General features: G+C 46.0%; 1 protein-coding gene and 1 non-coding gene across 2 annotated transcripts; both read left to right on the top strand.

Annotated features, from left to right (window-relative positions):
• Window positions 1–46,160: 46,160 nt before the first annotated feature.
• LOC135379103 (uncharacterized) lies at window positions 46,161–71,243 on the top strand. The gene is made up of 7 exons (XM_064612358.1): window positions 46,161–46,305; window positions 51,682–51,738; window positions 55,678–55,723; window positions 59,784–59,818; window positions 65,192–65,216; window positions 66,318–66,352; window positions 71,118–71,243. The coding sequence occupies exons 2-7, from the start codon at window positions 51,693–51,695 to the stop codon at window positions 71,234–71,236; spliced, it is 306 nt and encodes a 101-aa protein (XP_064468428.1). The 5' UTR covers window positions 46,161–46,305; window positions 51,682–51,692; the 3' UTR covers window positions 71,237–71,243.
• On the top strand, window positions 48,541–48,613 carry Trnar-ucu (transfer RNA arginine (anticodon UCU)). Its single transcript has one exon. It is a non-coding gene; the product is annotated as a tRNA-Arg (tRNA).
• Window positions 71,244–72,089: the final 846 nt, after the last annotated feature.

The raw sequence follows: 72,089 nt of genomic DNA, 5'->3' as shown, positions 1-72,089 counted from the left end.
CATCACTGTGCTCAACGTTTTCTGCCACAGCAAACTCGGAATGCAATACGATAACAGCGACTTTTGAGCAGAAGGTCACAGCTTAGAAGAGAAGTATCGGGTGCAATACATCGTCCCGATTCTACCAGTTTATACTTTCTATTTTTTTGTGCCTTCCCTTCGCTGCGCGCACACACGTAACAAAGAGATGAAAAGAGCCGAGAACACGTATGGATATGTGTAGTCATACATACCCAGTTGGAGAAGTACATCTCGACCAGGCACTCTCCGTACTGTGAGACAAAATCAAATGTCAGTGTTATTCGTTCGAACATTGGGTGACATTATCATCATATATGCTGAACTTCAGACAAAACATTAAAGGGTCTACGAACTGTACCAAGCTAGCCTGCCGAATGTGTCGGCTCCAGACGGCGATTTTAACTTGTTGGCTGTGACACCTTTTGTATTGATGAATCTGATTGGTCCATATCTTCACCACATATAGCACCTTGCTGGCCAACCATCATACCCAATGCCAACGTTCTCGCTCCTGATTTGCTGACAACGGGAGGCGGAGCCTATTCTGTGCCGTGCATAATGAACTCAAAATAGGCTCCGCCACCCGTTTTCAACAAATCAGGGAAGAGAGCTTTGTCATTCGGGATGATGGTTGGCTAGGAGCGTGCTATGTGGTGAAGCTCATTTTTAAGAGTGTAGAGCAGAACGTTTTGTGTACCTCCGCGTTGGCGTCTGATTGGGTGCTACGGTTCTTCAGATGACGTAACAAAGGATACAGGTATCTGGATGGCGTAACGTCTACTCGCCCGTATTCGAAAAAAGCGCGTTTTTGTATCAACGCTGCACACGTTATGAATGAGAAGTATCGAATAATAAATTGTAAATAGAATTACGAAGCGTAGAGGAACAATATTACACCTATTGCACCTGTAACTAAATACTTGCAGATAGCAGTTCTTACCTCCTTTAAACATTATGAGGATAAAGTTGAAGGCACACTTTCATCGAAGGGTCCGTCCTCTTCCGAAGTTCATTCTTGGGGTTCGAAATTAAATTTTAGCTAAAAGTTATTATGCTTTTTGCTATTTATGCTTCTGGAGCGACGTATTTGAAAAGTTGACTTCGAGAGCTCTTATGAACGATGCGTATAATGGGAGTACCATGTAACGGTAGCCAACTTAAAAACAAAAAAAAAAGAACGAAACCTCTTTGTTTGTTGCTTGTTTAAAGCTTTGCGACGGTTACTTAGCACGCCCTGTGTAATCACATATGAAAGGAGTTGCCTCAGGACGGGAGCCGCCGATATTTCGAACAGAGACTGTTCTTCTTCTGGGAGGAAGAACAGAGTCTGTTCGAAATATCGGGGGCTCTAGTCCTGAGTCAAGTCCTTTCATACTTCCCTACCAGTCTGTGAAATCACGTAGTGTTCCACGTGGCAATATCATAGACATTCATTCTGACGATTCAGGACCTCTCTGAAATATGTGGTAACAAGAACTGCCTACTATCAGAACTGACCTTTCCCTGCCTACACTTGCTCGTGAACAAAGCGAGCGGAAAATAAATCACTTGGGCCCGGTTTCACCATTGCTGTTTAATACCCCTGTCACACGGGCATTTTCGATCCTGCTCGACCGAACCTGCTTGAACCCAATGCAGATCGGATGGTGCTACACGGCCGCTTCCAAGCAGGATCGAACTTTGATCCTGCTTGACTCAAGACAGTTCCCATAACAGGATTGAGAATTTCAAGACGGCTCGACGGACGCCATTTGTATCCTCGACCCCGGTGAACTGTCATAACTTAAGACGGACATGCGCGCGAAGCTACAAATGATGCTTACATCGGTATACGATAAATTACCACTAATATCGCTGTTACATAGGAAACGCGAAATTAATGAGTTCCGTTTATTCATTTGCACAGGTCAACCATTCAATGCGCATTGAAAGTGGCCGTGTAGCAGCGTCAAAACTCGAGCGTGCTCGGGAAGTTCGATGCAGATCGGAGTCCAGAAGGATCGAAATGCCCGTGTGACAGGGGTATGACTTTGAACGGAGATCAGGGGTTGTGTTGCAAGATCTCAGTTGACACTAAATTCGTTTTTTACAAGCGTTAGATGGTGACGCGATGAACGTTTCAGTGACAATAACTCGCTTTAGTGAAGCAGCGTTCAGCGTTAATTTCGCGTTAACGGACCGTTGAGCATCGTTAAAATGTTAATTGGCGTTGGAGAAACCCAGCCCTAGTTGCCCATTGATCTGACTCACAGAGTCGGCGTTCCAGTGACTTCGTATGTTCCTTAAATCCAAACGCGTATAAGTTTCTATTCTTATTATTTTCGAGAACGAGGTCTCTCCGGTACGTGCAAAAAATAAGCTCGTCGTTTTCGAGAAGTTTTAAAAGCGATTTCCCTTCTCTTTTTGAAGGAAAGATTGAATCAATCAATCAAGTTGGCATAGAATCTGTTTTCAGATTTGTGCCCCATTGTTGTCTCCCTTCCAACTCTGATTTATTTCGCAACTGCTCAGCTTCTGGATTCACGAGAGGCAACCAAAGCGTAGACGTAGCATTATGACAAGACCGCGGATTTACATGTTTTGCTTGTTTCTTTCCCGGGCATGCAGAGCTTCGAACGCAATATATTTGCATGTTTTGAGGCCATATGAATGCAATAGTGAAGGTTCAAAATTGCATGAAAATGCATGTTTCGGACGTTAGTGCATGTTTGGAAGAATACTGCATGTTCGTGCATCAATGTGTTGTTCAACCGCGCGCGTCGTGCTGGCGCCAGGCCCTCACAGCTCTCGCGAAATCTGTATCAAAATGCGTGTTACTGCGCGCGGAGCAATCCGTGCCTCTCTATTGGTCGGACGCCACAAGCGTGTCCGGATTGGTTGCTGGAATTTGAAAACGGCACTTCGCGCTTCCTCGCCTGCGTGCTGCGTACTCCCTGAGCGGTTTCATTTGAAATTTGAACGGAAGACGCCGGGTCGGTGGTGTGTGTCGTTGGGAGGCAAGTGCGTTCGCCGTCTTATCCGTGTATTATGGAGTCTTTGATCGTGTTGTACTGTTTCTCGACACAAGCATCGGTCTACGAGCAGCCAATCGCATTTCAAACTGAAGTGTTGTCGTGAATTCTGGCTCGATGAACATGTTCCAGGGCCGTCAGATCTGCATAGCAGTGAGAAGAAAATAGGATTCATGAAGCAGCAGCATTTTATGTTTGACGTGTAGCAGGCAAGGACATGATGATCAAGAGATTGTGCGCAAGTATGTGACAGTTGTGCGTTGCTGGGATTAAGCTGTGTCGGTATGCGTGTTTTGCAAGTTTGAACTTTGTTCCAGTGTGCTAGGAAGCGCTACGCAATGGACTGAGTACGCTCAGTGCATGTAAATGGGTCAACCTGCCGATTGTGTCAGTATAATGACTCAAATAAATTTCTGTTCATTACGACACTTTCACAGTTATTTGGGAATCACGGAATAACTTTATGGCGTGCATGAAAGCTAGTAGACTGTCAGGGGTAGCAGATATGGGCCAGTATGGAAAGCAGAAGTCAGCAATAGCCAGAATCGGTCGGGCTGCAAACCGGGCGGAAAGACTTCTGATTGGAGGATTGAGGGAGCAATCGCTGCATGCTCATTGGTCGTGTGCCTAGTGTTGTGTGAATTTACCTATACTATGGGCTCTATAGGGAGTTGGTGAGAGCTGCTGGCGCGAGCTTCTCGGACGGCGGGCACGCGAAGACGCGCGGAAGGCTGCGTTCGCTACAGACGCATGCGAAACCAGCATTGGAGCCGACTCAGACTTGTACGTATCTTGAGTATACGTACTCAAAATATCGTGGTCTACTGTCACCAGAACTACAAGTAGTCGATCGTGGTGTAACATTCCACTTTCTAGTCATTGTTGATGTTGTAAATGTAGAGTGTACCCTGAAGTTCTGTACAACACGCATGAAAATAAACCATGCGCATATTGCATATTTCTGCACTTTTTGCGCATTTGTTGCATGTTTAATGCTTGCTTTGCCACTTTAGCTGCATGTTTTATGCATGTTTCGTCGTTTGTTGCTGCATGCTTAGTTGCATGTTTTCCCATTTTTTACTGCATGATTGCATGCGTATCTAGTGGGTTTTTAGTGCATATAATTCCGCGGTCCGATTACGACACAACGAATGACATCAGTAACGATTCAATGGATGTTGCAGCTGATTGCACGTTCCAATGTTTTTTTTTTTTTTTGTTTTTTCGTTTTCGTGTCAGTATGTACTAACTCACCCAGACCGTCGCTTTGTCCCATATATTTAGATTTGACGGTTGTATGAAACAAAAATATATATAAACAAAAAACACAACGAATGGTATAAGAAATGGTTCAATGGGTATTGCAGCTGAGTGCATGTTGTCCCATATATTATTTTCATTTTCGTGTCAGTATGTACCAACTCGACCGGACCATTGCTTTGTTCGATATATTTATATATTCCCATATATATGTCCCATATATATTTAGGTTTGCCGGTTGTATGAAAAAGAACACCAGACAGTGGCAAGTATTTTAGCCGGAACTCTTATTTGGCGATTTTTATCCGTTTCTTTCATACGCCTGACACACGTGCATATTTGAACTTCTTTCCATTAGGAGTCTTTTACACCCGCAAAAGGTGACAGCTTTGTGAAAGGAGTTCGTGCGGGTGACACACGGCAAGGGCGAACTCCTTTAGGTGTCTCGTTTGAAAACCATACCCAAAGATGGCGCGCTAGGTGTGTCTATCAGGACAGCCTACACGTACGACATAGTCACGGTAAACGTAACAATGCGACCAATGAATTCAAAATACGTACTGCAACTGCAAGATATGCATGCGCGGGCTACGAGTACTTGAAATAAGAAACACGGTATAGCCTTCGTTGGAGAGTATTGTCGTCGCAGCTTCCTTCGTTCGAGGCTACGCCGTACGCCTTTACGGATGAAAAGGACATCGCCGATCTCGGTTTCCCGAAAGGACCTCGTACTGGGAGATCCTCCTTCGCCGTGGTGCACGTCACGCATCGCCTTGCCGTTAGGTGTCCCATTGTGTTAAAGAGTTCAAACATTCCCGTGTATCAGGGGTATTGCAGGTCTCCATGAAATCTCAAATCCATTTATTTTTGATGGCGAAAGAACCACGTTTTCCTGTTACTTTTATTTCGTTTTCACCTTATGTATTGTAACTCTCCATGTTCAGTCTTACCTTTGGGATCTCCTCTCCAACCTTCTGGACGCAGATATGACCATTCTCGCAGCCAAATTTTATCATCTGAAGAAGAAACATGTACAAGTAAATGTGCAAGTGATATGTCGAGGTGACATATTGGGGAATGGAGCGCATAAGAATAGAACGCGCGAAGAAGCGTGTGGGCCACGAGGCAAGAAGCACAGGGCGCAAGAGCTCGAGATGGAACGAAGGAAGCCAGTGCGTTCGAAGGGGTTCGAACGGGCTCGAACGGGCAACATTGGGAGCAGGGAGAAACTGCATTATCAACTGACTGACCGAGGTTCGTCATAGGAATGTTGAGCATTAAACGTCTGGAATGTGGGCTCTTCACCATCCTCAGCAGATTATTTTATTTTATTTATCCTTCTCGATCATTTGAACCTATAGCATAAGATAGAAAGCTCACGGCGACATCTTTTTCTCGTAACTCCCGTACAGTAGTATGCTACTTTACTTTCGTCACGTCATTTCCGCTTATTCTCATTGTTGTTAGCATCTAGGCTTCCAAGATTGCAAGACGCTCGTTAGTTACGTAAAGCGTACTTCTTATCATTCTAGTGTTTTTATTCACGGGGTGGAGATGAAGTGATATATTTATTTCTGTCATTTATTTCTCTCATCAGATTGTAGGTTTTTTTCAAAGATATTGCACGCAGCGATATTGATATAAAGTTATCTTGGTTGATATAAACATTTTTGTCTTATGAGTAGAATGTCTCGTTTTGGTACGCCTCGTGTAGCCTAAATAGTGTATACTGTTGTTTTGTTTGATTTTTGATCTTTTCATTTCTTATTTACTTAGCATTGACTTGTTCAAACTTGTCGTCATTTTCGTTTGATTTGTTTCTCTATATTTAACGCATGACGACTGAACCTTACTCGAGGATTTCCCGGATCTTTCCCTCACGCCTCCACACCACCCGAGGTGCGAAATGAACTGCATTACGTTTCATTTATTTACAACCGTCAAGCACGCGGTGTTCACAACAGTCCATTGTGGTTTACAGGGTGTTTCACCTAAAATGATACAAAAATTCTAACTGGACACGTACCTCGCCGGTGGATCCTGGGACTTTCAACAATTACCGTCTGAAAACTTTTGCCACAATTGAGAAAGGTTTGGACAATTTGTAATTCCGGGAAATTTATTTTGTTCAATTGAACTTTTAAAATTGCCATGCGAACCTCACATTTTTTTTTACAGAAATGTGAAGTCCTTCACGGATAACCACAGACGCAAAGAAACTATACACAGTATCGCAACAGATATAGTAGAAAAAAATAGTAAACATTCCGCTTTAGCTCCGCCTGCATGATTGTCGCAATGGAGTGCGCACGAAAGGTGCGTGGAGAGGAGGAAATGTTCCCGCCTCTTGTTTTACCTTTCGTTCCACGCATTAACCTTGATGCTGGGGAGAACCCCCTTATCACAAAAAAAAAAGTATTCTCACAAAGTCAATCCAGCGGGCGGGGCTAAAACGTACTTTTTATTAATTTTTTATATTATTTCTGTTGCGATACTGTGCATAGTTTTTGTTGGTTCTGCGGTTATCCGCGGAGAACTTGATATTCACGCAAAAAAATGTGAGATTCGTTTGGCAATTTTCAATGTTCAATTGAAAAAAAATCAATTTAAATAAATTTCTTGCAATTAAAAATTCTCCAAAGCCTTCCTCAATGGTGGCAAAAGTTTCCGCAAGGTAATTGCCAAAAGTCCCACAATCCTCCGGCGACTACCGCGTCAGTTAGAATTTTTTTTATCACTCTAGGTGAAACACCCCGTAGGTGCAGAGGGCTGGGTCGCTTCCATTCACTGTACAAAGTTTCACCAGGGTGCTTTGAGCACCATTGCACTCTTTATCTGCAAAATTCATTAACGGAGACGTTGTCGGGAACCGGTAGAGATCGCCACGTACGACCAGTTGAAAGAGCGGGGACAGACGCGCATGTGACCTCCCTCGCGCTGAGTGTTATTCCCATGCTGAGAACATCCTGAGAATGTCCTGAGAACATCCTGACCCGCCCTACGGCGGCGGTCTGGTCGCTTCCGGCCGTTCTACTACGAGGATTCCTGAGCGAAGCTGAAACGCGGTGGACAAGAAAAGTTTTCCGCAGGTGCCGTAATGATTCCTCACGTACGTTCCCCGAGTGCCTCGCGAGGTAGCAACGAATCGGTTCATCGTCATTCAGATTAGAGTTCAGAAACCCATCGTATAGAAAATTATTCAAAATACTGTTGCTGCCATTTTGAATGTGACTATCCATAGGCGCCGACTGCTTGGCGCCCTGAGCCCCCGGAACTTTCCCAAGGGGGGCCAGGCCCCCCCCCCCCCGGAACGTCTACCAACTGACACTCAAGATGAAAGTTTCGAGGGATATCCTAGGAATCGCGTGTTTCATGCGAGTGATCATGAAAATCATGTGAGTGACTGAGTGTCTTTGTCACTCAATGTTTTTATTGTAGTTAGCCATTCTTGTTTTCCTGAGTGATCTGGAGTAGCCGGCTCTCGTAATGAGTGCCTATTCCTCCATTTTTTTTTCTTTTCTTATCAACTCAACTCAAGTCATCATGAAAATCCTGTAAAAATTTGCCTCACAATGTCGCAACACAGAATTTCCGACACCCTGCTCGACCTCTGTGCATGAAAGGCGGGGAGGGGGGGGGGGGGGCGTTGTGCCCCGGCCCCCTCCGGTCGATTGAAAACTCTCCGCCTATGTCACTATTCATGCGAAGGTTGTAGTGATATCCGATTGTTGTTTTTCGTGAAAGTCATAAAATGGAGCTGTCCACAAAGCCCTTCTCACTTGGATACTAGGTACCTTTGTTTTTGTTCAGCGGAACAGTATTTACCAGTGATGGCCACTAACTACTTCTACAGTAGTTTAACTATAACTACTAACTACTTCGCGATGGAGTAGTTTAACTAGTAGTTCAACTACTTTTCAGGGGAGTAGTTAAAACTACTTCTTTAACTACTGCAATGTAGTTTAACTACATCTGTAACTACTTAACGTTGTCCATCAACACCAATCCCTTGTAGTGTTCTTGGACACCTAAATATGAATCACACGGAATGATAAACTTTGGTTCAAGCCACTGCTACGACAGTCAAATACAAAGCTTGCAACGGGATGCTTTCTGTGCCTAAGTTGCAGAATTATTTCACAGCAAATGAGGCTTCACGAGACAAGCATTAAAAGTGAAGATTTAGTACACATGCACGACACAATTGCTCTGCACCTCCCTTCTCATCAAACAAGTAGCTCAAGGTAAAAGTCGGAAGCACAATCGTGCCGTAAAGCGTGCGGCAAAATCGGAAGTAGTTTGCGCCTTCAGTAACCTAACTACTGTAGTTAACTATTTAAAATAGTAGTTTAACTAGTAGTTGCCACTACATTTCTGCAAGTAGTTCATAACTACTTTTTAACTACAATCTGGTAGTTTAACTAGTACTTTAACTACATGTAGTTAACTACTGGCCATCACTGGTATTTACAGCGTCTCGGAAAAGTGTATCTTTCTCGCAGTTTTGTCGAAAGATGGCCACATGTTTCGTGGAGCTATCCCTTCCCTGTTCCCGAAAACGCATTGTGGCACAGATATCGGTTCCTTGCCGCTCGTCCGGACAGTGACCGACGTATCGACCGCATGCATCAAACTGCAAGAAAACTCCGAAATGCTGGGATAATGGCAAAATGATTTAGGGTCAGAAAAATACCACATATATTTGAAATGCATTTATGGTCAGCTTTGGTGTACTGCAACAGTGCACCTTGGTCACATCTCCCGAACAAAAGGTTGCCTTGCAAACTCAGCAGCATACTCACATCATTAAGGATCTTTGCATCGGGCTTCTTGTGAAGGTTACCGGCTATTCGAGAGCAAACGTTCAAGATACGATCAGTTGCTCGCCCAATGGCTGTTGCTTGAAACATCGCTGTCAAAGAAAAAAAAATTGAAAGAAAGAACTTCCTTGCGACACCGTGGCGGCTGTCGGAAGCGGGTGAGTTCACTGTTTTGGAGGGGTGGAAGGGCGCGCAGTCAGCGACACACAGTGGCAGTTCCGGAGTCGCTGGGAAGCGGAAGCTACCGCTGTGTGTCGCTAACGGCGCACCCTTCCACCCCTCCGAAACAGTGAACTCATCCGCTTCCAGTGCTGCTAGGGTGTCGCACCGGTGAAAAAGTAATCTGTTCGTGTGTTCCGTAAACTTTTGTCCGTACCTGTACATTCCCATGACGCCTTGCATTACTTTAGAACAGGCTGCTATGGGGGGGGGGGGGGGCGACCACAGCGACCGCGAATGGGCATTTATGTGATGCAACCGCTGAGAAAGGAATGATAGAAGTCTTCCTATTCCATTGAACCGTGAAGCTATAATTGGGTTAGCAGAGAGAGCGTCTTGTTATTTTGAAACATGGTGACGAATGTAAGAGGATCAAGAGGAGGATCGCTTCCACAAATATTGGGGAGATTCCTCAGTGGCGTTCTCAGTGGCTTTGGTGATGAAACATTTACGAACGAGCAGCATTGAGGCCTGCACAGCGAACAACGGGTACGGTTGTTTTGCTCCCACCAAGTGGGCACCCCCTTAACTGCAGCGCCAGTGTTTGAGTGTGACGTCACGCGCGCAAAGTGGTCTGTACATGGTGAAGCTTTTTAGAAGTGTGAGTGCTTCGACGACACACAACAGATCTAAACAGCAGCCTAAACAGATCTAAACAGCAGCCTACCACACCTTCCAGCGAGAACGATTCGAGTTAAGGCGGACTCACTTCTTTAGGAGTCTATGGGGATTATTTGTTCGCAGGTTTCTCGTAAACCTCGCAAAGTTTCTACACGAAACAGGTACAGGCATGTTCCCCTCGAGTTTATCAACGGAATGACATATTTTTGAAGGCCTGACGCGATCAACTGATTTTTGGCAAATTAAAGTTTCTCACATTTTCAACACATGGGAGTCTATGGGAGACGCAACAAAATTGCTTCTCACGGCACTCCTGCCAGCGATATTTTGGGCCAAAATGATGTCATTCCCTGGAGTAACAGTCGGGAAACTGATTGCAATCAACAAATTCGACATGTTTACCGCAGTTTTTCAAATCCCTGCGAATGAACATACTGGCTGTATCGTTTGCTAAACGCTGGCGCCGATGACATTACTTCCTTAAAGCGCGGGTGGAAAGCTAAGTGAAGAAAACAATTTTGGGACGGGTCAGCCAACTCTCTCCGGAACCGAACGTTAACTGGACCGCATGAGTCTACCTTAAGTAGTTGTTTCGTACGTTGACGCTGGGAGAAGAAGGATCTCAGAAACATCTTATAGATTCGGCGAGTAACTTACTTTTACAGCGTCAGCTATATAGTGGAGACTTTCCCGAGATCGCGTCGGCGTCGTCGGCAATCGCATGTCCGCACTAAACTCATATCGCATGTGCGCTCAGCGCTGGGAGTAAGGAGGAGAATCCCGCCAGGTTACAACCGCTATCGATAGAAAGTGAGATAAAAGCCAAAGTGCGTCAGTCTTAGGCAGCAACCGCATGGAGCACTTTTGCCAACTGAATGGCAGCAGAACTTGAAAGGAACGGTGACCTACTAAGCGAACAATAGACGACGGACCGATGAGCCGGTTTCTGCCAAGGGTAGATATTTAGTCTGAGGAGAGGAAGTGGCACCACCCGACGGAACAGTGTGCGCCAATGAAAACACGCTTCACAGGAAATGCCACAAGCACGTGACAAAGTCACCTGTAATCATGCCTGTGACCGCTTTTTTTTTTTCGGGCTTTGCCGTCTTCGCCCTGCCTCCTAGAAGGACACGCGCGGACTTCGACGTGGATATCGCAGGTTTCAAAGAGGCCACCCCTTTGGAACGTTAAACTTGTTCAGTATATAAGGACATCAACTTAAAATATATCCTTTGGCAGGAGGTGGCAAGGTGTGTGCAAGACGAAGGTGACTAAATGAAACATCAAAATGTTATTTGTGGCACATGCCAAATCGGAAATGTGTGAGGAGATAACGGTAATAAAAATGCAGTCTGATATTTCTTTAGTGAGCATTGCTAGAAACACTCATAAGCCAACATTCTCTTCGTATCTCAAAAATTTTTTGTAAACACCAGATTTCTAGATGTTATTAGCACCGTACTTTTTCAAGAACCGCTAAAATATCATTTATGTTACTAAACAATACGTACAGCAGTTTACTACAATAAGCATTGCTACATCGCGTGCAACAAGCGGTGGTAAACGCTAGGCCGACGCTTCACCATGACAACCTCAAAGTGGACATTCTGCTCCATGCGGTTGCAAGCTTCGATACCGTTCCGTTTCCGCTGAGTTGGCGCTCCGTTGGCCCAATTCAGTTGGCATAAGTTGCTCCATGCGGTTGCCGCCTTACAGCACAGCCCGAGTTGCCGTTTACCTGAGTGCCGGAGTACTGGCTACACCACTTGAAGTCACCCTTCCTGGAGACGACGTCGAATAAATTTTGTGCTGTGAAGCTTCCCAGAGGGCTCTTGCTGGCTATGTACTACTTCCCGCCTCGCGCTTTACCGCACGCGCAAGCTTCTCGTCGTCGGAGACTTTAACGTGCAACGTTTCACTGGCCAAGAACACCACTTTCCTAAGTGGTATGTCCGAACAACTGGACCTTACGCTGTGAAGCGACATCTGCCAACGCACAACTAGACATGGCTCGTGCATGACTAGACATGGCATTGGTGTTCCAGATCAGCTTCGTCGTTCAGGACACCACCTACCTCGCCAACCATTTCAGCGACCACGATTCAATACTGATCACGCTCGAATAAATCTGTCTACACACTTTCATGCGGCCTCATTTCACCACACGCACAGCTGACGCTGAATGTTGCGTTACACGAGTCGTAACCATCCTGTAATTTTTGTACTAACAAACTAGTAGTACTAACAAACTGCTAGTCGTACTAACAAACTGCTGCGCTTACTTTTCCCAGCTTCTCATTTTCACTGCTAATGTTTCAGATTGCAGTATGAGCTCAACAGGTAGGGCTCTAAGCAACGACACATGTATTACCTGTCCTTGGGTCTATGCTGCACACATTTTGAGGAGCTCCAAGACGCGGACTGAGAGCCGATAAGAAGCACATGTAGAAAACAGCAAATTTGTTCACCAACATGTCGATGAAGAGCGACGAGGAAATGGGAAGAAAGCAGCAGTCGGCCGCTCTCGCGCTGTCATAGCCTTTTGCGTTTCATATTGATGCACCTGCAGAATGACCAAGCAATGGGAAGGCCAAACGCAAACACAGGATATGCCTGGGTTATTGAGATTAATGCACTAGACTGTCATTTTTATTGCTTGAATATTTTTATTAAAAAAGAACAGCATACACGCCGTTTTTGCAGATGAGATCGCACAACCAGGTGGAGATCACCCTCGAAGAAAGCATGTAACTTCAAGGTGACTAGTTACTTAAAATTTGTTAATAAACTTTTTAATTAGGGAATTGTTGGAAAAAGCGAGATAACAGAATGGGAGATAATCCTCGTTGAAAGCCGTCCCACGCTTGAATAATCCTGAAACACGCACCTGCGTTAAAGTGTCCGTTCCCGAATTTTGGTATGCAAATGAGTCTGAACGGAAACCGCGGCGACCAGGAACGCAGCGAGCACAGCCAACGCCACCTACATGCAGAAGGTCCGCTTACTGCGCCCTCTCCCTCATTAGCTACGTGGACATATGAAGTCAGAATTCGTCTGCTAGTGCTGCTATTCCTCGTTCTGCCAATTCAACGACTCGCAAATAATTGCACCTAACTTCGTACCTGTAGACTTAAATCTGCGGACAAAATGTGCAACACGCTTTTGAGATCGATATGGAACTTTTTCGTGCTTTATTTTAAAGTTCTCCCCGTTTTGGACACGGGGACGTTAAATCACTACTCGCAGACGACAGCGGTTCGTCTCTGATTACAACGTGCGGTTACGACTGCTGAAAGCACGTTCCTCATTGGCTACGGCCATTGAAAACACGATTCTGATTGGCTGACTCCTAGTTGTTACGTCACGTCGACGAGTGGGCAGGCTTTCTCCATCTAGGTGCTGTTGGCACAACGGTCGTTTCACGTCAGAGGTCCACGTGATCCGGAGCGATGGAGATTATAGACGTTTTCATAAAAGCAAGCGCCACCTGTATCACGCAAGGGCTCATGGGAACTTTGAGGGCCTCGAAGCATTACTAGAGGCCAGAGACGAAGGAAGAAGAAGAACAACAACATTCCCGGTGTGCGCAGCAGCAGCAGCAGCCGGGGTATGGTAGCCGGGGTAAACCATAACCGAAGCAGACGACAGAGCAATGTCCCTCGAAGTTCCCATGCTGCTTTGCGCCGCGCGCTTGGTGGCGCGCGCATCTATTTAAAATCGTCTATTGGAGCAGCTGCCGATCTGCTGGCCAGATAAGAAGCTCTCCGGCCCAGACAAGCCTTTGTCGGTAAAGGGGATGCGTTCCTGATGCGCGTCTTTTTGGTTTCGGCTCGTTTGCATATCAAATTTTCTAGACAGACGTTTTAACGCGCGTGCGTGTTTCAGGAATTTTTAAACGTGGAATGGCTTTCATCGGGAAAAGTCTCTCATTCTGCTATCTCGCTTTTGCAGGAAATGTTCTAATTAAAGAGCTATGTAATGAATTTTAGGTAATGAGTCATCTTGTAGTTGCGTACTTTCTTTGAGAGGTATATCCTCTTGACCGTATGGCTCAGCTGCAAAAACGACATCTGTACTGGTCTTATAGATTTTTTTTATATAGAAAGTCTGTAAAGGGTGAAAATAAAACTCTGTATACAACAAACATTTAGACGAAAGCCCGCAATGGTGCGGCCAGCTGTTCTGACCTCGCTTGGTCTTAAACCACGTCCGTCATCACGCGCTTGGAACGGATTTATTGGAACGGATTTATCCACTTTTGACATCAACGTATTTTGGCCTACGATGCCAATTCTAACTATCCCGAGGTAAAACGACTTCCTAATCCTAGTTCAGGAAGTGCTACCATTGACAAAACTTTCTCGTACGTTCGCTCGACTGGGTCCTCATGACATGTGTTCTACATTTAAAGTCCGCTCAATTCCGAGAGTTCGCAAAATGATATTGCCTTATTCATACCACGTCGAATTCTCGGTTCCCCAGATCAAATGGATTGTCTGCAAAGAAGTTCAGGTTCTAAAACTACTGCTAACAAAGACGCAGCTTGCTAACCAAGATTTCTGGAACCATATGTATCCGATCTGCCACGTTTGCTGCACCTTGTTTCGTGTCTTTTTTTATTTCTTCTCCGTGCCAAATGCCGTGAAAGAGGTTCGAAATCTTTGCTTTTCTGGCTTCAACACTATACCACTGGATGGCGCTACGGTGGTGACGGAGAGCTGCTATGGAGTTGCGAAATTGTGGCGTCGGCTATCAGATGGCATAGGCGGGAATTCCGGTAAATTTTGACTCCTAACAGCACGCCTTGCCTATAATTGAGTTATCATTCGGAGGTTTCATCACCTGTGAAGGCTAAGTAATGTCTGTGGAAGATTTTATGAAGATATTCGTTTCCGGTAAGATTTGCAACCACTGTTGGCTTAGATACACGTTTGTTGCACCGGGGAACCTCAGGTGCTCCTGGGCAGCCAAAGGAAACCAAGTTTGCCAGGGTTTGTTTCCTTCGTGTCTTCCACGAAGGAACTTTTTGTTATTTGATTCATTTTACCTTTACACTTACGCACTCCGGAAACGCGTAACGTGGAGCTTTTTGTTGGTTGTAGCGCTTCTGGCACGCACAAGCAGTGTCTCACATAGAAATAAATTCCTGCTATGATGTTTGTGCACCCAGTGGTAGCGAAGACAGCTATTTAGATGACTCTGCTAGCGACAAGGCGGTATGCTGCGTCAGTACGAACATCGGGTACTGAAAACCAATCTTCGACGGAAAGTTACAATGAGGTTGTAGCGACCACTGCACAGAAAAAAAAAAGGCAAAACACGTTGGAATTGGATAAATCATTGACATCACTGGGACAAACTGTTCTGAAAAATGTCAGAATTCGTAAGAACATCAACTCGCAAAGTTTTCCTGCAGTTTCATTGTTCTTGTTGCTGTGTGCCACGAATGTGGCACCAATAGAAATAGTACCTGTGTGGTCCCTAACTCAGCGGGATTCTTCCTGGCGAGTGCTGCTATTATTCGTTCACCGGGATTCTTCACGGGTATATTTTGAACTTCCATGAAGTCACTCACTTATCCCTGGGACGCAAAATGTTTAGTACTTCTAAACGACGGAGTATCTCCCGTAGAAGACGGACAATCTCCGATGGAGTTGCTCATGTTTCTGGAGAGGAAGATCATCACTTCCAGAGTTCAATGGCCAGCCCGCGACACTAGTAAAGAAAAAAAAAGGAACATGCATAGAAACAGCATGGCCGACCACATCCAACCGTGGATCATGAATTGACAGTCCGTACACGAGATGAGAAAACCCGTTCGCAGCAATCGCGGTCGCCTGTAACGTTGGCGCGCTCCACTGCAATGCTCAGCTGCTATTCAGGACGGCGGCCTTCCAGTAGAAAGTTGCGCTTATACTAATTAACAGTAAAAGGGAATACAAAATTGAACACGTGATCATCTAATACAGAAGAACACCATTAAAGAACCTCTGGAAACACGAAAGGCGCTAACATTATATAAGTCTAGTGCAGCCTGGCCAAATGAACGTTAATGCATTCTGCTTATGAGGATTTCGTCGATTTTTGCACAGGGTCCATGTGTCCTCTATGATTTTTTAACAAAGAGTCAAATTCTTGAAATGTCATCACGTGTTTTGAGTCAGTATGTCCTCCGGCCCATGTGCCTGTAGCAGCACCACTGTAAACTTGTGTTTACCCTGATGCACCCAGGGTCTTCAAAGATGCGACCGAGACGCCAGTCCTTTCCTATGCGCTCCACGAGCTAAATCTCAGTATTATCCTAATATCTATGCGCTAACGCTCCACGTCCGTCCGAAGGAGAGAGGACAGGGGGAAGGGCATTTTTTGCCGATCTCCAAAAAGCTCATAGAATAGACGACTTTGCAACATCAAGTTGTTTATGAAAGAATGATAGTTTCACACTTGATATCATTTTGAGATTATGCAATTCGATAAAGTGATCCGTGTGCCCCATCACTGCCAGGGGCGGATCTAGCAACTCAGGCTTGGGTCAGGGGAAGCCTAGTTTCATTGCCGAAGCACCTAATTGGGGAGGGGGAGCTGGAAAACTGTGTGACATAGCATTTTGAGGCGCATTTCGAGGGGAAGGGTGCCACTGACCTGAGTGCATGTCTCCGAGACGATTTTGCCAAACGTGACCTCTCAGGGTGCCACAGGAGAAACAGGTACGCCTTGGCATCATGATTCATCAATGGGTTTCGCACGTTTCAAAGGGCTCTACTGCTGATTTTGTGAACTTTGTGGTTGCCTCTGTTACAACCGCAGCAGAGCGGCATGGCATAAACCGTTGATGATATATTGTTGGCACCATGATACAAGTCGTTTCGGCCGCTTAGGACATTTTTGATTTTATTACTATATCTCATGATATTATGCTCCGAAGATGATGAGTTTGCCATTTTCCTGTGCCAAGTGCAGTTCTGGAAACGATTTTGTCAAATGCGACCTCTGAGGTGCAACAGGGGAAATAGGTACGAGGTTAAGACTCCTGGGGTCCTAATTTCACATACTGTAAGTGTATTATTATTTGTGGTGTATTAATTTTCGCGAATCACGAAGTCTGTCATTTTCAGACATATTCGCGTGCACTTAATTTCGCGTTTCGAGTACAGCGCCCCATGTCCTGGGGGCAGCACAAAGGCCGGGTCAGAAGGCTGTGGACTCTGTTTTTTTCTTCTTCTTGTTATGAACTGAAAAGGCATCGTCCCAGAATGGGGCTCCTTTATCTACACCAGTTTCCTTGTGGGGGAAGACACGGACACCTGCGTTCCCTGAAGACACCACGCTTCAAAGAGATTAGTATATTCCTAGCTGCTCATTGTATACCACAAGGCCACCAGCGTCCAGTAGTCCCAGAGCAAGTTCGTGAAAGAGTTTTGAAACTGGTTCGCACGTCAGTCGCAAGTAGTGCCGACCCACAGCGACCGGACCCGCAACGATGTCACTGCTTCGGTATTTCAAGCCCACAGATCAACGGTCCAGCAACACACACCCTACTCCTTCGCAGCCATCTCCAGAAAGCTGCCGAACGTCAGGTAAGAAACACACTGTTTCAACTGCCAATTGTTCTCTCAACGATGTCAAAGTGGACCTGCGAGCATCTGCTTTAACCGATTCATGCTGCATGGCTCATCGAAGCATACGAGGAACTCTCCAGGTGGCCTGCCGATATTCGTTCAGGCTACGTGCAAGCAGGACTAGATTCAAACACGTGAAATAAACCAAGAATAACGGAGTGCACCGCGGTATTTTTCGCCGTTGTTGTGGTAGCTCAGCTGGCAACAGTGTGCTTTTTTTGACACAGGTAGTACACCTTTATTCGCGAGTACAAGTAGTGGCTAGCGTCGCGAAATTCACGAAAATTAATACATCGCGAATAATGATACAATTAAAGTATACATTTTATAATATTAACGTTAGACATCTTTGACATCGTTCTGATATTATGATATTAAGACCCAAATTTGATCGAACTCGTCACTTTGCCTTCGAGAGTGCCTTTTGGGAAGCGATTTAGTCAAACGTGACCTCTCATGGTGCAACAGGATAAACCGGTACAGGGCTCAGATTCCGTTATCTTAATTGCACATGTACATATTATGAAATCAACTTAGGGCATATTTGATATCAATATTATATCAGGTGATATTAAGCACCGAAGTTGATCAAATTGGCCATTTGACCCTTCATAGTGCAAGCTTGGAAGCAATTTTGTTATTCGGGAACTCTCAGGGTGCAACAGGGGAAAGAGGTCTGAGGCTTAGACTCACTGATTTTAATTTCACAGCAACATATTACGAAACTGACTTAGGTCATATGTGATATCGTTTGTATATCAGATGATATAAGGTGTCAAAGTTGATAAAATTGGCCATTTCACCCTGATGAGTGCCGTTTTGGAAGCGATTTTGTCAAACACGACTTCTCAGGGTGCAACAGGGGAAAGAGCTCCGAGGCTTAAACTCTGTCATCTTAATTTTACATATACATATGACAAAATCAAGTTAAGACATATTGGATATCGTTTGTATATTATATGATATTAAGCGCCGAAGTTGATAAAATGGGCCATTTGACCCTGGCGTGTGCCATTTTGGAAGCGATTTTGTCAAACGCGACCTCTCAGGGTGCAACAGGGGAAAGAGCTCCGAGGCTTAAACTCTGTCATCTTAATTTCACATATACATCTTACAAAATCAACTTGCGACATATTTTATATCGTTTGTATATCAGATTATATTGAGCACCGAAGCTGATAAATTGGTCGTTTGTCCCTCACGAGCGCCGTCAAGGAAGCGATTGTGTAAAACGCGACCTCTCAGGCTGCAACCGGGGAAAGAGGAGTAGGAGCGCTACGAATGTGCACGCATGCGCACCGGTCAGGCGCGCAGAGAAAGGCTGAGCGAAACCAAAACTCGGTGCTGCACGGAACGAGCGAGGGGATGACTGCTGGCTTCTGGCAACGTCGGTCCAGGGGGCACTAGGAGCGCGCGCGCGTTCATGAGTAGCGGCCACGGAGAAGAGCTTTTGGCAGTCGAGCGCTGGCTCTCGTAGGAAGAGGACGTGTGGTTGGTTGTTCCACCACACCACGTCAGTTGAGGCCCGACTGTCGACGGAAGGGCAACTACATCGCCGCGGGAGAAAGGTGAGTGATTTGCCTAGCGGTCAGGCCTTTTCCGCGATGTGTCTGGTCTTGGCGCATTTTTATCTAGCTCTGCACTCGCCTTAAAGGGGCTGAAAAACAGGCTGCCAAACATTTCACAAATAATGGTACCCCATGAAAGAACCCTGGTCATAATACCTAAATATATATTTTGTACAGCTCGTGCCAGCTCAGTGGCCCATATAAATGCTTCAAAGATGAGTAACCAGCGCACCTCTCTCCACCAGACATACGTCATATGGCTACGTAGCCTTTTGCCGTCCAATCCGAGCCGATCAAAGCCAATCAAGGCCAATGAAAGCCAAGCTTCGAACATGACCTTTCAAATTACCAGCCAATAAACAGGCTTCAGTATCAGTGTGAGGTGGAGTGCTCCGTTTGTTTGTGTGGAACTACATTTTGTGCTCCCTGGTTCTGAAATTCAGCGTGATGACATCTCCAACATCTTCGGCTGACAGAAACGTCAACAATTGGGCTGCTATCATATGACACGATTTGTACCCCGCCACCTCCAAGTCACGACCTGACATGAGCAGCAAGCTAACCACTGTGCCACGCGAGCTGGTGACACGATGCCGCATGGCTCAAACCAAAGTACGGCAGCCCAGACGTCGGAACCATTAGAAGATGACGAAGATGACCCACCACGCACCTACCTAAGATTCCGGGACTGTAGCGCCGGATATTCATTCACGCTCACAGTGTGCTCCGTGCTACTGCGCCGAAAACGTAGTGCGCGTGTGATATCCAAACCGAAAACATTTCTTTTACAGCTTGAGGTTGTAACTGTTTAGATGTTGAATAAAATAAGACTCACATTCATCTAGTCCAGTGTTTCCCAAAGTGTGGTCCGCGGACCCCTGGGGGTCCGCGAGAGTGCCCGTGGGGGTCCGCGACCGTCTCTCACATTTCAGTGAGGATTTTCGTCCCCACAAACACGCGCTCGTACATGCTGCCCGATTTCCAAACACCGAGAACTTCCAAAATTGCTACAAGCATGCTTCAACGGCTAGCTTCTAATTTCTGATAGAAATGTCCTGCAATGCACGTTTGTCCGCATCATACAGATACACACAAGAAGAAACCAGTCCGGAATCGTTTCTGAAACTATATCGAAAGCACGCAGCAGCTCACGAGATTGCTTGTCATGCACTGGTTGTGACGGTGTGTGTGTGGGGGGTGAGGGGTCCGTGAATTGGTTCTCATCGCTTCCGGGGGTCCGTCACTGCCAAAAGTTTGGGAAACACTGATCTAGTCCATTTCTGCAAAATGAAATAACATCATATGTGCGACCCTTGATCTAATTGGTGAGGAAAGCGCTACCTTAAAATGGGGGGAAGTAAAGTTAGTGCGCAGGGCGGAGCTAAAACACGAAGAGTGCAGTGAACACTTCAGGTGTATGCAAGCGCCTTTTGGTTTTGACCGCTAGTAATTGCAACGAGCTGGACTGCCTAAGTTGCAATAAGATAACACAGAGAAATGTGCACCTTGTATACCTGTTTGCGGCCCCTTTAAGCCTTTTCCCTGCATGATTTGTTTAGCAGTGAGTTCTTTGCTGCCAGTATTTTGTTATCTCCTTTGATTTTCGTATTGTTGTGCGGTTAGGCCTGAGCGCTCGTCTTAAGCCTTTTCTCGTGTTATTGTATGTTTAACGGTGTTCATTTTTGTCCTGTGGCTAGCATTTTGTGCTTCCTTTCTTGTGTTAGCTGTTGAATTTCGTAGCATTGTGTGGTGAGGCTGTGATCAGGCCTAATGGCTCGTCTTAAGCCTTTTCTCCGATGTGTAGTGTTTTCTGCCTGCTGTCGCATGTTTAGCGGTGTGCAGTGGTTAGGCCTTTTCTCCGACGAGTACGTCTGAACTTGTTTAGCAGCACCTTCCTTGCCACTGGTATTTTGTTGCTCTTTTGATCTTGTGTTAGCCGCTGAGTTTTGTAGCGATATGCAGTTACGCAGCAATTAGACCTAAGCTCTCCCATGCATAGCTCTGTGCTCGGCTGAAGCCTTCTGTCCGTGCTCTCGCATGTTTAGACTGGTTTAACATTGTCTTTCTTGTGTTCATACTGTTCTTGTTTACGTCGTGTTTGCACTGTGATTAGACCTAAGCAGTCGTCTGAAGCCATTCCCTGACGTACGCGCACTCACATGTGTAGACTTCTTTAGTAGTTTCTTTAACATTTCTTTAACAGTGTCTTTCTTGTTGCAGTTTTTACCCACCGCTAGTATTTTGTCATTTTTGCTGCCTTCCACGCATATCGCCATAAAGGAGATGGTGCCGCCATCTGGTGCGATGACTTGAAATTATGTAGCCACCTGTCCTCGATCTCTGCAACTACCAATTGCCAACGAGCAACATGGCGGTCGGTGGTCAGGCACCCGTTCCGGGGCGATTTCTTCGAGCTGGCATGGTTGATTTTCAAATAAATTGTTTCTCTCCACTCTATTTCTATCACTTTTTTATTTTTTACGACCACGACAATCCGGAGACATGCATGGTGGTCTGGACACGAGCTAGATGCTCCCAATTAGCGTCGTGACTCACTGGATAGTCCCAATTACTGTCTGAGTCCTTATTGCTAATTAAGTACAAATCTAATGGTGTCCAGGCCCCTTGTATGTTTTGTGAACACTGGTGGTCAGTGCTTACTACTGCTGTACGCGGATCATAGCCACAGTTGGTCCGCGGCGCTAACACGTGTTATAAGAAAGACAGGACCAGTAAGGTATTCCAGACTAGAAACTTTCACTCATTTATTCACATCATCTTCTTTTCTGGAGGACACCTACAGTGATTTAACCGATTATTTTTCGAAAGTACAGTACCAAATGTCGTCCCACATCGATGTTTGGCACCGACGCATACATGCACCTCTGAAACGCAAAAGAAAAATTTATTTTAATGACGCGCGGTGCCAGTCGCTCCACTCTCGTAACCAAAAGAGCTGTGGCACTCTCACGTTGGTGGTTAACTACAGGGTGCTCCAATCACTCTGCATGTCCCCCCCCCCCCAAAAAAAGTCGAAGGTTTAAAAATAATGGATGCTGCAACGTCATGTATTTGTAGAGGAGGTGGAGTTTCTCTACATGAGTCCCGACCGGCGATGATGGTATGCCAAGGAGAGGCGATGACGGTGGCCTATTTCTATGGCCGCGCCGATGGAACTGAGGCTGGTGCTCCAGGCGCGTGACCATCTTCGTTGTTGTCCACAGCCCGCTACAGTGCTCCCCCCCAGAGACGCGGAGCGGCGGCCCTTTGGCCCTTTTTCCGTGGGACATCCTGCATATCTACAAGTTAACGTTTGAAAAGTGAACTATACCCCCTTGAATGAACTCTCGTAACCGGGCCGGCAGGTTCCGAAAATACAGCGCCGTTTCACCCCTCGCACATCACCGGCACTAATGCCGAAAATCTGACTTGAATCAGTGGAGTTGACCTAGAGCGTCATGAAAATGCATGTGGCAGCGTTTCTTTAGCTTAAGCATTTAGTCCGTGCTGTGGTTTTAAATGTAGCACTCTTTACTGTGCTTCCTGTACTACTTCTACTCACCAAGCCTTCTACCATCAGCTTTCTGTCATGTTCATCAAATTCTGCCGTTCCCGTCTGTGAAAGAATAGACGATCTATCACTTCGAGTCCCTAGAACGAACACAAGCAAGCAACAAAGCGTGATAATTTTGCTCTCGCGGATTGATACATGGCGTTACCTTGATACCAACACAAAAGGAATGGGATGCGTCGTTCGTGCTTCGCTTTCCCCACATCCTAAGAAGCTCAGCAATGTGGACAGGCCTCTGATTTGTTTCCAGACGACCTCTCATATCGTCGCTACGGTTCGATTGAGGGACCAAACGTAGGTCTCTCCGCATTATCACGCCTCTTCAGGAGGAGAGGGAAAGGGTCTTAAGATCAACAATTAGAAACGACTCAACTGATGAGTGACATTCCGTACATGATGAAATAAATTAATTTCTTAGGCACTTGAGGCTCTTTATGTATTTGTCCCTTCTGTGTGTTCCAGCCTCAGAACATCAATTGCCATCATATTCCGTGCATGATTTTTTTTTAGTTTGAGCGAATCTCGTCGCAGGCCTCAACTTTTTGGTAGGTTTGTCAAGTTAATTTCTCAAATTAGCCTACATGCGGAGAAGCAGAAAACATTGAACACTTCTTGGTTTGTTGTAATCGAACTAGTTCAGGCATTTGTAATCAGTGGGTTTCCATCTGGGTCCACTAGGTGCTTGTCCATTCGACTTGAGGGAGCTGCTGTGGGACAGACCGCTTGAGCTAAAGCGATGAGCGTTTGTACCCGTACCGGTAGTAGTAGTACCAGCGGCATGGCAGAGCGGATTAGGGCGTGCAGCTCATTGGTGGTAGCCAACGTCGTACTCAAAGACTGGGATTTGGTGGGTTCGAGTCGTAACACCGGCTACGTTGTCTAAGGTTTTCCCTGGGTTTTCCGAAGGCTTTCCAGACGAATATCGGCAAAGTTCCCCCTGATGTCGGCACAGGATGCATACTACCCCTTGTGCCCCCACGTCTTCCTGCCGCCCTTTCTCTATCTGTCTACATCTGTACGCTGCTCATAGCCACAGTTGTTGCGCGGCGCTAACACAGAAAAAAAACAAAAAGAAATATATCAGTAATTCCTTTTCCTACCTTTCTGCAAATACAGTGAACCCTCGTTATTACGACCATGGTCGTTCCCGAAAATTTTGGTCATAATGCGGAATTGTCATATTAACGGGGGGGATTTGCAGAGGTTTCACTAAATTGTTCCCAAGCAGTATGGTCGTAAAGCGCGTATGTCAGATTATCGGGGGTCATATTAACGAGGGTTCACTGTACCCGCCTTCCTAGCCCAACCTACCTACCTATATACATATATATACACATAGAGACCGTGTACGTATACGTATTTGCAAATTCCACGTAAGCTGCACTTCCAAAAATTTAGTACAGTTATTCAGTACATGCGTAAATGCATCATCTTACACCAAAACACTATTCTCATGGTAAACTATCGTCATTGTGCTAAACCTTTTCTGCCACAGCAAACTAGGATTAAAAAGCGATAAAAACCGGGCTGTTTGGTGGAACATCTAAAAGCGATAAAACCCCGGATTTGATTCATTCATTCAATTCATTCAATTCGTTCAACGATTCAATTCATTGATAACTAACGCAAATTATGTTCCGGGGGGGCGTCTACTTGGTGCCTTGTTTGCGTGATAGCTTTTTGACAAATTTGTGATAATTTTGTGATTACAGCATGACGGCCTTGGCTGCCACTCGGGGTCGGGTGTGCAGTTGGTGTATTTAAGATGTGTCCCTGCCATTAAAGTTGTTTGTCAGTCAGTGCTTCGTCTGTGTTGTCTCTTTGTGTCCCCTGCACCGGGGTTTTATCGCTTTTAAACTCGGATTGCAATATGGTAATAGGGACTTTTGAGGTGTCCACTAGTGTACACTAGTAGGAGTTTTGAGGAGAAGGCCGCAGGGTGGGAGACAAGTATCAGATGCAATACGTCGCCCCGATTCTACGAGCTTGTACTTTCTCTGCGTTGACATCTTTTGTGCCTTCCGTAACACTGCTGCGCTGCGTGCACAGATTTAACAAAGAGCTGAAAAGAGACGAGAAAGCGCATGAATACAGTCAACCCTCGATTTATGAACACCCTCGGTTCCCCGAAAAATCGTTCATAAATCGAGGGATTCATAAATCGAAAATTCAGTTAACTGAGTACTACCGAGCAAATGCAACAGTATTTTCGAGTTGGGATTGTGTTTATAATGCCATATATTGTGTAATTTTGCTTTTGACCATGCCTTCTGCTGTATCAATCTCACAAAGAACAGACGTTAGCGCATTCACACTCTGTTTATTATGAAATACTAAATTGTTTAATTTTGATTTGGACCATGCCTTCCGCTGTGTCAGTCTTGGAAATAAGAGATGTCACCACATTCGCACTGGACTGGTGTCGGATTTCCTCCGGGATTTTTAACCGCCGTTTATTAATCTCCGGGTGACAGCGACCACCTTATTTATCAACTGAGGTCAGGAACACTTGGTCGCATCTTATGCGACCCCGGAAAACCCGTTTGTTGTTCGGATTTCGAGGGGTTAAGAACCGAGGGTGCAATACCTGGAAAACGTTTTGTCCATTCAGGCGTCATTCATAAGACCACGGAATTATCCCTTTGAAGGTTTCTGTTGACCTCGGAACGATCCGTTCATGAATTGAGGGCAAAAACGCTGGGCAACTCCTAGTTGGTTCCCAGAAATTCCGTTCATTATTCGAATGTCGAGGTTCATAAAACGAGGGAAAAATGAATGGAAAAAGTTTGGTTCCCCGTGCTCGTGTTCATAAAACGAGGGAATTCATCAATAGAAGGTTCATAAATCGAGGGTTGACTGTATGTGTAGATGTATACTTACCCAGTTGGACAAGTACATCGCGATCAGGCACTCGCTGAGCTGTGAGACAAAATCAAATGTCAGTATTACTCGTTCGAACATTGGGCCACATTCTCATGAGGCCACACTGTCGCAGTTTTTTTCGAGAGCTCCATCCTCGTATAATTACTCGTATCATGGGAGTACACTGTAAACTGAAAAACAGCCTTATGGGTGTAAATGGCTTGTCCTCTAGCTGACACCTCTTTTTACACCATATGGTCTTAGAACACCCTTTTCAGTGGGTGTATTCTGTGTAAGACACCCTTTGAAAGGGTGCTTTTCCTTGAAAATGCTTTCTTTTTCACCCTTTAAACACCCTTCTAGGAGGGTGTAAAGTTGTTAAGCACCCTCCTAAAAGGGTGTTTAAAGGGTGCAAAAGAAGGCATTTTCAAGGAAAAGCACCCTTTCAAAGGGTGTCTTACACAGAATACACCCTCTGAAAAGGGTGTTCTAAGACCATATGGTGTAAAAAGAGGTGTCAGTTATAGGACAAGCCATTTACACCCATAAGGGTGTTTTTCAGTTTACAGTGTGCCATGTAGCGGTCGCCAACTTAAAAAAAATGGAACGAAAACCCTTTGTTTGTTTTTTTAAAGCTTTGCGACGGTTGCTGGGGACACGCTGTGTAGACACGTCGTGTTCCATGTGGCTGTGCCATAGGCATTCACTCTGACGAGAGAAAACGGTTGAGAGCATTAAAGAGTTTAATTTGCAAAAAAACTAGACTTTCGTGCAGTACGCTGCACTTCTTCAGGTTTGAGGACCTGATACAAATAGTCGAGAATATATCAAACCCAAGTCACACATTCTTCATATAGATAATCTTGATATATTCTTGACTATTTGTAGCAGGTTCTCAGACCTGAAGAAGTGCAGCCTACTGCACGCAAGTCTCGTTTTCTTTTTCTAGCAAATGAAACTGTTTAATGCTCTCAACCGTTTTCTCTTTACTTGCGAACCGCTATCGCCGGAAACTCGCACATTGTTTTTTTTTTTTTTTTTTCACGTTCTACGATTCAGGAGCTCTCTAAAGTATGTGGGAACAAGAACTACCTATACTCTCAGAACTCACAGTTCCCTACCTACACTTGATCGCGAGCAAAGCGAGCAGAAAATAAATTACTTGGGCCCCGTTTCGCCAACGCTGTGTTAGACAGATCAATGAGAAACTAGGGTCGGGCTTTACCAACGCCGATTAACATTTTAACAGAGCTCAATGGTCCCTTAACTCCAATTTAACGCTGAACGCTGCTTCACTAGAGCCAGTTATTGTCACTGAAACGTTTATCACGTCACCATCTAACGCTTGTAAAAAGCGAATTTAGTGTCAACTTAGGTTTCAACAACCCCTGATCTCCGTTCAAAGATGGTGACGTGATAAACGTTTCAGTGACAATAACTGGCTCTAGTGAAGCAGCGTTCAGCGTTAAATTGGAGTTAAGGGACGGTTGAGCTCTGTTAAAATGTTAATCGGCGTTGGTAAAGCCCGGCCCTAGTTTCCCATTGATCTGACTAACATAGTCGACGTCCCAGTGACTTCATATGTTCCCTAAATCTAAGCTCCTATAAGTTTATATTCTTATTATTTTCGAGAACGAGGTATCTCCGGTCGATGTAAAAAAATAAGCGCGTTGTTTTCGAGAGGTTTTAAAAGTCATTTCCCTTCTCTTTTAGAATGAAAGATTCAATCAATCAAGTTGGCATTGAATCAGATTTCAGATTTGCGCATTGTTTTCTTCTTCCAACACTGATTTATTTCCCCAACTTCTCAGCTTTTGGATTCACGAGAGGCAACCAAAGTATAGATGTAGCGTTATGACACAACAAATGACATCAACGGTTCAATGGGTATTGCAGCTGAGTGCATGTTGTCCCATATATTTTTTTTCGTTTTCGTGTCAGTATGTACCAACTCGTCCCCACTGTTGCTTTGTCCAATATATTTATATATTGCCATAATATATTCCCATAAATATGTCTCAGATAAATTTAGGTTTGGCGATTGTATGAAAAAAAAAAACAGACAGCGGCAAGTATTTTAGCCGCAACTCTCATTTGCCAGTTTTTATCCGCTTCTTTCATACGCCTGACACACGGGCATATATGAACTTCTTTCTATTAGGGGTGCTTTACATCTGCAAAAGGTGACACCTTCGTGAAAAGAGTTCGTGCCGGTGACACACGGCAAGAGAGAACACTTTTATGTGTTGCGTTTGAGAAATATACGCAAAGATGCCGTGCTAGATATTTCCATTACAGCAGCCCACACTTACGACGTGGTAACAGCAGGCATAACCATGCGACCAATGAATTCAAAGTACGTACTGCAACTGCAATGTCTGCATACGGACATCGAGTACTTGAAATATGAAACACGGTCTAGCCTTCGTTCGAGAGTATTGTCGTTGTAGCAGCCTGCGTTCGAGGCTACGCAATATGCCTTGACGGATCAAACGTACATTGCCGATCTCAGCTTCCCGAAAGGACCGCCTCGTACAGCTTGGGACAAACGTTTACGGAACACCGGGGTGTCACATTTCTCCATTAAAACGAAACACCATCAGCAAACAGGAGCGGACATGCATACTACGAGATGGATAGAATAGCCGGTCACCCGTTTCTTGTTCGATCTCTTCCTGACAGCTTGCAGGAGAGCGCTCCAATGAACAAATACGCCGATGCCGTGTTCCGTAAACTTTTGTCCCAAGCTGTACAAGGAGATCCTCCTTTGCTGTGTTGCACGTCACAGAACACCTTTCCGTTAGGTGTACCCTTTGTGTTAAGGAGTTCAAACATGACCGTGTGTCAGGATTATTACAGGTTTCCCTGAAATGTCACGTCCATTTCTTTTTTATGACGAAAGAACCACGTGTTCCTTTTCCTTTTAGTTCTTTTTCGCATAACATATTGTAGCTCTTCATATTCAGCATGTGGGGACGCTAATGGTTACCGCGACATTTTAGCCCCTGTGGGGGGGAGGGGAGGGCGCTGGCTGTTCTGTCACGCTAGGTTTTTAAGGGGCAATCACTTAAAACTTCAGACTGGGCCTGTTGGTAAGGCATGGCAGAATAAAAGCGCTAAAAAGACGAGGACAACGGACACACAGTTAGCGCACTAACAACATTTATTCTTCAACAACACCGTTCCTTAAAAGGGCTCACGAATTCCCTTTCCTTCGTTGTCAAACCAATGGAAGCGCTGCTGACGCACTTGTCACCCCCCTCTGCTATCAAAAAAGCTTCCCAGATTTCCCGTTCCCTGCTATCAGAGAACCTGCCCTTTATCTGCGTGTCACCAAACAAAGGTAGACACCCACAATTCCTCACATGTAAAAAAAGATTACCAGAACGTGCAGATAGATTATACTTGTGCTCTCTCAATCGAACATTTAAACACCTTCCTGTTTGGCCCAGATACATGGACCCACATGACAATGGAATTTCATAAACAACATGAGAAACACAGTTAACAAATCTATCCCTATGCTTCACAACGCATCCTTTCTTTTCAACCCCCCGAACATCGTTAACTATGGCAATCACTTGTTCAGTATTCTAATGGCAATTTTCGTTCGCACAAGACACGTGCGCTCTAAACTATCAACTTAAGATTGGTACTGGCGTGTTCTCTTAGCTTTTCTCTAGCCAGTGACGTATTTTTTAGGGAACAAGGTTGAGCCGTTGATTTTTAATAAATTAAAGTTTGGTGCGTCTCGAACATGTGCTGCCATCTCGATAGAGTGTCGCACACTAAAATGTTTCCAAATTCGGGCTCCATACAGATCAACGGGTAGTCCTCGAATTCTAGATTGGTAGACCCTTGGACCGGCAATCCAGAAGATGTGGGTTCGAGTCCTACAGCTGGCTAACCTTTCCAGTGACTTTCATCTTTCATCGTTAATCTCTTAGGCAAATTGAGGCTTTGTATTTGTTTGTCCCTTCTATGTTGTTTCAGCCTCAGAACATCAGTTCTTTCATGTTCTACAAAATGTGTCACTGACGAGGGTAAAGCAAGGAGAACACGCCAGTGCTTCTGTTTTTACGACATTTTACGCCGTTTCAGAGCGGTGCGCAAACAAACTTTCTGTATGTCTTGCGCAAGAAGTGATTCCGCATTAAAGGGACTATCGCATCCGGGAACGTATGTATGATACCGATAGGATAATGTTCGTCACCGTTTCAGAGTCAACTTTGCCAAATTTCTCTTCCGAAAACAGCTTAAATATTTAGTAATCGAGTTTTAAAGGTCCGCATTCCATCTGCAGCCAACACGATGATGACGTAAGCCAGGCCCACGAATAGGAGCGCAGCGCAGGCGATTGTCTCCGAGATCGTCTGCTTGGCGTTCGCATCGCACTATACTAAGTGAAAAGTCCTCGGTAAATACGCTGGCTTTCGCTTACCAGTGTGAGTGCAGACGTAACCATGTTACGTGAAACAAGGCGTTACGCCCCTGACTGTACGAACACGTTCGACACTAACCAGAAACAACGTTCCGCGAGCCGGTAACAGAGAAGACGCCGTTCCCTAGCATTCCGCTTCGCTCGCCCGCCCGGCCGCTCTGTGATTGGTATTCTCCATGTCATAGGGCGCGCAGTGATTGGCCTCGTCCGTGTGACGTTTCCGGAGAGGGAACCCCGGAATGCGTCGTCTGCTCTTGCGAAGTTTTATATCTACTACAGGAACAACGCTGCCAATTCACGTCGGGTTTTCGGCGTTATCATCAGTGATGAACGCGGAGTAAAACGGCGCTACAGTTTCGGAATCGACTGAGATGGATGCGATAGTCCCTTTAAGGGGGAGACAGAAGGGCAACAGGGAGCTTGATTTCCCGCAGCTCTTTCAGGGGAGCGGTCTGCAGCCTGGCACACCAGGTCTGTTGTGAGTAAGCCCCCCTTTGTCATTCTTCCCATGCACGGCTGATGCGGGCGAGTTTGGCGCTCCGGTCGCGGTGAACGAAGGTTAACGAATGCAACAACTCAGGGAAAAGAGGCGCTGACGCCAGGAATCGAACCTGGGTCTTCTGATTTCCGGTCAGATATGCTGCATTCATGCTCAGAGTTGTTGCATTCGTTGATTTCCGGGCGTATGAGGCTTACTTGTTTGTGTCGTCCCTAAGTGTGGCCTGCCTCGGCCAAATCTCGTTGTTTACGAACGAAGGTTCCCGCTTGTCTTACCTTTGGCATCTCCTCTCCAGCCTTCTCGACGCAGCCGTGCCCATTCTCACAGCCAAATTTTATCATCTGAAGAGGAAACATGTACAAGTAAATGTGCTAATGGTAATGTGGGAATAACATGTTGAGGGAGAACAGCGGGAAAAAAAAAGAACGGGCGAACAGCGGAAAGAACGGGCCGAGGTGTGCGTAACGCGTTACTAGTAATCAATTACTTTTTTAACCTTCTGTCAACAATGGCAACCCCTTTTCAGCGAGCCAAACTGTTCTTCTGTTCTACCACGAGTTCGACTGAAGCAATGACGCAGAGGTCACTGTGACGGGCGTCTCTAGTCCACCACGTGTTCCATGCACACCACAGTAATATGATAATACTTACAACCGCGACCCACTGGAGCAACAGTAAAATAAGTGACTGTATTGATAAATTGTGCGGCCTGAACAGAACAATAGTAACGGATGTTTTGATGTTGTTTTAAATGTGTATATAAATCTGTAATAAAGGCGTGTATGTGTTTTGTATGTTGCTTTCAAATGTATTTGTAAATTTCACTTATCATGTATGTTGGTGTCTCATATTAGAATTTGCAACAAGAGCTGCATGGTTGCATTCACTGCAGGCTTGTGGGCTTTGCCCACAATTAAAAGTAACGGAAAAAGTAACGCGTTACATTTTTAATCGGTAACGTATTACAGTTTTGATGAAGTAATTTGCAACGGTAAAGAACTACTTTTCGCGCAGTAGTAACAGTAATTGTAATCAATTACTTTTTTCGTCTAACGTGTGCAACTCTGGCTATGAGGCAAGAAGCACTAGGTGCAAGAGCTCGAGGTGGAACCAGGAAGCCAATGAGTTCGAACGGGTTCGAATGGGCAACATTGGGAGATAGGGAGCTCACGACAACATCTTTTTATCGCAACTCCCGTACAGTAGTATGCAGGAGAACGAAAGGCTACTTTACTTACGTCACGTCATTTCCGCTTATTCTCATTGTTGTTAGCATCTAGACATCGCAGATTGCAAGACGCTCGTTAGTTACATACAGCGTACTTCATATCATTCTAGCATTTTTATTCATCGGTGGAGATGAAGTAATGTATTTATTTCAGTTATTTACTTCTCTTTCAGATTCAATTTTTTTAAGATATTGCATGCAGCAATATTGACACTAATGATATAAAGATATCTTGGTTGATATAATTATTTTCGTCTTATGAGTAGAATGTCTTATTTTGGTACATTTCGCGTTCCAGTTGTGATTAACCTAAATAGTGTATATTGCATTTTTGGTTTGATCCTTTCATTCCTTATTTACTTAGGATTGACTTGCTCAAATTAGTCGCTGTTTCCGTTTCATTTGTTTGTCTATATTTAATGCATCGTGACTGAAGCCTGCTCGAGCATATACCCATATTTTTGCCTCACGCCTCAACACCACCTGTGGTGCAAAATAAACTACATTTCGTTTCATTCATTTACAACCGTAAGCACGCGGTGTTCACAACAGACAATGGTGGTTATATGTGCAGAAGGCTGGGTCACTTCCATTCACTATACGAAGTTTCACGAAAATTGCACTATTTATCTGCGAAATTAGTTAACAGAGCGGTTGTTGCATAGAACTCTCACAATAACTAGAAACGAAGCCAGTGAAGAGGAGCATCTCGACATGTGAGCCGCCATGATCCATACGGTAGGCCTAGCGTGTTACGAACACGTGGCACCTACGAGTTCCCTGCGCTGTTGTTTCATGTTGCGGCACAAGGTTTAAACCGTACTTTACTCGTTCCCTAGAGAATCCAAGCGCACAGGTGATGACAGACAAAACAAAACACAGTTCGCCTACGTCATGGCATAGGGAACAGAGCGGAAGCGGAAGTGACTTGCATTGGATTGGATACCATTGCGCCGAACGTGCCTTGTCTTCACACGTGGAAAGGCATAGCGGCGGAATCCGGCCCAATCCAAAATATCGATCATGGCGCCTCCAGGACTTGGACATTGGGAGAGGGTCTTGCCTCGGTACAACTCCTTTGCTCTCCCCCATCACTCACTCTCCCAGCTTTTCTTCTAGCCTTTCTACTTATGATTTCTATGGGTTGTCGGAAACCGGTAGAGATCGCCACGTACGATTGGTTAGAAGAGCGGGGACGGGCCCGCGCGCGGAATATTATTCTCGTGCTGGGAACCTTCTGACCGCTTTACGGCGGAGGTGGGTTCGCTTCGGATCGTTCTACTCCGAGGATTCCCGACCGAAGTTGAAACGCGGTGGACAAGAAAAGGTCTCCGCGGATGCCGTAATGGTTCCTTACGTGCATTCCTCGAATGCCTCGCGGGGTATCAAAACAAATTGGTTCATCGCCATTCAGACTAGCGTTGAGAAACCCATCGTAGAAAATGATTCAAAATACTGTTGCCGCCATTTTGAATGCCGCTGTCGATTCGAAAGTTGTAATGGTACACGATTGTTCTATTTCGTGAAAGTTATAAAATAGAGCTCGCTACACTATAATCTTATCCCTATGCTATCCCAATCCCTCTGCTATCCCTATCCTATCCTGGTGCTATACTTAGATATATCTCCCCTGCTCCCGAAAACGCATTGTGGCGCAGCCATCGGTTGGTTGCCGCGCGTCCGGACAGCTAAAGACGTATCGACCGCATGCATCAAGCTGCAAGAAAACTCCAAGACGTTTGGATAAAAGCACAATGATTTAGGGTCAGATAATATCAAGTATATTAAAAATGCATTTATGCTCAACTGTGGTGTACTGCAACAGTGCACCCTGGTCACAACCCTCGAAGAGAGGTTGCCTTGCATACTCACGTCATTAATCAGCTTTGCATCGGGCTTCTTGTGAAGGTTATCGGCTATTCGAGAGCATACGTTGAAGATACGATGCGTTGCTCGTCCAATGGCTGTTGCTTGAAACATCGCTGCCAAGGAAAAGAAAAAAGCTCTCAGGAAGAGCGAGTTTGCATTTGTCGTATTTCTCATTCGCCGCTCGATGGGAGACTGGAATCGAAATAAAACGAAAGCAGAAACTGTGGTCATCGTGACATCAAAGCATCATTCCAACCACGAATTGCATTTCTTAAGAAGAGGCTGCAATAGAGGGCGACCAGAGCGACCGCGAACGGTAAGATTGGTTGAGAATGGGAATTGATGTGCTCCAACCGCCAAGAAAGGAATGATAGAAGTCATCCTATTCCATCGAACTGTGAAGGAGTCTTGGGTAAGTTACTTCTAAAAAGTAACTGAGTTACAGTTCCAGTTTATATGCCAAAAATAGTAAGTAAGTTACAGTTATAGTTACTTTCTTGGTCGAGTAACTAGTTACAGTTACAGTTACTGAGGGAAAGTAACTTAGTTACATTACAGTTACTTTTTATAAAAAATGTCCATGAGATGGTGATACAATTGTTAAAAACGTACATTTATTTACATTTACTCAATTGCAATAAAAGTTGTCTTGCACTTAACCAGAAGCAGTATAAGTTAATACGCGGTTATACCACACGGAAAAATACGACCTGTGCATGCGACCTCGCGTGAAAAAGAAGAGCACGGTGATACGCCGCGGGCAGCGACACTGTTACTCACATATGACTCACTCCGACCGTTGAGGGTCACTAACTTCAACTAATTTCTGTTCGCAAAGCTGAAATTCCCTGCTTGGTCAAGAGCCCAAGGCACGGGGCACATACCGATTACATATAAAAGGAAGCAAGACACTGTTAGGGGGAAGTAGGGGAAGGTAGAGTAAATAAAAAAAGGAACGACATTTATTCGAGTAACTAGTTACATTTTGCAGTTACTTTCACAGAAATAGTAACTAGTTACAGTTAAAAGCTACTTCTCTGGAAATGTAACTAGTTACTGTAACTATAGTTACCCCCAAAAGTAACTAGTTACAGTTACAAGTTAAAAGTAACTTAGTTACTACCGAATACTGCTGTGAAGCCTACCTTGGGTTTGGAGAGAGAGACTCTTGTTATTTTTAAACATGGTATAACGAACGTGAGAGGACCAGGAGACGCTTCCATGAACGTTGAGCATGCTGCCGCGCGCCACTACAAGGAGATATCTCTCTACAAGGAGATTCCTCAGTGGCGTTGTCAGTGGCGTTAGTGATGAACGAGTTATGCACGAGCAGCATTGAGGAGTGCACGACGAACAAGGGGTGCGGTTGTTTTTTTGCTCACACCAGTTGGGCGCCCTCTCAACCGCAGCGCCTCTGTTAGAGTGTGACGTCAGGCGCGCAAAGTGGTCTATACACTCTTAAAAAAAGGGTGTACTTTCACTCCCTTTTTTGCCACATATATAACATGCTTTTGGAGAGTACAGTTACTCCCAAAACGGTGTCTCCTCACTCCCTCAAGGGAGTAGCATAACACCTTTCTCCCAACTGGAGAGTAATACTATTCTCCGGCAGGCAGAAGGTGTTATGCTACTCCCTTGAGGGAGTGAGGGAACACCTTTTTGAGACTAATTGTACTCTCCAAAAGGGTGTTATATATGTGGCAAGGAAAGGAGTTAAAGTACACCCTTTTTGTTAAGAGCGTACGTGGTGAAGCTCTTTAGAAGTGATAGCGCTTCAACGACACACAACCGCCAACAGGTCTAAATAATGGATTTCCACAGCTTCCAGCGAGAACGATCCGACGTAAGTATTTGTTCGTTCTTTGACGCTGGGCCTTCAGAAATACCTTCGGGTTTGGCGAAAAACTTACTATTTCTACTAAAAAAACTAGTAGTACTAACAAACTGCTGCTCCTACTTTTCCTAGCTTCTCATTTTCACCGCTAATGTTCCAAATTACAGTATGAGCTCAACACATGGGGTTCTTAGCAATGACACTTGTATTACCTGTCTTTGGGTCTATGTAGCACACGTCGTAACGAGTTCCAATACCCGGACTGAGAGCTAAGAAACACGAGTAGAGAACACCAAATTTGTTCACCAACATGTCGATGAAGAGCGACGAGGAAATGAAGAGAAAGCAGCAGCTCCCGCAGCCGCTCTGGAGCTACCATAGCCTTGGCATTTCTATATTGATACACCTGCAGAACGACCTAGCAATGGGAAGGCCAAACACAAACACACGTGGCGCCTGCGCTTGCTTTAATGAGAATAATGCCCTGGACTGTCATTTTTATTGGCCTGCATATGTTTTCTCAAAGTAGCACAGAAGTCATTCTTAATAACCAGTTTTCTTCCTATAAAAATGTTAAGTAGGCCAGTAGGTTGCACCATGCAAAGTAATTTACAGCATAGAGTCATAATTATCAGAGAAGTACGCCACAAAAAGCGACCGTGTTGAACGGCGGTGAAGAGCAGTACCAGCCCGTGATCTGCCTGAACCTCGCGCTGACGCTATAAGGAAAACGCTCGCTCATTGGATCTACAGAAATGTTGTCTGCTGGTCCTCTGTCATCTGCAACTCGGCTGTCCGGGGTTCTCAAAAAGCCTTTCTTCCCGCTCCTATACAGATTCAGCCACTCCTTCTATCCTCAATTCTCCGGGAGAACTGGCAAAACTGGTTTACGGCGGCAAAGGGACAAGGCGCTGACCCTCATACCTTCTCCTCCTCTTAATACCTGGAGTGGCGAGATAAGGGTGAAGGGTTGTTTATGTGATTTTTTTTTTCTGGGAAACAAACTGAACACATCAAAACCTCTAGCTTCATTCGGTAAACACACACACTTTCATTAGACATCTTAATCTGAAAATTTTTTGGGCGGCTCTCTGTACTCCTTAAAAACAAAAAAAAACAAGAAAAAGAACAGGAGTATGGATTCCGTTTCCGCGGATGAGATGGCATGACCAGGTGGACCAGACCAGGTAGACGACCAGCTCCTCTCGAAGAAAGCGTGCCACTTCAATGTGACGAGTTACTGAAAACTAATTAATGGTTTAATTATGTAATTGTGGAGGGGAGGGGGCAAAAGCATGGTGACAGAATGACAGATAATTCTCGTTGAAAGCCATTACACGCTTAAGTAATCCGGAAACACGCACCCGCGTTAAAGTATCTGTCCCCGAAATTTGGTGCGCAAATCAGTCGAAACCGAAACCGCGGCGATTACGAACGCAGCGAGCACAGCGCTCGTTGCACGTCAGAGGACCACGTGATGCGGAGCCATGGAGATGATTGGAGTAGTAGCCGCTCAGGCCGGCCAGATAAACCGTTTTATAAACCGGCCAGATAAATGAGCGTCCGTCTGTTGAGGTGATGCACTCCCCTGATGCGCTTTCTGTCTTTGTTTTGTTTTTGTTTGTTTTTCCCGGGGGGGGGGGGGCTGGGGTTGTTCGCATATCAAAGTATGAAGGCAGAAAACCGAGACAGGTGTAGCCAATGGATGTAGGGCTTTTTTATTAGCAGCCGGAAAGGATGGAGGCCGAGACCAGAATGAATTGGGCGCGGTCTCGCGCGATGGTCAGAGCGATGGGGATGATTCCGATCGGTGATCTTCCTCACAATAGATGTTTTAACGCATGTCCGTGTTTCGGGATTCTTTTAAAACGCGGTTTGGCTTTCAACGGGACAGTGTCTGTCATTCTGATATCCCGCTTTTGACCGGAATCTTCTAATGAAAGAGACACAGACTTTCACAAACTCTACTACGCATCTTCCATGCGCCCCATTTCATACGTCCTGCTAACTACGCCTCATCTAGGCTATATTAGATCATTCCTGCAAAGTAGAGCCCATCTGTTGCCACAATTCCTACTTCATGCAATGATTATTTTTGTTGTTTTCTCCTAAAACTATATCCGACTGGAACGACCTGCTGCAGTCCTTCGTGCCTATCATCACTAATTTTGCCTAATTTCGTCGTGATCTTGTTGAATTTCTTTACTACTAGAGTAAGCCAGAGTATAGTTTATATGTATATTTCCGGCCCCCCTCACGTATCGCCCCAGGAGGACATTCGAGGTTTTTGTCGCAAACTATTAAATGAATGAAAAGAGTTAATTTATGAATTTTAGGTAATGCGTAATCTTGTGGTTTATTTCATGCTCCTAACTCATGCTTAAGTCATACTTTCTTCGAGAACGTATCCGCCGTTGCCGTATAGCTCAGCTGTAAAAAACGGCATCTGTGCTGGCTGTGCTTTTTTATATGTAGGAAGTCTGTAAAGGACGAAAATACCCAGTCGAAAAATACACGAGGCTGGGTCTGGTGCGTTTTTGTCTTTCACACCAGACTGGGAATTCAGACACTGATCTGGTGTCCTGGTGTGTCTCGTTCTGGTGTGTTCCCATTCTGCTGTGTCCCGTTCTGGTGTGTTCCCATTCTAGTGTGTTTCCGTTCTGCTGTGTCCCGTTCTGGTGTGTTTCTGTTCTGGTGTGTTTCGATTCTGGTGTGTTCCGTTCTAATGTGTTTCCGTTCTGGTGTGTTTCGATTCTGGTGTGTTCCGTTCTAATGTGTTTCCGTTCTGGTGTCTTTCCGTTCTGGTGTGTTTCCATTCTGGTGTGTTTCCGTTCTGGTGTCTTTCCGTTCTGGTGTGTTTCCGTTCTGGTGTCTTTCCGTTCTGGTGTGTCCCGTTCTGGTGTCTTTCCGTTCTGGTGTCTTTCCCTTCTGGTGTGTCCCCGTTCCGGTGTGTCCCCTGCTGTTTCAAACAGTGTGATACGGTATTTCATGACTACCGATGGTCAATATGACATTCCATGACTATTTTCATGATATGAACCATGAATCATTTTTGTGGGTCTACTTCTGTTTCAAACAGTGTGAACAGTATCTCATTACTGCGGACGATCATTATGACATTTCACGAGCATTTTAATATGTTCCATGAATCAATTTTATGAGACAACAGCTGTTTCAAACAGCTGTTTTTTCTGACTACCGCCGGTGATTTTGGCATACCATGTCTATTTTCATTATATGTACCATGAGTCATTTTTATTGGACTAGTGACTACTTGACTACTTTTATAGGACTACTTGACAAAGTGTGATACAGTATTTTATGACTACCGATGGTCATTATGACATTTCACAAGTATTTTCATTATTTGTTCAGTGAATCAATTTTATGGGAGTATAGCTGTTTGAAAAAGTGTCATACAGTGTTTTCTGACTACTGACGGCCATTGCGGCATTCCATGGCTATTTTCACTATACGTTCAGTGAACAAATTTCATGGAACTACCGCTGTTTCAAACAGTATCATATGGTGTTTTCTGACTACCGACAGTCATTATGACATTTCACGGGTATTTTCATCATATGTTTCATGAATCAATTTTATGGAACTACCGCTGCATCAGAGTGTCACACAATGTTTTATGACTACCATCTGTCATTGTGACATTCCATGACTATTTACATGATATGTGGCACGGATCGATTTTAGGGGATTACCGCTTTTTCAAATAGTGTCGTAAAGAAACCGCAGTCTGATAATATAATATCCATTCATAGCATATATAAATATATCATCGAATCTGATAATGACTGCCGGTGTTCATAAAATACCATGTGACACTATTTGAAGAAACCGTGGTTGGACAACATCGATTCATTGCACATAATATGAAAATAGTCATGCAATATCATAATGACCATCGACAGTCGTACAACACTCTATGGCACTATATGACGCAGCGGTTGTTCCATAAAATCAATTCATGTCACACATCATGGAAATAGACATGGAATGTCATAATGACGATCGGTAGTGATAAAACACTCTATTACACTGTTTGAAACAGTGGTATGGCACATAATATGAAAAGAGTCATGGAATGTCATAATGACATCCGCTAATCATAAAACACTGTAGGACACTATTTGAAGCAGCAGTAGTCCTATAAAATCGATTTATTGCACATCACATGAAAACGGTCACAGAATGCCATAATGACCATCAGTGCTCATAATGACACTGTTTCAGGCAGTGGTAATTCCCTAAAATTGATCCATGGCACATATCATGAAAATAGACATGGAATGTCATAATGACCATCGGTAGTCATAAAACAGTGCTTGACACTGTTTGAAGCAGCAACAGTTCCAAAATATCGATCTATGGCACGTATGAAAATATTCATGGAATGTCACAATGACAATTGGTAGTCATAAAACACTGTATTATACTATTGGAAGCAACAGTAGTCCCATAAAAACAATTAATGGCACATACCATGAAAACAGTCATGACATGTGATAATGATAAACAGCAGCCATAAAACACCGCATGACACTATTTGAAGCAACAGTAGCCCCATAAAATCGATTTATTGCACATCACATGAAAATAGTCACAGAATGCCATAATGACCATCAGGGCTCATAATGACACTGTTTCAGGCAGCGGTAATTCCCTAAAATTGATCCATGGCACATATCATAAAAATAGGCATGGAATGTCATAATGACCATCGGTAGTCATAAAACACTGCTTGACACGGTTTGAAGCAGCAGCAGTTCCAAAATATCGATCCATAGCACGTATGAAAATATTCATGGAATGTCACAATGACAATTGGTAGTCATATAACATTGTATTGTACTATTGGAAGCAGCAGTAGTCTCATAAAAACAATTCATGGCACATACCATGAAAACAGTCATGACATGTGATAATGAGAAACAGCAGCCATAAAACACCGCATGACACTGCAAAAGCCAGATTGTTGGATCAGCACTCATCATACATTGACGTAATCATGAAAGTCTGTCCTGACAATTTCCTTGATGAAACATGTATGGAATACGAGTTGGTTGAATTAAATTGGGTAGTACCTGCATTAATTTGGTTCACCACTTGAATATATTGGGTAGGGCTTGCATTAAATTGAGCGACCAATGGATTAAAATGAGCGGGAAAACCTGTAGTCCAGCCCGAACTGCCTGAAACAGACCTACACTCCTTTAGTCGGAGACACCGAAGGCCAGCCGGCACCGGCGCATCCAAGTTTGCAAATTTGTTTCCGCAATCAGACATGCCAAATATTCCAGAAACCTCTTGCTGCAACCGGCAACGCTTCCACGAACCTTATTGTTTCCTGTTTGACTCTTGGGAGCTCCAAGACATCCGCTACTCTGCGCCACAGAAGCTGGGGAATCGGGCAGCGAAGGAGCCAGTGCTCCGGGAACCCCGAGATGCCAAAGGAAGGGCAGTGATCTGTGCGACCTATATGGAAACGGTGGACACGATGAAAAATGCTTGCGCTATAGTTCAGAAAGGTAGAACAGACAGAAGCACAAAATGAGACAGGGTTACGCAGCTCTTTCTGTCTGTTATGCCTTTGTGAAGTATGGCGCAACCATTTTAAATCATGCACTAGACCACAGCAGGGCTCTGCATGCGGTTCACACAGTCACAGAGCGGCGGGACACAACGAGCCAGATTCCATTGGAGCCTTGCACGACGACTGTACAACCGGACAGCCGTGATTCGTCGCCAGGCACTAACGAAAGGACCATCTACGGCGCCAAACAGGGAGCGAACCTGTAGTTCCTCCGTGAGTGCCTCATAGAAATCTTTGGCTTCCCAGAGAGATACATCATAGCGCGTGGACAGCTCGCTTACGCGTCGGATAGCCGCTGTGCAAGCTGCGACAAAGGGGAAGGAACCGCTGCTTAAGGACAACAGTCAGTGCTATCGGTGAACCAATGACGACATGGCCGACGAAATGATGCAGCAAAGCGCGCGCCCGATGATCAGGGCCGGGATCTTGAACTCTCACATAGCGATCGTTATCGTTATACGGTCCAAAGCCGCTCTGGTAGGCTCGCCTTAAGCGCGGACCCCATAACAAGCGACACGCGACGCGCTGCAGAATTTGTCGCTGTCGCGTCTGGTCATGGCGCGACTTCCTGGTCCATTTGAGCAGCGACATTTCGTCACCGAGAAATGATGTTTTTGGGGAAGCAATGCTTATTTTATTCGAGCTAAGCTGTAAATTGACATAAATATACCAAAAATAGTATTTCATTCGTCAAAACGAGGAGAAATTGTAATGAAGTTGCTATGTAATATTCGCCGTAACGCAGTGGCGCTGCGGTTGAAGTACCCAACGCCCCGCCCACTTCTTCGTGTGCTAGTTTTTTTGGTTGCCCTCTCCACCCTCTCCCTTGCCCACGCGTTCAGTTCTTGTTTCACGCCGCCAAATCTAGCTGGTTTTGTCAAACAACAGGCAAGGAACTCAGCGACATGCTACAAATATCTACTGGGAGTAGATGCAGAAATATTGAGCCGCGACAAAGCTTTTTTGACGCTCGTGTGGCGGCAGTGACGTCGATTTTGTCGCTTCTCGCGTGTATCTGCCGCGTGTCGCTTGTTATGGGATTCGGGCTTTAGAGCTTGTCGCGAATCAGCGATGCATTTAACTCTACCAGCTCGCATGCATGAGTAGTTAGCGTGCTGACGATGTCACATCGAGACTGGTATGTACCCAGGTAGGAATCCCAGTGCCGTTATTGCTGCCTGGGGTTTTTGTTTGGGTTTTTCCTCGGACACTGTCAGACATGTGTCGGCACAATGCCCTTAGAAGTCGGCCTAGGACGCGGATTCCCTCAGAGCTTTAGTCGTGGCGTTGCCCACCTCAACTGAGGCTAACAAGGGCGAGCTCCTTCATGGGCACCACCACCACCACGTCATCACTGGGAGGTATCCGAGTTAGAATCCCGGCGCCAGCTGTGCTGTCTAAGGAGTTTTTCCTGGGGCTTCTTCAGACGGCTTTCAGTCATATGTCGGCAGAAGTTCCCGTAGAAGACCGGCCCAGGACGCAGATTCCCTCAGGGCGTCAGTCGTGACGTTGCCCACCTCTGTGAGGCCAACAACGGCCCTTTCACCACCCCCAGCAGCAGGGGCTGCTCGCGTGGCTCAGTGGATAGCGCGCTGGTCATGCAACGTGGGGACTGGGAGAGGTTACCGCGCTCGAATCCCCGTTCCAGCTGTGCTGTCTAGGGCTTTACCTGCTTTTCTCCCAGACGCTGTCGGACATATATCCGCACAGTTCCCTTAGAAGTCGGTCCAGGGCACACATTCCCCCAGAGCGATGGTCCTCACGTTGCCCAACTCTGTGACGCACGACAACGGGGAGCTCTTTCTTTGCACTCCTACAGAAAAACTGTTTGTCGTCGGGCCCAGGTAAGATAAAGCCGCGCAAAATTCAGTGCTCATGTGTGGGCGCAGGAAAATTAATTGGCAAAGTCCGGTTACCAGAGAATGGCCGAGGGCTCATCCAGCAACAGCTGTGAATGGAACGAAACGATTTGCGATCATAAAGGCGCCCACGTAGCGACAACAACAGGACGCCATTTTTTTTTAAATTAATATAGGTAAGTCCTCTTCCTCAGCCTATTCTCCGTTATTTCTTATGAAAAACGAACTACGACTCAAAATATTACAAAAAGCGCCTGCGTCGCCTTCAATCGCATTTAATCACAAGAATTCCAGTGCTTCTTGCAAATAAATGGGGTAACCCAACCATTTCGTAGCCACTCTCGCGTCCCTTGACGCGTGCTACGCCACCCTCATAACGCACCCTTTAACGAGCGTTATGGGATAACGACAGGTCGGAAGCTCCTCGAAGAGAGCATGGATCTAAAGCTCCGTGATCCCCTGCGCGCCCCGATCACGCTTGAGATACAGAAGTGACCTCCTGACCCATTCAATTGAACTATAGTCAACGAAAGCCGTTGCGAGTTATGGCGGCTCGAATTGCTGAGTGGGGTAGGCACACAATGGCGAGGAAACACAGACGGCTGCAGAGCAAAGGGTTCAGTAAACGGGCTCGGAATGTGAGAGGAAGGTCTGTAAATTTTAGTACAATTAGCAGCAGCTGGGAACAACTGAGCCTCTGCACTCTAAGAAAAAAAAAGGAGTAGAACGGGGAGTAATTGCAGCTTCTACTCCCCTAGTCTGCAATTACTCCCCATTTTGGTCCCCTAACACAACATTTAGTCCCGACATATACTCCCCAGGACTGCAAATTGTCACTAAACTTCGCGAATGGTCTCCCGAATGCAAAAGTCTACGTAAATATGTGCACTTGGTCAATTTGAACGACATAAGGCTGTATAACTCAGACAACGTAGCAATTTTCCAGCCACACAGAGTAAGAAACAGTTAGCGCATCTTTCTTCGCAAATTGTGCCCTAGTATGGCGCAAGATTTTATACCACTCGATTTATCACGGTTGACGGTTTGCTTCAAAGTATTTTCATGTGTGCGCACCAATTATGTACCTGGGACAGCGCGTGAAATGCGGTCTTCACTCTGTGACATTCATTTACTCCCGTGCATTTACTCCCGAAAGGGACTATTTTTTGTGGCAATGCAATTACTCCCCAAAAGGAGTAAAAATACTCCTTTTTTTCTTAGAGTGTGGATGCAATAAGGGGATAAGTCGAAAAATCCCAAACCTAGAAAACTGCATGTTGATATTTGGCAATTTGGCAATATAAGTAATTACGGATGAGTTTCCTCGGATAACTCAATGCAAAATGTGAAACATATGTGCGCGTGTCTACTCTACGTGCATGTCCCGTTAGCATCGTTTCTGTGTACCTGATCTAGCAGACATAGCAGAGAAAACCCAGGAGCATGACATCTCCGACGGCACTATCTAACACGGCACGCATAGGTTTTTTTTTGCAGAAAAAAAAGAAAAACAAGTTTCACGAGTCGGATCTTAAAGGTGACTGCAGGATGGCCGAAGTTACCTTTGTGTACTGGAACAGGCTAGATCGTGATTATCGTTCTGCTAAACGAGCACAATCTTGAAAACAATGTTCTGTGTGGCCTGCGAAATTTACCTTATTACCATAGTGCACATGTTTTTCCGATTTCAATAATCGGTAGCAGTGCTGACACGGTCACGTGAGGTAGGAAGAACATGTTTTTCGAGCGGAATTCGAAGTTGATTTGCGCATCCTAGGAAAATTTAAGCTACGCCATTTGTATGCATAGAAAAGGGGCCTGAACTGGCTGTCCATCACACGCATGCTCTTCCCGTTTCTTATCCTCCTATAGCGAGTCAACAAATTGCAGTACGGTCCTATTTTTTTCTTTGAAAGGTACACTCTGGTATGTAGATGTCATTGCAACAAAAATACTATAATGGGGATAATTCGATTTATCCCGATTTAATTCGATTTATCAGTTAATTAGCCATAGACTAGGAAGGTTATTGAACGACTTAGCATCCAGAAAAATTGACGTTAATAATTTAAACATTCGGAGCATCAAGAATATATTTTTAAATTGAGTACCAGTTACCTTGTTGCATTTCAATTTGTACTGTAGAGTATGTGTTCACGCGATTATTCATGCTTACCATGTTGTGAGCTTTTTGTCATTGCCGTGTGAAAAGTTGGGGAGCTTGGGCCCCGTCAAGCCTCGCGGCTTTTTTGCCCTTGTTTCCCGCACCCCTGTGCTTAATAAGGATTATTATTATTATCATCATCATCATCATCATCATCATCCCCCTATTGCATACAGAGGTTCATTATTAAGCACTCTAGGTCAGTTAACACTAGACACCACATTGCCTTGAAAAACAAAAACGAGAGAGTACACCATATGGGGCAAGGCGAGAAGGTTGGGCGTTACTTTATTTGAGATGCACCACTCCTAAGGTGGTTGAGATGTGTGCCTGACACTTTACCCAAATCGTCGAAAGGCTTCAGCGCATGTGCTGGGCAAGTTTCACCTGGTTGCAGGAGAAGAATACGGTCCGCAGAACGAAAGCAGGTGGAGGCCAACCATAAGGCACTAGAGGTCCCGTGGGACGCATGGTAAATAACCGAATCATTTTTTTTTTGTCTTTCCACCTGTTCCTGTTTGGAACTGACCTAAATAAAAACGAACAACGAAATTCTGCCTCATTTTTAGCGACTACGTTGTACATGAAAGGCGACATGGAAGGAATGCTCGTCAACAACTGGCCCCACCGACGCGCAGACAGGTCCTCGTGCCTTCTTGAGATCTTAGTTACAGATACTGTCCGACTTGCAGCCATTCACACAAGAGAAATATACCTCCTCCTGTCATCTCAACAACGATTTGCGAGAAACGTTATATATTCAAGTTGCGATTCACTGTCGTTTGATACCTGCATGCAAGAAAAGAAGCGCTTTTATGGCCCTCTGTACCTTAGCTCCTCTTTCATGCACGTCTGCGCTGAAAGACAATATCACCATTGGGAATGTCGCACGTTGTTCAAAACATGCGACGCTGAAGAGCTGTTCGTTTTCACAAACGACAAAGAAAGACTTCACGACATTCGAAAAGAAGCTGTATCAATGCGTACAACCATATGCAGCCCCATATACGCATATTCCAAGAACATCTCTCGTTGAATCGCAGCGTTTTAATGCGTTTCTACAGCTTGCCGTCCAGGAATGTAAAATTTTGCGTTTGTTTTGCGGTCCTCGTATTCCTGGAAGCTCACATAAAAAGACTGTATTGCCAACTGTATAAAAAGTTGAACGTGTACTGGCAGTCAGTTGAAAAGAATCTCTGTGTCATATCTCCTTGGGTAGTGAGATTTATCGGTAAGTTTCTGCTGGTTAAGATTTTCCTAGAAGACGCAAGCTAGGTGGTATGATGGTAGCGTCTCTTTGAGTTTAGGGACTTCAGGGACGCGGTCGAAAGGGTAGAGAGGATGTCGAGAAGCCCCCTAGTCCCTATCCCGGAGGTCGTCGAACTCGAGGAGAAGGTACAGGGGCAGTAACACCTTGCTGCATGTATTGAGCTATTATATTATCTCTGCAACTTATCCACCGGATCCTCATGGAGTCCTTTCTATTTCCATTACTCAATCCGCTGTTTGTACAAACAGTTCCTGTTATGAAAACGGGTCACCGCATGCCACAACCCGGTGTTCAGTGTGGCACACATACAGCTGTATACGCACGTGGTACAGGAAAGATATCAGACAGGCTGCGAGCTGCTTATGTCTTGAGGACTGTTGTTCCACGGGACACTCCCTCAATGGAGCCATGGCGTTCCTACGTTGGAGGTAATGCTTCTCAGTGGAGCAGGAGTTACTATGTGTGTCGCTGGAATGCCAATTCCAATGACGAACTCGTAGTTTTCTTGCGTCCCCAGGAGGATTAGTGTACACCGCCTAGAGAAGACATGAGAGTGCAGTAATAGGAAAAAGTCAAAGGCACAGACACAAGATGCAAACCATTTTTAGTCAATATAGGGTGTACAAGGGCAACATGAGGCCCGTATTGCCAGGATTTTTCCATTAATGGCTCCAACTGGGCAATCTGGGACCCATAGTGCCCAGTTTCGACCAATATGGGGGAAATCTTCGCGCAACAAGTACAATATTGGACGCGTATCGCCAATGATCAGCCAATATGGACCCAATATCGTGTGCTGCTTGGGAACAGAACAATGCAGTTCAAGGACTACAGTCTTAAAGCAAAGTTATTTCAAACACAAAGGGACTATCGGGTCCGGACGTATTTGTATGAGGCCGATACGGCAACAAAGAAAGGGGTAGTAGAGCGTGTCCCTTTACGTAAACATTACGCTACAGGAACGAGACAGGACGATCGAACGAACGCGACAGGAACGCGGTCGGACGACAAGGGAGCAGCGTTCAATTAAACTTCCGTTATACTCATACAGCACTAATGCGACAAGAGCAGAGACGAACGAAACGCAAAATCTTTTCCTTTGGAGGAGGTGGCAACAAACAACGTGAGCAGCAACTGCAGCTCGCTCTTGGAGAGAACGAGCTCACCTCTTGCGAAAATATCGGGTTGTCAAGCCACAGTGTGGTGTATGCGAAATAAACGTCGCTTCAAGCTGAACGCTGTGTCTGTGTCTTCCGTCTGTGTTCCTGTCGCGGCTGTGCACTATGGTAATGGTTCCGTACAATTCCTAGGTGTGACGTGCTTCTTCGTTATCCGAAACTGTTTCGGCTCTGATAAGATCTAGCTGCCTATCTGTGAAACACGGAGACGTCTTGCTGACACATGTTTCTTTCATTGCATCGACCATCGTAGCTTCCCTAACTCGACGATCCTGTTTATCTTTCGATCTTCGTAAAATGATTTGGTGTCGTGCAGCTGAGTTCTGCAACCACCGCTAATAATGTGGCTTGCCAGGTGTTACAGGAGGCAAGAACTGCTATCTGCGGGCATTTAGATACGGGTGTAATGGGTGTAACGTCCCAAGCAGCACAATGTACTGAAAGTCGAGTGCAATAGGGGTGGACGGTATGTGTCTTATCGATGTTCCTTAGTTTCACGAGTCTGTTCAAGGCCTTCCACCTACCCGTCCACCCCTATTGCACCCGACTTTCAGTACATTTTGCTGCTTGGGGTTGCTATTATGTGCTTCGTAACTCTATTTACAATTTATCGTACAATACTTCTCCTTCGTAACGTGTGCAGCGTTAATACGAAAACGCGCTTTTTTTCTAATACGGGCGAGTAAAAAGTAGCTCCATCCAGATACCACTATCCATTGTTACGTCATTTGAAGAATCGTAGCAAAGAATCGGACGCCAACGTGGAGGTACACATAACGTTCTGCTCTACACTCTTCAAAATGAACTTCGCCACATAGCACGCTCCTAGCCAAACATCATCCCGAACGACAACGTTCTCGTCCCCGATTTGTGGAAGCAGGAGCGCTAGGAACACTAGTCTTATTATGTTCCTGCCACTCGGTTACACCAGCTGTCATATCTCCCTGCATAGGTTACCTACTAGATGAAAATGGACAGCAACATGCTTGCCTCCAACTCATGCGGGTCTTAGTCACGGGTCCCTGTGGCGCAGAGGATAGCGCGTTGGACTTCTAATCCAGAGGTCGCGGGTTCGATCCCCGCCAGGGATGTACTTTTTATGAGAATATCGCTTGTAGAGTGCAAAACGACAGTATTTTGCCGCCATAATGATTACATAATAGGGTCCACCTCCCGTTATCAACAAATCTGGAGCGGGAGCGCTCCCAAAACGCAAATTTAATTGTACGACATGCCACAGATATCCTATGGATGTCCAGACCTTGTAGGGATGTCCCTAGGGTATTAATGGTTTGCTAGGCTGTCATTGGGGATGATGGTTGTCTAGCAGCGTTCTAAATGTGGTGAAGATGCGGACAAACCGGATTCATCTATACAAATCAATCAATCAATCAATCTATACAAAAGGTGTCATAGCCAACAAGTTTTGAGACGACACAGTCAGCGGGCTAGCTTGGCGCAGTTCATAGCTCCGTTAAACCTCAGTGTCCTTTCGATTAACAATCGCCCTGTGCCCTCTGATGCTCTCGTTTATTCATCTTCATCAAAGCGGTGGAATAAATCACTCCAGCCGCACGTTCTGGAAACTTCTCTTTGCGGCGCACCGCACACAAGGTACCTTCGCGTGTTCGTGACAATATGCCTGCGGCAGACAAAAGTTTAGACTTTGTACTTGACACCCTTTATTGGGCCGTCAGGAGCCCTGTGGTACCATTAGGCCTTTTTGTGGGGCCGTTTGGCCCACCTGACGGGCTGTGGGACAGCATTTGTCGGACCGCTCACAGCCTTGTTGGACCACTAGGAGTTGTTACTGTGGCGACAAGCTGCTTCCATGGTCCATCAAAATATTCTAATGGACCATTAGAATTTCTGGTGGAGTCTTGATGGATTTTTCGATCGGGAACCTTTTCATCCTATGCGTGATGCTGCGCACGATACGGTGTAGAGGCCGTTGGCGTTCACCGTACTTCTTTACCTTCTTCTTTTTCTTGTATTCACCCCGATTTCTTTTTATCCACCACTGTATTCAATCGCTCACGTAGTCCTCGGGAAAACTGGCATCCACGAGTCGTCCTAGTTGTTTAATGAAACGCATTCCAAATCGGTGGAGCTGACCAAGGTGGCAACAATTCCCGTTATCACGACCTTTGAGTGGTTAGAAGGGTACAGTTGGTTTCTCTTTCCTCTGCGATAAGAACCAGCGTAAATATTTCTTCCCTTTTTCGGGTTTTAGATCTAGAAATTGCATCATCCCACTTTTCAGGACGTTTACAGCCAAACGTCAGTCAGTACGGGTTCCTGTTGAATAGCCGTGTGATTTCTTCCCGGGCAAGGCCGATCCTTCCTACCACCAGTAAATCGCCATTCCTTTCAGACACGTACAGTGAAACCTCCCTGTCTTGGACACCCGCGGTGCAGCCGAAGTGTGTCCTGCTTAGGGAGGTGTCCGAGTTGCAGAATATGACGGAAACAACAACAAAAAAGGAAAATATCGCAGCTGTGTTGCTACGTTCCGCAGTGTAGCAGCTCCAGACCCTTTCACCATGAGATTGCCCTCAGTCCATCTTGTCCTTCTGTCATTGTAACTGCTTAGAGTATAGAGAATGACTTAATGGGCTCTTGTTATGATTAGGATGATATTGGAGAGGGACCCACCTAGTGGTACTTGTCCGGCTGATATACATAGAGCCCGCGGTAATCCGGAGACATTCGTTAACGCTCCCTACAGATCTCCGTTCGCTCGCTTGTGCCCAACTCATTCGCCACACTGAGCATAAGTGAGCATGAATGAGCATGCTCATGAGGGAGTTTTGCCGAGGTGTGGATGGAAGGTACGTGTGCAGAAGTGCAAGGAATGCTTCTTGGTTCACCGAGGTTCTCGACAGGAGTTTGGCCGTAACCAACTCGTCCAAGCGATGATCTGTAAAATATTAGATATAATCTACTCGACATCTAATGAACCACACTCATTCTCCCGTCCCTCAAGGCTGCCCACCGCTTACTCTACTTTGTTGATTTGAAACGGATATCCAGCCTCGATGACGTCCGGCTCCTTACCAATTAAGCCTGGAACTTGGTAGTGTTAAGCTAGTTTCCAAGCCACTACCACTCTCGTAGATCGATCTACTTTTTGTGCCTTCAGAGCAAAGAACGAGGCCACACGTTTCGTTGCCTTCGTCTTCTTGGATGTTCGAGGCGAAATTCATTTTTTTTTCTTTCCAAAAACAGCTTATATATTAAATAAACGCGGTTTAAATATTCGTAATCTCCGCAGCTAAGGAAGCCCCAGCGATGGTAGCAGAACCACGACGTAAACTACACTCTTAAAAATGAACTTCACCACATAGCACGCTCCTAGCCAACCATCACCCCGAATGACAACGTTCTCGCCCTCGATTTGTTGAAAACGGGAGGAGGAGCCTATTTTGTGCCATTATGCACGGCACAAAATAGGCTCCTCCTCCCGTTTTCAACAAATCAGGGGCGAGAACGTTGTCATTCGGGATGGTGGTTGGCTAGGAGCGTGCTATGTGGTGAAGTTCATTTTTAAGAGTGTAGGCACACGATAAGGATCGCAGTGCAGGCGTTTCTCTCCGAGTTCATCTGCTGCGCGTTCGCGCAGCGATATACAGAGTGAAAAGTCCTGAGCAAATACGTCGACCTTCGCTTACTAGTGTGAGGTCGGACGCGACCATGTTGTGCGGAGCACGGTGTTGCGACTCCTGCCTGTGTGATCCCCTCCGACGCTAACAAGAGAAACAACATTTCCCAAGTCGATCATAGAGTCTCCGTAGTCCGCGTACGCCGTCCCACCCTCCTTCCCGCCTGCCAGTCAGTCACGAAAGGGCCTCCGGCCGCTGCCCGACTGGACCAGTCCGCGACAGAGGTCGCTCATCGATTGGCCTTATTCGAGTGACATTTTTTTTTCGATTTCCAGAGAGGGAACTTTGTCATACTTAAAACATCCGCCAGGTCGCCACTAACCGACTCTTGTTTAGTGTTCTTTTTCTTTTTCTTTTTTTTCACAGTCTCAGGGTTTGCTACGAAAATCAATTATCACCAGCTCGCCTGCTTTCTCGGCGCTCTTTTCGTTATAAGCTTACTTTGTGTGTGTGTGTGGTTTCTGCTAACCTGATGACATATCGGTGCATCTCTGCAGCAGGTCCCAGCATGAATGTCTTGGCCCTCGCTTGTCTGCTTGTAGTCCTTCTCGCAGGTAAGTGAAGCGACACGTGTTCATTACTTTGCAGAACGGCATTTCTCGGATGTCCCGAACTTTCACGTTAGCGTGAGAACGTGATCGAAATGAACAGGTCATAACCTCAGACCCTTCGTGCTTTGAACAAAACAAAATAAAGAGAAGAAAACAGACCAGATTACGGAAGAGATACGAGGCGCACTCAAGCTGGTGGTGCACGTGGAAGGAGAATATCCTGAGACATCGAGACGAAAAATTGATTGTTCATATATCTTTTAATGTTTTTCAACGTTTTTACTTATATATATAGATATATATACTGCAGTTGACTTGAGTACATAATAGGGGCATTATGTAAAACCCCGAGACTAGGAAACACGACAGGACAGACACAACACGAAGTCTCTTGTGAGATTTCGTGTTGTGTTCCCTACACTCTTAAAAATGGACTTCACCACATAGCACGCTCCTAGCCAACCATGATCCCGAATGACAAGGTTCTCGCCCTTGATTTGTTGAAAACGGGAGGCGGAGCCTATTCTGTGCCGTGCATAATAGACACAAAATTGGCTCCGTCTCCCGTTTTCAAGAAATCAAGGGCGAGAACGTTGTCATTCGGGATAATGGTGGGCTACGAGCGTGCTATGTGGTGAAGTTCATTTTTAAGAGTGTAGGGAACACAACACGAAATCTCAAAAGAGACTTCGTGTTGTGTCTGTCCTGTCGTGTTCCCTAGACTCGGGGTTTTACATTATGCATCGTCTTCACCATCTCGCTTGCTTCCTAGCCATTTTTTCATTGTACATAATAGAGTTAACGACGTTCGCGATTGGGTTAATTGCGTTTAACATCGCAAATGACGTATTATACGCATTCTTTTTTCGGCGGCCGCCGAAAAAATCAACAAGAGCGCGTGTAATATTAGTTTTTGCCCTGAGCTGTCTCGATCCTTTCGCGCGAACAGGTTTTTCGGAAAGAATGAGACACTTATATTTCTGACGTAACGCTACCGCGAACGTAACGTTACGCCAAACGCTGGCGACCGATAACGCGTGCCCGACGCGGCTATCGCAACGACAATCCGACGATGAGCTTGCAACCCGTCAAGTCCTCATTCAGAGCGCCTCTCTCTGCTTCGAACTCTGTGAATTCGATCAGATCTTCCGTCGCCTTCTAGCTCAAATTAACAGGACAGTACTGTGGTGTCATGCAAGGTCTTCAAAGTGGTGCACATATACGGTGCATGAACACTATAAGGAAAAAAAGAGTCAAACGGGGAGTAAGCTACGTTTTCTGAGTTATACAGCCTGATGCCCTTCAAATTGAGCAAGGGCACATAATTACGTAGACTTTTGCATTCAGGAGACCATTCGCGAAGTTCAGTTACAATTTGTAGTCCTGGGGAGTAAATGTGTCGGGTTAGGGGACTAAAATGGGGACTAATTGCAATCTAGGGGAGTAATTTCAGCTTCTACTTCCCTAGATTGCAATTAGTCCCCATTTTAGTCCCCTAACCCGACACATTTACTCCCCAGGACTGCAAATTGTCACTGAATTCCGCGAATGGTCTCCCGAATGCAACAGTCTACGTAAATATGTGCCCTTGGTCAACGTCAAGGGCATAAGGCTGTATAACTCAGACAATGTAGCTATTTTCCAGCCACACAGAGTAAGAAACAGTTAGCGCAACTTTCTTCGGAGATTGTGCCCTATGTATGGCGCAAGATTTTATATCACTCGATATATCACGGTTGACGGTTTGCTACAAAGTATTTTCATGCATGCACACGAATTATGTACCTGGGACTCTTACAACAGCGCGTGAAATGCAGTCTCCACTCTGTGACATTCATTTACTCCCGTGCATTATCTCCCGAAAGGGACTTTTTTTGTGGCAATGCATTTAATCCCCAGAAGGAGTTGTAGCGGCATCCGCCGACGATGAAGAAGCGCGTGCTCCCGCCCACGCTCTCCACCCGGAGTTCATTCCATCCGCGGCCACCGGCCAATAAACATCTGCATTCCGCTACGCTCCTGGCCTATCCCTCTTAGCCGCGCTCACAAACTGGTGACTGGATGTCGCTTGCGCAAGCGTGCCCTCCCGCGCCCGACTATACTGCTTTGGCGCACGCACAAGCCTCGGACACCGATTTCCAAGCCCTCCAACAGTCGCCGCAGTCACTCAACCTCCAGCGCATTTCCTACCTCGACACACCGCGCGGGCTACTCTGCGACATGACGACGGGAACGCCGAGGCCCCTCGTCCCCCTCCCTTTCCGCCGACGTCTCTTCGACACCTTCCACGGACTCCACCACCCCGGTATCAACGCCACACAGCGGCTTAACGCCGCTCGCTTCGTTTGGCCTTCCATGAACCGGGACGTCCGTCAATGGGCCCGAACATGTCTGGCTTGTCAGCGCACGAAGGTGCAGCGGCACACAGTATCTCCAACACTGCCGTTTCCAACACCCGACGCCCGTTTCCGACATATACACCTGGACCTAGGGGGACCTCTGCCCACGTCGTCCGGCCACTCCTACCTACTCACAATCGTGGATCGTTTCACGCGCTGGCCGGAGGCAATACCCATCCAGGACATGACTGCCAGCACTGTCGTCCGCGCCTTTCTGCACAGTTGGGTGGCCCGTTTTGGTGCTCCAGCTGTTATTACTACGGACCGAGGGCGACAGTTTACTTCGCGACTTTTTGCTGACGTCTGCCGTTTTCTGGGAGCTCGCCACCACCAAACCACAGCCTACCATCCCTGCGCCAATGGGATCGTAGAGCGCCTCCACCGAACCCTCAAGAGCGCCCTCCGAGCCAATCCTTCTGACCAGTGGGTAGAGCGATTGCCCCTCATCATGCTGGGCATACGGTCCGCTACCCGGTCTGACTTCCCGCTCTCCCCTGCCGACCTGGTCTTCGGTGCCCCACTGCGTCTGCCCGGGCAATTCTTCGATGCAGCCTGCCTCCAGCAGCCGGCCCCCGATCCTCTCAACTTCGCCATCCGCTTGCAGGCTTATTGCACGGACTTACGGCCGCCTCCCACCCGCCCTTCGTCTGGACAAGTTTTTGTCCACCCTCAACTCGCCACAGCGACTCATGTTTTCTTGCGCCATGACGCCACGTGTAAGCCGCTGCAGCCCCCTTACGACGGCCCCTTCCTCGTCCACTCCCGCAGGGCAAGACGTTAACCATCCGCCTGCCCAACCGTCTGGAGGTTGTTTCAGTCGACCGTGTCAAGCCCGCTTTCCTCCTTCCTGACGACTCGAGCGACCCTCCGGCGCCGCATTCGCACTGCCTGAGCGCGCCTCCTCCTCGTTCTCCTGCCCGCCGCGTCAGCTGGGCGTCTGGTCCACCATCGGTCCGCACTGTTCCGCGGCGACCTCTGGTTCAGCGGGGGGGGCCCTTGTAGCGGCCTCCGCCGACGATGAAGAAGCGCGTGCTCCCGCCCACGCTCTCCACCCGGAGTTCATTCCATCCGCGGCCACCGGCCAATAAACATCTGCATTCCGCTACGCTCCTGGCCTATCCCTCTTAGCCGCGCTCACAAAGTAAAAGTACTCGATTTTTTCCTAGAGTGTAGAGATAAAAATCTTCCAACTTTTCCCGCGAACCCGGAGTTTGACGTCCGTGGAAAAGTGTGACCTTTGAAAAAAAAAAAGAAAAGTGTCCGCGCCGCTAGATTACCGACGTCATTGAGACACTACAACCCACAGCATTGGTGTCAATAAAATGACATTACCTGCCTTGAAAGTAACGTAGCAGTCGTGTACCGAATTCCCACGAAACGGTATATGTTTCGCGTGATATTCTCTACGTAAACATGTAACAGGTCAATGTATTGTGGGTTGAAGGTTGATGTAATTGAAAATATTCCGCGAGAAATGGAAATGTTGACCTGAACCCTGGTATGTAGAGAGGTACTTTCAAGGTTCTCTCTCCTTTGCTTACAGGATTTCCTGCTTCTGATGCGGGACCCCGCGGGCCTCGTTGCATCATGTAAGTTCTTTTAAGTGGCATTGTGCAGCGTACTGTTGTGGATACATTGGATGCTATCGTGAAAGCCATATCCCTGAGCAAATTATGCGGTAGCCCTTATGAAAAAAAAAGAAAAGATCTGGAACGGAATTATCCATGCATATCTGTACATCTGTACATACAGGTTTCTTGTTAGTGTGGAATCCTGAACGTCGGTCGTGTCGTCTTTGAAGACTGCACATAATAAGAGTCGATTCACACGATGCAACTTTTTGCTGCGATTCGCTCCAGCAACGGTTGCACGAATTGAAGTTGCAGAGAGTGGGTGCCTTTCACACAGTGAGCAACTCGCCGCGACCGAGTGTCGAACTAGAGTCACTGAATAGGGAGAACACTAGGAGTTCAGGAACGGGGTCTCTCGTTCCTTTCCATTCCGACGAATGGAGACTTGCGATAATTCCATTCCTTTCAATCCCTCGGAATGAAGAGGTATGGTGAGTTCGCACCCTTGGAATATGGCTTCGCAACCCAATTCTATTTCGTTAATAGGCGATTTCAGATATTGCTCTTGGGCTCCGCACGGGGGCCCACCGTCGCCCAAGTCACGTGCATCGCGCAATGCGTCGTGGGAAATGGTTTGCATTCGTGCTTGCCTGCCTGTTGCTCGAAAGAAGGAGGGAAAACCGAAACCGTTTACACCCTTCTTCTTCTGTCTGACTCGTGAAAACTAAATCCCAAGGTGCAGTGGGGCATTCGCAACACAGCGCTCTCTGGCGGGCCATCCATGCAATTTATGAAATCGTCTATTCACTCAATAAAAGCAAAGGACCGGTAACCATACCGGCACGTCCAGCAGCGCTGGAGGAGATCGACATTACCAAGCACGGAAAAAGCGCAAAGACGAGGTTATTTCACTCTCGACCGTGTGCAGTTGCGGTGCAAAGGGTGCGAGGGCAGAAATCAGCACGTTGAAACCAAAAACTGCCACTGGGGCACCCAGACCATTCCATTCCCATTCCTAGGACAGCTTCTGCCATTCCATTCCAATTCCAATCCGGGCTCTGCTAAACCTGGAATGATTCCGGAATCATTCCAACTCCGGAGTGGCAACTCTGCAACCGCGGTAGCGCAAATTGAGCGACGCCGGCGAGCAGGCAGCCACCATTGGTCCCGCGCGGCAGCGTCGCCTAGCAACGGGAGGGCAATCTCCTCCTCCTCCGTCGGAGAACAGCGCGCTATCGAGTCAGCTCGAAACCCAGGAAACTGGTTTTGGATGGAGGGGACTCAACATGGACGGCACGGACAGATGGACCACTTGACACGATCGTTCCAATCCCGGACACCGAACGGCAGCTCCGGTGCGGAAAAGGAAATGCGATACTATGTACCCCTATTCAGTGACTCTATGGGTGCGTTTTCTTATTCAACTCTGGCAACTCCGAGTTATTCTAGGCCGGCGAAAAATAGCCAGAGTGGAGGAAATGACGTCGTAACTCTGCGGCGAAAATTAGCCAGGGAGTAACAACTCCTCTCTACTCTGCTCAGATCAGGAAAAGATCTTCCCGGAACAGCACCCCAAGCGGTACTGCCCCGACGACCTTGTTATCGGCCGCGCGTTCAAAGACACGGCCCATGCAGGGGCGGACCGCGTTATCAAGGGGCCCTTCTCCAAATATGAAGGACCGGCTCCCTTTCGCTTCCCTCCACCGCGAAAGATCCTGGCCCAAAGGCGAAAGATCAATACGCGGATTTGAAGCGAGACCAGAGCATATCAGAAGGCAGAAGGCGGAAGGGAGCCTTCGACGGGACTGCTCTGAAGAAGGGTAGCCGTCGTTCTGACGGCACACACAAGATAGCAGACGACGATGCGTCGTCTGCTACCAACCGTCCTGCTGACAGACAATTTCGGTGCTCAATTTGCAAATGTAGGACTGGTTAAACTGACAGTTCGGTCTAAAACATAGGTCTGGGAAACACCGCCTTATGATTTCTAATATTCCTCACAACAACTGTGCAAAATATTTCAGAAGAAATCGTATTGCACGATTTATAATCGATTTTTTTCTATGCCGCAGTTGGCCCTGGGTAAAGGCGGCAGCGAGCTCTCGCGTGACGTGCATAAGAGCAATGCCGCACGTGATTTGCGCATGCCTGTTTGCGCGATAGTTGATTGTTGCGTGCTAGCATTTATCGATTATGACGTTTTTGAGTAGCAATCACGCGTTATGTAGACTAAAATGCAGAGTAGCGTCAATGTAAACACAGGTATCACGACGCAGCCTTCTGTTCAGTACACTCATAGACAAAAACACCTCTCTGCATTCCCAGCAACGGCGCTGTCCTCCGCTCCACTTTGTACATTGGGGACGTCATGCTCACATGACGGCTGACGTACATAGATGATCCTTGGGGCAAGGAGTATGCGAGGGAGAAAAATGAAACCAGATGTCCTCAGAGGAGTATTTTTTATTCGATATCTCGAAAACCACGCCATTTTGTGAGCTGAAAGTTTCCACGCAGCATGTAAGCCTCCGTGGCAGTTGGAAAAAATCAACTTCCGGTTTTCCCGGACTGTCCCTTTAAAAACTGTAGAACATTTTTAAATCTGCTAGAGTGCACGCATTTGCGGTAAGTTGTTAAAGAGACAGTGTGCCAGCACTTCCACATCGTCTCGCCCGTCAGGCCAGTCCACCATTTTAAGAGCACAGTAACTGTAGCCGTTCGAAAATTACGGTCAAAGGTGGTTACTCTGGAGTCACGTGATGATAAAGGTTCTGACGTCGATACCGCACTCCCGGCTACCCGGGTTGAATAAAAAAAAACGCACCCTATGTTGAACGAGCTCGTGAGAAAGTGTCATCAGCATTATGTTCGTCAAATTGCAGAAGAGATGAGAGCTTCAAAAATGCTGTTGGCGCTTTGCAATGACGTGTTCATGAGCCACATTCTTGTAAAATGGCTTACGCGAAAGACCAGCAAAGCTTCCATGCAGCTAGCGTGTTCTTCTGCCTGGGCTGCGGTATTTTCGTCTCGGAAGTCGCCCCCTCAGCCAGCGATCGCGACTTCGACGGTCGTATTCGGAGGAGCAGCCAAGTGATTGACAGGTTGCGGCTGAGGATTGCCAGAAAAGTTCCTTGCGTGCGCGGGGCCGGTGCTAGGGCTGTGCGGGGCCTGAGGCAAAGGCACATCGCGCACGCGCACTGTGCACCTTAGCGCAGGACGCCATCAATCGATCGCGGGAGAAATGTTCCTCTCGTTTGCAAGCAGCAGTTGACGGCCTTGAGCTCACCTTGACATCTTCGGGACGCACTGGTTGACAATTCATGGATTATCGCCCAACAATCACACACGCTTCTCTATCCCTCAGGGAGCATTATATTAGCCGGCTTTGATCCTCAAATGGGGCTGGTACCGGTGTGGCGCAAAAACAAGATGGCGCCCCTGCTCTCCCTTGGAACTCAGTGTCGGTACTCTGAAGCTTATGTAGTGACTCTAGCCGCGGGAAGGGAGAGTCTCCACTATCGTAGAAATATACGGGTGCGCTAAGCAGAATTGAGACGACAACGGGCTGCAGTGACCTAGCTTTGATCGTCATAACGAACCCTGAGATTGGGGGAAAAAACACACACACACTAAACAGGAGTCTCAAAGGAGAAGTCTCAAAAAGGAATCTCTCTGTCCGGTTTAGTGTGTTTTTTTTTCAGTCTCAGGGCTCGTTATGAAGATCAATTATCACCAGCTCGCCTGCTTTATCGCCGCTCTTTACGTTTTTTTTTGTTTTTTACTTAGCTTTCTTTGATCTCTTTTGTATTCGACAAAACAGAAGAAAAGAGCGTGTACCCTTGAGCACAAAAAAAAAAAAGAAAAGGTAAGGGGAGTACGACTTTTATGAGTACTTTATGCGCAGTACAAAGTGCGCAATTTGAAATGTGTCAAGTAAAGTTCAAGTACTCAGAAATGTACTTAAAGTAGTACTGGAGTACCTGGTAACTTCAAGTACTACCCATCGCCGCTACGTTAACGACCTTCCCTTAGCGTAGGAAACCTGCGCGTTCTGTAATATTTATCTTTACTTTTACAGCCGATATCCGGCAACGGACGGCCCTGGACGTTCTGGTACGTACCTAGGGAACAGCCCACGTTACTCACAAATACTCGGGACGGGGGGGTAATGTCTTCATCGGTGCCCTGTTGTTGGCCACACAGAAACTGCGTCCCCATTCCTATAGCAAACAATAAAAGGTGTGGAGGAGGTGAAGCTGTTGCAAAATTTGGAGATGGTAAAACGCTGAATTGTATTGTATTTGCAACTGTAGGAATCGTTTACCGAACTGAGGTGTCCGTAGTTCGGGTCACCACATCGAGTCCCGACCTGCGATGACGGTATGCCACGGAGAGACGATGACGGTGGCCTTGTCTCCATGGCCGCGCCGATGGAACAGATGCCGATGCTCTAGGCGCGTGGGCATCTTCGTCGTTGTCCACGGCTCGCTACAAAGGGGGAAAAAAAGACAAGGATGGACGGTGAGGGGTGGAGATACGCAGGTACTCGAGCAGGTACTGAATGTCGCTGCAATCACGATCACGCTTTCAGTACCGGCATGGCAACGTCTGACTTACAAACATATGCTATACGTGCAGCCAGAGACCTCCGGCTATTTTTCCCCAGTATATATATATATATATATATATATATATATACTCATAGAACGATGCGACAGCACCAGAGGCAGCACCAATTTCAAACACGTCTAGCGTCATTTATTTATTTATTTATTTAATGGCTTCCCCCTTTATATATATATATATATATATACTTGGTGAATGGGGTTCGGACGACCGCGAATATATGTAGCTGAAATGAAAATTGAAACACAGACTACGAAGGTACGGGAAGTAAGAAAAAAGGGGAGAATTTATTTACATTTAAGATACTTGGAATGCTAAAGAGGGCACGATCAAATTGTAAACTTGTGCTCAACGTGCAGCTACAGAGCTTCGGCTATTTTTCCTTTGTATATGTACTTGCTGGCTTGCACTGCGGCCTCCACAGGTGACGCCGTCACCGTGGAACATTGACGTCTCGCCGAGACGCACTGTTGCGCCGATCCAAGATCGTGTCACTTCCCTGCGCCAGGCTGACGAGGTCCAAGTACACCGAAACAGCTGTCCTTGGCTGGGAGGGCACGAGGGCAGGAGGGCACTGAGCCGCTGGGAAGGAAAGCCTGACTGCAGGATAAAAACCTTCCGACGCCATCCACTCAAACGTTGCCTGCCTGCGTACTGTTGATGAGGCCCAACAAGGCCGAAACAGCTGTCCAGTACTGGCATGGCGACGTTTGAGTTACACACATATGCTATACGTGCAGCCAAAGAGCTCCAGCTATTTTTATTTTATTTTATACTTCACTGGCTTTGCACTGGGCTTTCAGTGAATGAGCTATCTCACCCTGACAGGAGGAATCACGTGTTACGTGACCTTCTGACACCATCCACTCAAACGTTGCCTGCCTGCGTACTGTTGATTAGGCCCAACAAGGCCGAAACAGCTGTCCAGCACTGGCATGGCGACGTTTGAGTTACAAACATATGCTATACGTGCAGCCAAAGAGCTCCAGCTATTTTTATTTTATTTTATACTTCACTGGCTTTGCACTGGGCTTTCAGTGAGTGAGCTATCTCACCCTGACGGGAGGAATCACGTGTTACGTGACCTTCTGACGCCATCCACTCAAACGTTGCCTGCCTGCGTACTGTTGATGAGGCCCAACAAGGCCGAAACAGCTGTCCAGTACTGGCATGGCGACGTTTGAGTTACACACATATGCTATACGTGCAGCCAAAGAGCTCCAGCTATTTTTATTTTATTTTATACTTCACTGGCTTTGCACTGGGCTTTCAGTGAATGAGCTATCTCACCCTGACAGGAGGAATCACGTGTTACGTGACCTTCTGACACCATCCACTCAAACGTTGCCTGCCTGCGTACTGTTGATTAGGCCCAACAAGGCCGAAACAGCTGTCCAGCACTGGCATGGCGACGTTTGAGTTACAAACATATGCTATACGTGCAGCCAAAGAGCTCCAGCTATTTTTATTTTATTTTATACTTCACTGGCTTTGCACTGGGCTTTCAGTGAGTGAGCTATCTCACCCTGACGGGAGGAATCACGTGTTACGTGACCTTCTGACGCCATCCACTCAAACGTTGCCTGCCTGCGTACTGTTGATGAGGCCCAACAAGGCCGAAACAGCTGTCCAGTACTGGCATGGCGACGTTTGAGTTACACACATATGCTATACGTGCAGCCAAAGAGCTCCAGCTATTTTTATTTTATTTTATACTTCACTGGCTTTGCACTGGGCTTTCAGTGAGTGAGCTATCTCACCCTGACGGGAGGAATCACGTGTTACGTGACCTTCTGACGCCATCCACTCAAACGTTGCCTGCCTGCGTACTGTTGATGAGGCCCACCAAGGCCGAAACAGCTGTCCAGTACTGGCATGGCGACGTTTGAGTTACACACATATGCTATACGTGCAGCCAAAGAGCTCCAGCTATTTTTATTTTATTTTATACTTCACTGGCTTTGCACTGGGCTTTCAGTGAATGAGCTATCTCACCCTGACGGGAGGAATCACGTGTTACGTGTCCTTCTGACACCATCCACTCAAACGTTGCCTGCCTGCGTACTGTTGATGAGGCCCAACAAGGCCGAAACAGCTGTCCAGTACTGGCATGGCGACGTTTGAGTTACAAACATATGCTATACGTGCAGCCAAAGAGCTCCAGCTATTTTTATTTTATTTTATACTTCACTGGCTTTGCACTGGGCTTTCAGTGAGTGAGCTATCTCACCCTGACGGGAGGAATCACGTGTTACGTGACCTTCTGACGCCATCCACTCAAACGTTGCCTGCCTGCGTACTGTTGATGAGGCCCACCAAGGCCGAAACAGCTGTCCAGTACTGGCATGGCGACGTTTGAGTTACACACATATGCTATACGTGCAGCCAAAGAGCTCCAGCTATTTTTATTTTATTTTATACTTCACTGGCTTTGCACTGGGCTTTCAGTGAATGAGCTATCTCACCCTGACGGGAGGAATCACGTGTTACGTGTCCTTCTGACACCATCCACTCAAACGTTGCCTGCCTGCGTACTGTTGATGAGGCCCAACAAGGCCGAAACAGCTGTCCAGTACTGGCATGGCGACGTTTGAGTTACAAACATATGCTATACGTGCAGCCAAAGAGCTCCGGCTGTTTTTTTTATTTTATACTTCACTGGCTTTGCACTGGGCTTTCAGTGAGTGAGCTATCTCACTCTGACGGGAGGAATCACGTGTTACGTGTCCTTCTGACACCATCCACTCAAACGTTGCCTGCCTGCGTACTGTTGATGAGGCCCAACAAGGCCGAAAGAGCTATCCAGTACTGGCATGGCGACGTTTGAGTTACAAACATATGCTATACGTGCAGCCAAAGAGCTCCGTCTATCTTTTTATTATATATATATATATATATATATATATATATATATATATATACATATACATGTACATAGATACTCATGGAACGATACGAGGGGTCACTCAGCGAGCGTATATGTAATACGTAATTTTGAATAACAAACACGTCTAGTGTCATCTACTTGTTTATTTTATGCCTTTTTTCCTGCATTATACATATATATATATACACATAGTATTATATAGTATATATTATATATATGTTTACAGTTTGACCGTGCACTCCCAGCCAAGTAGAGCTGTTTCGTCCTACTTGGGACTCGTCAGCCCGGCGTAGAGAAGTGACACGGTCTTGGGTCGCGTCTCGGCGAGACGTCAATGTTCCACGGTGACGGCGCTACCTGTGGAGGTCGCAGTGCGAGCTAGCAAGTACATATACAAAGGGAAAATAGCCGAGGCTCTGTATCTGCACGTTGAGCATATGTTTACAGTTTGACCGTGCACAGCTGTACTTGGCTGGGAGTGCACGGTCAAACTGCAAACATATGCTCAACGTGCAGATACAGAGCCTCGGCTATTTTCCCTTTGAATATATATATATATATATAGGCCGACGAGTCGCAAACACGGCGAAACACGTGTCCTCTGGTGCTGTCGCATCGTTCCATGAGTATCTGTTTCTCTGCGTGCAGCCATAGAAGCCATGTTAATCTGTAAGTTTGAATTTCAAACACGTCTAGTATCATTTATTTGTTTCTTTAATGGCTTTTTTTCCTGCATTATATATATATATATATATATATATATATACTGGAAAAATACACAGCCTCGAGGAACGATTTTTTCCTTCATTATATTTCCATACATATATTTTTTTTTTCTTTTTGGAATCCTTGTAAAGTCTCCCTGTAGCGTATTTTGTCAGCATAAGCCATACGCTACTTCGGCGACACGCTAGCCCACTTCTCGTTAGTTTAAGTAAATCTCAAACGTCAAGTACATTAAGTACACTGAAATTGAAATCTTAGCGCGTTTTCTTAACGCGGGATCGTCAGCACGTGAAGTGGTCTACAGCACGGGATTCAAAACCTTGCAGGTCTACGGTGCATATAATAGTGAAGATGTGCTTACTTTTCCAACCCAGAGTTTTGCCGCCACTGGCGGAGTGTGACCTGTCAGAAAAAGAAAGTTGTCCGTGCCGCTAAATTACCGACATCTTTGACACATTAGAACCTACAGCCTTGGTGTCAGCGGAAGGACGCGTCTAGCAGACGCCGGTGTAACACCAACTGTCAAGTGTTATTCCATTCCATTCCGTTCTGTGTTATTCCGTTACCTTGAAAAATGTACCATTGTGGCTGAAGTGTAATGGATAACCAGGAAGCGCGTTATGTTTCGCGCGACATGCCACTTTAAACTGAAACACTCCCCTATGGGTGTAAATGACTTGTCCTATAACTCACATCACTTTTTACGCCGTATGGTCTGGAACACCCCTTTTAGAGGGTGTATTCTGCGTAAAACACCCTTTGAAAGGGTGCTTTTCCTTGGAAATGCCTTCTTTTCCACCCTTCATACACCCTTTTAGGAGGGTGTAAGATTGTTAAACACCCTCCGATAAAGGCCGTATAAAGGGTGCAAAAGACGGCATTTTAAACACCCTTTTAGGAAGCTGTAAGATTGTTAAACACCCTCCTAAAAGGGTGTATAAAGGGTGCAAAGGACGGCATTTTCAAGGAAAAGCACCCTTTCAAAGGGTGTTTTACACAGAATACACCCTCTTAAAAGGGTGTTCCAGACCATACGGTGTAAAAAGTGGTGTTAGTCCTAGGACAAGCCATTTACACCGGTAAGGGTGTTTTTTCAGTTTACAGTGTGATAGGGAAACATGTAATAGATCGACGTATTATGGGTTGATGATTGATGTAATGGAAATATATTGCGGGGGAAGTGCAAATGCTGATCTGATCCCCTGGGTATAGATACACATTCAATGGCCTCTGTCACTTGTTTACAGGACTCCATGCTGCTCGTTGCATTATGTAAGTGCTTTTAAGTGCCATTGTTGAGTGTATTATTGTGGATACGTGTCTGCTGTGGTCTGCGTCCGCGAGTTCTCATTGATTACGTCGTTTACATACTCGTTCTGCCCCGTGTTTGAATGAGAGAGTGAGTGAAAAATATGTAAGTGAGAAGGGGGAAAGCGCGGTTGGGCTTGTCCGTCCCCCGTATACATGAGCCACTCTAGCTCGAGAGAAAATTCGTGATGGTGTGGTGTAACGGTTGGTGGGTGGTGAGTGGTGTGGTTGTAACGGTGGTGGTGTGCTATATGACCCGAAATTAGAAGAGCCAGGTTCGACTCCTGGTACCTCGTGTTTTCTTGAATTCTACAACGTGATATGTTCAATTATGCGTGCACAGGCTCTCGTGTTTCAGCTGGATCAAACCCATGCGCACCTGGTGGTGATGCCCCAAAGATCTACGACTTATCGAACCATTTATATTGTGCATTACTGCGATTTACGATTATACTATATCATGTACCATGAATGATTTATGCGCACCAGAGAGGTCAAGATTTCTTTCATCTATTATGCAGGTTCTGGTTCTTTTTATTCACTAGTTACATGAAAATCAGGAGGAAATAAGACTGTGAGGGCATGCCCTGTAATGCAGTCTTTGCATACTGAAAAAAAAACAAAAAAAAGCTAGCTACTTTGTGGGGAGAATTGTGTTCAGCGGAGCGTGTACGCTATCAATTCAAGAGGGACTAGCGCATGTCAGCACAGAAAAAATAGGGAAATACAGAACTATGAAAGACTATAACACAGCAATTAGACATATAACTAAGCAACTTCAAAACGACAGCAAAGTTTGTAGAGCAAATTTAAATGAAAAAGAAATGCGAACGGTGTAAACACTAACAAATTCAAATTCAAAAGGGGCTAGCACATGTCAGTACAGCAAAATAGATAAATACAAAACGATGTCGATCCTTATACACACAACAATTAGACATAACAAAGCAACTTCAAAAGGTAGCGAGGCATGATAGGTCACGCCTTTCTCAATATTATTTTAAATGTATTCCCTCAGTATGTTACCATCTGGATGTTCTATAAGTTGTCTTCATTGTTTTCCAGCTATCCGACACTGCCACCTTTGCCCGGACGTTCTGGTGTGTACCTATAGGCCTTGTCGCGTTACTCTCAAAGCACTAGTCTCCGAGCGCCTGTTAGCCTCGTTCCCAGCCACGACACAACAGGGGTGGACTGCCAAAATCGCTCTTTCCATTGGGATGAATACTGGTGGCCGCCGTCTGTAACGAATATGACTGACGATAACGTCAACATTCCATAGAACTAGTCATCCGGTAAACATCTGAGTAGTGTATTAACGTTCCAAAGATCAAGGGAAAAGAAGATTGTTTGCTTCCGCGTGTGATATGCACAGTTGATCACGTGAGAAGTGCTGGCCGTTGCGATATCTGTTCTACACCGGTTGCCGAGCCGGAGAAAATGAACGGGCACGGAATGAACACGAACGGGCACGAAAATGGACGAAAAAACACACGGGGAAAATGGAGGAACTCGAAAAATGGCAGTCCACACGTGCACAGTTCCTGTGACTACCACGGGGTGGCAGCACTAATGGCGGCGCCCATTCCTTGGATTGCTTTTTTGTGTATAGGGAACAACACACGTTACTGGCAGCTACTCGCTACGCTCATTCTTGAAAGTAGCTCCCAGTGATTTATCCAGTTCCCCCTACACCCCCTAACACACCCAAATGTTCATTGAACACCCCACTAACTTTTTCACCAGTGTACCCCCCCTACAGGGGGCGCGGGCTTGCGATTTCAGCTTCAGGCACATGTTGGGAATGATATGTTAAGCTGTAATGATGTAACTACACCATGAAGAATAACCTTCACCACATAGCACGCTCCTAGCAAACCATCATCCCCAATGACAGCGTTCTCGCCCCTGATTTGTTGAAAACGGTAGGCGGAGCCTATTCTCTGCCGTGCATAATGAGCACGAAATAGGCTCCGCCTTTCGTTTTCAACAAATCTAGGGCGAGAAAGCTGAAAAAAAAAGCGAGGTGCTGGAAAAAAAATGACGGGATGATTATTGTGCGCTCTTAAAAATGAACTTCACCACATAGCACGCTCCTAGCAAACCATCATCCCCAATGACAGCGTTCTCGCCCTTGATTTGTTGAAAACGGTAGGCGGAGCCTATTCCGTGCCGCGCATAATGAGCACAAAATAGGCTCCTGCCTCCCGTGTTCGACAAATGTAGGGCGAGAACGTTGTCATTCGGGATGATGGTTGGCTAGGAGCGCGCTATGTGGTGAAGTTCATTTTTAAGAGCGCACAATAATCATCCCCCCCCCCATTTTTTTCCAACACCTCTCCATGCTTGCGATTCTGGATAAACCACTGGTCGCTCCAGTCACAATCACGCTTTTTTCAACCGCCGCAACCAATGAGAACAGCCGCTGTGAGCCGCGCAGCAGCCGCGTAGGCATTCTGTGTTTGACATTGCCTGCTATGACACGGCTTAGGCAGACGATTTTGAGAACCAACAACAACAACAATGTTGAGAACTTTAATTATTAGCGTAGTGAAAAAAAATGTTGATGAGGTATCGAGCACGTCTTCTTTAGCACGAGTGGAGACGTCGGAAGAGCTGTTAGGCTTGCAAAGTTACCGGAAAAATGTCCTACTGAAGCAGAGTAGAAATGGTCCGTTCTAATTCTGTCACAAGAATTTCAGACAAAATTTACGCAACATTTCTGTGTGCATAAAAACATAGAACACATAACTATGTTAGTGACCGGTCCCTTCCATTTCTACTCTAATTCCCGTTCTACTTTTTTTGTGTCTCTTTCTACTTATCATCATCATGTTATCAACAACATATTATCAACGATATCAATCACGTTATCAACAATGTTCTCAAGCGCGTCATCAGTGGCCTCTTCCGCGCATCCGGAGCGTAGCTTCTCCCTCTCGACAAACACCCCCAAGCACGAGTGGGATAGCCCACAACGCTCTTTCCCTATAGCTCTACATAACGCCGACAGTGTCGCTCTCCAACCGCTCTGCCAGCCGTGGGCCGCGTTCAAGTTAACGTTGCAAAGGGCTGTACAACAGTATTTATCCAAGATGCCGCAATTTTACGATGTAATGCTCTTCTCACAGGGGGGGTCTTCGATGCTCCTTCAAACCCTACAACTCTCATAAGATCTAGAAACCGAAAAAGGGGGTGGGCGTAGATACGGTAGGCCTAGCGTGTTACGAAGGCTGTCTCCTACGAGTTCCCTGCGCCGGTCTTCCACGTCGCAGCACAACCGTACGCTGTCCGTTCCTTACGGGATGAGGCAAAATCCAAGCGCACACACTCTAAGAAAAAAAGGAGTACTTTTACTCCTTTTGGGGAGCAATTGCATTGCACAAAAAATAGTCCCTTTCGGGAGTAAATGCACGGGAGTAAATGAATGTCACAGAGTGAAGACCGCATTTCACGCGCTGTTGTAAGAGTCCCAGGTACATAATTGGTGCGCATGCATGAAAATACTTTGAAGCAAACCGTCAACGGTGATATATCGAGTGATATAAAATCTTGCGCCATACTAGGGCACAATTTGCGAAGAAAGATGCGCTAACTGTTTCTTACTCTGTGTGGCTGGAAAATTGCTACGTTGTCTGAGTTATACAGCCTTATGTCGTTCAAATTGACCAAGGGCACATATTTACGTGGACTGTTGCATTCAGGAGACCATTCGCGAAGTTTAGTGACAATTTGCAGTCCTGGGGAGTAAATGTCGGGACTAAATGTTGGGTTAGGGGACTAAAATGGGGAGTAATTGCAGACTAGGGGAGTGGAAGCTGCAATTACTCCCCGTTTTACTCCTTTTTTTTCTTAGAGTGCACGTCAGAACACACCAAACAAACACACTTCGCACATGGGGCCCAGCGCAAGCAAGCATGTCTGGGACTGGATTGGATGCCTCGGCGCCGAGGGCGCCTGGGAAACAGAATTGTAAACGCGCAGCGATCACAAAGCATCTCGCCTGTCGCAACCTGTGAGGCGTTTGACACGAAAGCAGGGACCCTGGCGTCACTTCCGCAAGTTAACGCAGCAAGTTACCGGTGATCTAGTTAGCGGAACGGTTTGGTTAGGTGACTCTCATGTATATCTTCAGCAGGTTTGGGAAAAATTCAACCTGACACCGTCCAGGGTGGATTCGAATATGGCAGGCAGCTTATCTCAGCTTGTTTCCGGGAAGATTTTTTCCTAAAAGCTTATCTCTCTATTACCATATCTACCCCCGTGGGACGCCTCCGGGGCTTATCGCCGGAAGGAGGTCTCGCCTCTGTACAGCTCACTGGCTCTCCCTCATTACATTCTCTCCCAGCTTATCTTCCCTCCTTACTCCTTGGGATGTGGATGCCTGAAACCAATCGACACCGAAAAAGCGCCACCACGCGCAAAGTGGGGCAATTTGTTATAGAGTGTTCTATGAGACGAATGCAACTTTTTTTTTTTCAAATCCGGGTCCGAATCCATGAAAGGTTCTACGAGTCTACGAATCTTTCAAATCCTTAACAAAAAAAAAAAAAAAAGAAAAACGTCAAGTGAAAGGTGTTCCAATGCAGAATATTATGCCTTCGTTTAATGAAAAACGAATTAAATGCTGCTCCAGTTTCAGGAGAAAATATGCCCCTTATAGTTCTTCTACGACGTAATTTATTTAACATGTTGTTCATCGACTGTGAGAAATGCATCAATTCTCGAGTCCGAATTATTTCCCTAAAAAAATAAGCAACGATGAAACGCCAAACCAGGTTAATTTTAAACTTATATAATGTAACACTTCCTGTCTGAACTCGTTCAGTCCAGAGCCATGCAAACAAACCAACAAACAAGAAAACACCTGTCAGCCAATGAGGTTTCTCGGCGGATTCCGGAGGCGCCATTTTGAAAAACAAGCAAACAAACGGGGTCGGTCAATTAGAAAGATTCGGTTCGCCGTTTTGGACACCCGGGGGTTTCGAATTCGCGGATCTCGAATCTCGAACTCCGGAAATTGTTGTCTGTTGTTTAATTCCCTGCCTCGGGCTGCATCCTTGTCATCTCGAATCCCTGTCTAGGATTCGAGGATTGTGTGGATTCGAGGATACGGTTGGCATATCCCTAGTTAATAGCTCTAACGCCTAATACACTTTCAGATCTTGACACACTCTTAGTGCCCGCACGCCCGTCTACACTGTCCCCGACATAGAGATGCGAAGCCCCAGAAAAGAAAAGAAAAAAAACACCGAAAATTTTGGGAAAAAAAAACAGTCTTTCTTCGGGTTTTTAACTCGTCTCCGGAAAAATTGCCCAAAATCTCCAGGCGATAAAATTCAAAAATGTAAATTTTCGTGCCTACGATGCGTTCCAACCCGCCAACAGTGCCATAGGTGCCTCTAATCTGCCAACAACCACCAACTTAGAGCTCCGTCTGGCCGCTCCAAGCGATCGCCATCGCGTTCACATAATGTCGGAGTTCTGGTCGGAGTTCACGGGTTGTTCCAATTACCTATCGCTGAGTAGACAGCAGTCTCATGGGATGCTGTGCTCCGCATTTTTTGCCTAGAGGGTGAACACTACTAAAGTTTCTAGCTCATTGTGTGCTGTGGCTTGGCCGGCAATGCTTCGACTCAGCAGTAACCGCGTTTGTTTCCATTTTTTCCCATTTTTCGGGGAAAAAAACCCGAAAGAACCGTTTTTTTTTTTCGAGCTATTCAAAATTTCCTGAAATTTTGCATCTCTACCCCGACATCCCTGCACTGCAGGTTTTCATGGAGTCCAGAAGTTTTCATGAAGGTTTTTTTTCCTGAAGGTTCCAGGTTTTCATGAAGTGGTTGACGTCATCTCTGTTTGTTGCAGGGTGGAATCGCCGTAGGTGGCTTGCCGCGCTGAAGGCCCGCTGCGCAAAACCAGAACCCAAAGTGAAGCCGCAGTTTTGTGAGAAACTACGGGAACTGTTGACAAAAATAAAGCATTGAAACCTTCTAGAGTTGTTCTGGTGCAATAACTGCCAGCCACGCATGGGCATAAATACATTGTTTGAGTATTTAAATATAAATACAAAATACTTTATTGAATGGGGTATTTAAATACTCTTCATTAATACTTTTCAATATGAGTACTTCAATACAAAATATAAAATACAGTAGTAAAATACCGTAACTACTACCATAAATACCGTGAGGAGGATGTCATCTGGAATTACAGAAATAACGACAATCATAACAACAAATCAGCAAGGGACAATAGCATTTACTTATTAGATTATCACGGCAACTTTAATATTAGAAATTTATCGAAGACTGCATCTTTCAGAATCAGATTCGCGAGGGAGAACAGCATCTCCACAGATGCCGATGAACAAAGGCTTGTATTAAATTTGGAGAAGATGCTTCGTACAACAAGATAGTTGGGCAGTCGCTATCATTGTCCGCAACAACAGCGAAAAACTTGCCGCAAAAAAAAAAATGGTTTGTCGCATGCATGCTAGCTGAAACAATGCGCCCCAAACTCTCCCTTCTTCCCGAAAGGTCAAATGCACGGCAACTTTAAGACATATGAGTCAGTATACTCCGTATTTAGAAGTATTCGCAAGAATAAATACCCAAAATTGGTATTTAAGTATAATTATAAATATATTTTTCGAGCCTGTATTTAAATAGAAAATATAAGTACGTGTATTTACATTTTAAATAGTATTTTTTAATTACAATGTATTTAAATACTGCCCATGCCTGCTGCCAGCCTTGCAACGTCGTGTCGTGTGCAACGTCTCCGCATCATATGCTTTCCGCACCAATTTGTTATCTCTCCCAGCCTATGGCTGTTCTT

This window comes from Ornithodoros turicata, chromosome 1, assembly GCF_037126465.1.
Source record: "Ornithodoros turicata isolate Travis chromosome 1, ASM3712646v1, whole genome shotgun sequence".
NCBI classification, from domain to species: Eukaryota; Metazoa; Arthropoda; class Arachnida; order Ixodida; family Argasidae; genus Ornithodoros; species Ornithodoros turicata.
The sequence above is the reverse complement of the archived record's forward strand: the minus strand, read 5'-3'. Positions and strand labels throughout refer to the sequence as shown.

Coding starts and splice junctions, on each gene's coding strand:
- LOC135379103 (XM_064612358.1), top strand. CDS start 51,693: ATGAATGTCTTGGCCCTCGCTTGTCTGCTTGTAGTCCTTCTCGCAG. Junction 55,724..59,783: donor CGCGGGCCTCGTTGCATCAT/GTAAGTTCTTTT, acceptor TTACTTTTACAG/CCGATATCCGGCAACGGACG. Junction 59,819..65,191: donor GGACGGCCCTGGACGTTCTG/GTACGTACCTAG, acceptor ACTTGTTTACAG/GACTCCATGCTGCTCGTTGC.